The 72,089-nt window shown below is 34.3% G+C and overlaps 1 protein-coding gene and 2 non-coding genes across 3 annotated transcripts; all 3 read left to right on the top strand.

Annotated features, from left to right (window-relative positions):
- The first annotated feature begins 32,028 nt into the window (after positions 1 to 32,028).
- Positions 32,029 to 36,192, top strand: LOC130969617 (uncharacterized). The gene is made up of 4 exons (XM_057895422.1): positions 32,029 to 32,496; positions 32,829 to 33,613; positions 33,734 to 33,832; positions 35,952 to 36,192. The coding sequence occupies exons 1-3, from the start codon at positions 32,424 to 32,426 to the stop codon at positions 33,824 to 33,826; spliced, it is 951 nt and encodes a 316-aa protein (XP_057751405.1). The 5' UTR covers positions 32,029 to 32,423; the 3' UTR covers positions 33,827 to 33,832; positions 35,952 to 36,192.
- Positions 36,193 to 47,147: 10,955 nt separating this feature from the next.
- Positions 47,148 to 47,255, top strand: LOC130972437 (small nucleolar RNA R71). Its single transcript, XR_009083605.1, has one exon. It is a non-coding gene; the product is annotated as a small nucleolar RNA R71 (small nucleolar RNA).
- Positions 47,256 to 60,218: 12,963 nt separating this feature from the next.
- LOC130972511 (small nucleolar RNA R71) lies at positions 60,219 to 60,326 on the top strand. Its single transcript, XR_009083673.1, has one exon. It is a non-coding gene; the product is annotated as a small nucleolar RNA R71 (small nucleolar RNA).
- The last annotated feature ends 11,763 nt before the right edge of the window (positions 60,327 to 72,089 follow it).

The following is a 72,089-nucleotide window of genomic DNA, read 5'->3' as shown; positions in this document are numbered from 1 at the left end:
GTCATTAACCCATTAAATAACTGCTGCAATCGTGAGGAAATTAAATAACTGCTCCACTTACAAATATTTCTCACTGTTGTCGATCCTTTTTCTGCATCTTGCTATCTTTTGGTTCTGACATGAATTTACTAAGAAAGGGACACTGCAAATCATCGTGAGAGAATTTGACAAGGAAGTTGATACAATTTCTATGCCAATTCCATTGCTGAAAAATAATAATAGACGTTATGATAATACAAGTGATTGGTATTTTATATTTACGGTTTATTTTATTTTTGAGTACTAATTTTTAATTTAAAAAAAAAATCAAAGAACAAATACTCTTTATCTTATTCCATTTTTACATCTAAAGTTTGTATTTTTTTTATATAATTATAGATCGAACACACTACTCAAATATATTCTATAGTATTAAAATTTATCTATAAATATATTCTATATTTATTAAAATTTATCAATATTTTTTTTGCATTGTTTGATACGTATTATCAAAGTTTATGTTTATTAATTGATACGTATTATTAAAGTCTATGTTTATAATTTCCTAAACTATCTAAACTATTAATTATGTAGAGTATTAAATTTGACATTTATTTATAAAGAGTACTAAAATTGACATTTACTAATTTTTTAAGTTATTGCAAAAAGATTAATTAATTTAATATTATTCATCTGTCATATGATTGGCATATAAAAGATGTAAAAAAATTTATATTTACCAATGGTAGAATGAAAATCTCTACCTATATTTTGTTAGTTTTTTTCTTTATTTTTAATATGTTCTATATTAAAAATATTATTTTTATTAATTATTAGATTGACATATAACACAATAAATATAATAAATATAGTAAGATACAATAAATATAGTAAGATACGAACTTTGTTAATTGATTTTTTAAATAATCTGGCAACTTAAGATAAGAACTTTGTTAATTGATTTTGTTAATCTCTTTCTTATTTTTAATCTATTTTATATTGAATAATATTATTTTTTATTAATTATTAGATTGACATATAACATTTAAATGTGTTAAGATAAGAACTGTGTTATATATTTTTTGTTATTTCAACTTTCATGATTATTTCGTTCTCTTTATTTTTCTATGTGATAGGCCAAGTAAGTTGTAATTTATTATTTTTCTTATATATATATTCTATTTTAAAAATTATTTTATTTTTTTAGGTTTTCTAATATGTTTTATTGTATTTTTCTTTAAATTTAAAAATTTTATAGTCTGAAGATCTTTTGTTAAACGATTCTAACCATATGATCAAGGAAGAAGTTCAAGATAATAAGTTTGAATTTTGGTAAATTCATTGAGTCTAATTGAAATAAACACATTGAAATATAATAAATACAATCGTTACTGCAACATTTATTAATGAATAATTACTAAAAAAATATTATCTATACCAATGTATAATGGGATATGGAATTGTGGTATCCAATTTTTTCTTCTTATTTTACCCCTTTTTTTATTAAAAATTGGCTTTATCATATGACAGGACTTCAAAACAGATTTTAATAAAAAAAAATTGCTACTACGTACTCAATTCTTTATTTTATTTTATTTTTTTCAAAAACTGGCCTTTAACCCATGACAGATTTAAAATTGATTCACTTTCAACCCACGACAGAATTTAAAGTTAAATTCACTTTCAATAAATAAAACTATTAATACGTACTCAATTTAAATACCAATTCACTCTCAATAACAAAAACTTCTGTGCCTTCAATAGTACTTTACTCAAGAGAGTTAAATATCTGTTTCACTTTCAATCGTGCTCTTGCAACCTTATGTTCTGACAAATATAATTGGAAAATTCAACGAATCAGCAATCATATTATATCAACTAATATAATTCCTATTCCAAATCCATTGTCAAGTACATAATTAACTACAATTAGACAAATGGTAAGAGCCACCCATCATCATCATCATCATTTTGTTTCAGGTAACATAAAACTTAACATGTATTATGATAATTTAATTTTTTCGGTTATAAATTCAATTTTTTCTTAATATCTGTATTCTACTCTTTGAAAAATCTAGAATTGAAAGCGCATGATAATGGAGTTGGTCCAAATAACAGACGTCATAGTAACATAATTAATTGGTATTCCATAACAAAATTAATTAAATTAATATACACTGTTTATATATTTCTGATGCTTATTATTTAACTAAAAAAAATTACATATATAATAGAGCACTCCTTAATAAAAAATACAAAAAGTTACTAGAATTTGGCGTCCAATTTTGTTTAGACTTTGTATATCCTTATATAATTTATTTGATAAAATAAATTTAGTGGATAAAATAATAATTTTTTTAATATTTCATCTTTATCATATAGTATATAAATAATTAAAAATTAAAATAAACAATGTATTCATAAAACTAATAATAACAAATAGAATAAAGAGAAAAAAATTAACATATCGCTTATTTTTTGCCATGTGTATTTTAAATTTGATTGATTAAATATATTTTACAAAGTAATAATAACTATAAAATGAAAATAAATTTACTGCTCTAAATTATTAAAAGAAGTATTGAGTACTCTTTAACTAAAACTTTTATTATAAATTTATTACAAAAAAAATATTTATGTTTCAAATTAATGTAGATGCTTGGGATAAAATATTAAAAATAAAAAAATATGCATTTGCATTCTCATATTAAAAAAAATAAATGAAGTCATTTTGAACAGAAAAATAATACGTTATAAGATAATTATAAAAAGTTGTCAAACATAATAATTTTATTATCAAAATAATATTTATATATTGTGTTAAATTAATGTAACATAATGATTTTTAATATATTTTAATTTAATTTTCTTAGTTTTTATTTTAATTTATATATTTCCATATTTTAAAATTTTGGTAATAATATATATTTTTTATAATTTTAAAATAAAACCAGGAGAATTCTAACTTAAATACAAACATAATGATAGAAGAAAAATACAAGAATATTGATATTTTATCTCATGTATTTAAATATATGGCATAAAAAAAATTAATCCTTCTTATTATAAAATTATTTTTCATTTAAAAATTTAACAAATGCCAAAATTTGATCACGGTAAAATGGGTCATAATTTCATAAAAAAAATCTAAATTCTATATTAAATATTACAAACAGTGATTGGATAAATAATTTTTAAATTCTAAAATTAAAAACATAGATAACGCTTTACATATTTATATGAGTTACTGAATCAATTTTTATTGAATAACTATCTTAAATATCAATTATAAAAAAATGCTACTATATCAGCCAATAATAATAATAATTATGAAACACGTAACATTATTTATTATTAAAAAATATATTAATTTAATAGTATTAAATATGTAATAAATTTCTAATGTGAAATGTTAAAATATAAACACAAAAAATAAAGATAAATTAGAGTATAACAAATAAACTATTTTTTTTAAAATATTTCTGCAATCTTAATGGACAAAATACTCATCATATTGTTAATTTATCATAATAAATTAAAAAAATAAATTTAAAAATGTCACAAATTAATGGACGATATTCAAACTTTGAAAAAAATTAATGAAACAAATATAATAAAAGAATATTATTTTTAAAATATTCTCCGTTTCAGAATAAAATTAAACAAATTTAAAATAATTAAAATCACCTTTATACGCGACATAAAAGTTAACTTTAATCATGATAACTAATTTTAATCTTATGAATTCAAATTATGCTTATTATAAATTTATTACAAAAAAAAATATTTATGTTTCAAATTAATGTAGATGCTTGGGATAAAATATTAAAAATAAAAAAATATGCATTTGCATTCTCATATTAAAAAAATAAATGAAGTCATTTTAAACACAAAAATACTACGTTATAAGATAATTATAAAAAGTTGTCAAACATAATAATTTTATTATCAAAATAATATTTATATATTGTGTTAAATTAATGTAACATAATGATTTTTAATATATTTTAATTTAATTTTCTTAGTTTTTATTTTAATTTATATATTTTCATATTTTAAAATTTTGGTAATAATATATATTTTTTATAATTTTAAAATAAAACCAGGAGAATTCTGACTTAAATACAAACATAATGATAGAAGAAGAACACAAGAATATTGATATTTCATCTCATGTATTTAAATATATGGCATAAAAAAAATTAATCCTTCTTATTATAAAATTATTTTCCATTTAAAAATTTAACAAATGCCAAAATTTGATCACCGTAAAATGGGTCATAATTTTATAACTAAAATTAAAAACATAGATAACGCTTTACATATTTATATGGGTTACTGAATCAATTTTTATGGAATAATTATCTTAAATATCAATTATAAAAAAATGCTACTATATCAGCCAATAATAATAATAATCATGAAACACGTAACATTATTTATTTTTAAAAAATATATTAATTTAATAATATTAAATATGTAATAAATTTCTAATGTGAAATGTTAAAATATAAACACAAAAAATAAAGATAAATTAGAGTATAACAAATAAACTATTTTTTTTTAAAATATTTCTGCAATCTTAATGCACAAAATACTCATCATATTGTTAATTTATCATAATAAATTAAAAAAATAAATTTAAAAATGTCACAAATTAATGGACGATATTCAAACTTTGAAAAAAATTAATGAAACAAATATAATAAAAGAATCTTATTTTTAAAATATTCTCCGTTTCAGAATAAAATTAAACAAATTTAAAATAATTAAAATCACTTTTATACGCGACATAAAAGTTAACTTTAATCATGATAACTAATTTTAATTTTTAAAAAAAATCAATCAGATTATTAACAAAATCACTTTGACATTTACTAATTTTTTAAGTTATTGCAAAAAGATTAATTAATTTAATATTATTCATCGGTCATATAATTGGCATATAAAAGATGTAAAAAAATTTATATTTACCAATGGTAGAATGAAAAATCTCTACCTATATTTTATTAATTTTTTTCTTTATTTTTAATATGTTCTATATTAAAAAATATTATTTTTTATTAATTATTAGATTGACATATAACACAATAAATATAATAAATATAGTAAGATATGAACTTTGTTAATTGATTTTTTAAATAATCTGGCAACTTAAGATAAGAACTTTGTTAATTGATTTTGTTAATCTCTTTCTTATTTTTAATCTATTTTACATTGGATAATATTATTTTTTATTAATTATTAGATTGACATATCTATCTATACCAATATATAAAGCCAATACCAGAGTTTGGTGTCCAGTTTTTATAGACACCATTTGCCCTCAAATAATTCATTTTACAAATCAAATTTATGGACAGAATAGTAATAATACATTTTTGTTTATAATTTTAAAAAAGTCATTAACCCATTAAATAACTGCTGCAATCGTGAGGAAATTAAATAACTGCTCCACTTACAAATATTTCTCACTGTTGTCGATCTTTTTTCTGCACCTTGCTATCTTTTGGTTCTGACATGAATTTACTAAGAAAGGGACACTGCAAATCATCGTGAGAGAATTTGACAAGGAAGTTGATACAATTTCTATGCCAATTCCATTGCTGAAAAATAATAATAGACGTTATGATAATACAAGTGATTGGTATTTTATATTTACGGTTTATTTTATTTTTGAGTACTAATTTCTAATTTTTTAAAAAAAAATCAAAGAACAAATACTCTTTATCTTATTCCATTTTTACATCTAAAGTTTGTATTTTTTTTTATATAATTATAGATCGAACACACTACTCAAATATATTCTATAGTATTAAAATTTATCTATAAATATATTCTATATTTATTAAAATTTATCAATATTTTTTTTTGCATTGTTTGATACGTATTATCAAAGTTTATGTTTATTAATTGATACGTATTATTAAAGTCTATGTTTATAATTTTCTAAACTATCTAAACTATTAATTATGTAGAGTATTAAATTTGACATTTATTTATAAAGAGTACTAAAATTGACATTTACTAATTTTTTAAGTTATTGCAAAAATATTAATTAATTTAATATTATTCATCTGTCATATGATTGGCATATAAAAGATGTAAAAAAATTTATATTTACCAATGGTAGAATGAAAAATCTCTACCTATATTTTGTTAGTTTTTTTCTTTATTTTTAATATGTTCTATATTAAAAAATATTATTTTTTATTAATTATTAGATTGACATATAACACAATAAATATAATAAATATAGTAAGATACAATAAATATAGTAAGATACGAACTTTGTTAATTGATTTTTTAAATAATCTGGCAACTTAAGATAAGAACTTTGTTAATTGATTTTGTTAATCTCTTTCTTATTTTTAGTCTATTTTATATTGAATAATATTATTTTTTATTAATTATTAGATTGACATATAACATTTAAATGTGTTAAGATAAGAACTGTGTTATATATTTTTTGTTATTTCAACTTTCATGATTATTTCGTTCTCTTTATTTTTCTATGTGATAGGCCAAGTAAGTTGTAATTTATTATTTTTCTTATATATATATATTCTATTTTAAAAATTATTTTATTTTTTTAGGTTTTCTAATATGTTTTATTGTATTTTTCTTTAAATTTAAAAATTTTATAGTCTGAAGATCTTTTGTTAAACGATTCTAACCATATGATCAAGGAAGAAGTTCAAGATAATAAGTTTGAATTTTGGTAAATTCATTGAGTCTAATTGAAATAAACACATTGAAATATAAAAAATACAATCGTTACTGCAACATTTATTAATGAATAATTACTAAAAAAATATTATCTATACCAATGTATAATGGGATATGGAATTGTGGTATCCAATTTTTTCTTCTTATTTTACCCCTTTTTTTTATTAAAAATTGGCTTTATCATATGACAGGACTTCAAAACAGATTTTAATAAAAAAAAAACTGCTACTACGTACTCAATTCTTTATTTTATTTTATTTTTTTCAAAAACTGGCTTTAACCCATGACAGATTTAAAATTGATTCACTTTCAACCCACCACAGAATTTAAAGTTAAATTCACTTTCAATAAATAAAACTATTAATACGTACTCAATTTAAATACCAATTCACTCTCAATAACAAAAACTTCTGTGCCTTCAATAGTACTTTACTCAAGAGAGTTAAATATCTGTTTCACTTTCAATCGTGCTCTTGCAACCTTATGTTCTGACAAATATAATTGGAAAATTCAACGAATCAGCAATCATATTATATCAACTAATATAATTCCTATTCCAAATCCATTGTCAAGTACATAATTAACTACAATTAGACAAATGGTAAGAGCCACCCATCATCATCATCATCATTTTGTTTCAGGTAACATAAAACTTAACATGTATTATGATAATTTAATTTTTTCGGTTATAAATTCAATTTTTTCTTAATATCTGTATTCTACTCTTTGAAAAATCTAGAATTGAAAGCGCATGATAATGGAGTTGGTCCAAATAACAGACGTCATAATAACATAATTAGTTGGTATTCCATAACAAAATTAATTAAATTAATATACACTGTTTATATATTTCTGATGCTTATTATTTAACTAAAAAAAATTACATATATAATAGAGCACTCCTTAATAAAAAATACAAAAAGTTACTAGAATTTGGCGTCCAATTTTGTTTAGACTTTGTATATCCTTATATAATTTATTTCATAAAATAAATTTAGTGGATAAAATAATAATTTTTTTAATATTTCATCTTTATCATATAGTATATAAATAATTAAAAATTAAAATAAACAATGTATTCATAAAACTAATAATAGCAAATAGAATAAAGAGAAAAAAATTAACACATCGCTTATTTTTTGCCATGTGTATTTTAAATTTGATTGATTAAATATATTTTACAAAGTAATAATAACTATAAAATGAAAATAAATTTACTGCTCTAAATTATTAAAAGAAGTATTGAGTACTCTTTAACTAAAACTTTTATTATAAATTTATTACAAAAAAAAATATTTATGTTTCAAATTATTGTAAATGCTTGGGATAAAATATTAAAAATAAAAAAATATGCATTTGCATTCTCATATTAAAAAAAATAAATGAAGTCATTTTGAACAGAAAAATAATACGTTATAAGATAATTATAAAAAGTTGTCAAACATAATAATTTTATTATCAAAATAATATTTATATATTGTGTTAAATTAATGTAACATAATGATTTTTAATATATTTTAATTTAATTTTCTTAGTTTTTATTTTAATTTATATATTTTCATATTTTAAAATTTTGGTAATAATATATATTTTTTATAATTTTAAAATAAAACCAGGAGAATTCTAACTTAAATACAAACATAATGATAGAAGAAAAGTACAAGAATATTGATATTTTATCTCATGTATTTAAATATATGGCATAAAAAAAATTAATCCTTCTTATTATAAAATTATTTTTCATTTAAAAATTTAACAAATGCCAAAATTTGATCACGGTAAAATGGGTCATAATTTCATAAAAAAAAATCTAAATACTATATTAAATATTACAAACAGTGATTGGATAAATAATTTTCAAATTCTAAAATTAAAAACATAGATAACGCTTTACATATTTATATGAGTTACTGAATCAATTTTTATTGAATAACTATCTTAAATATCAATTATAAAAAAATGCTACTATATCAGCCAATAATAATAATAATCATGAAACACGTAACATTATTTATTATTAAAAAATATATTAATTTAATAGTATTAAATATGTAATAAATTTCTAATGTGAAATGTTAAAATATAAACAGAAAAAATAAAGATAAATTAGAGTATAACAAATAAACTATTTTTTTAAAAATATTTCTGCAATCTTAATGGACAAAATACTCATCATATTGTTAATTTATCATAATAAATTAAAAAAATAAATTTAAAAATGTCACAAATTAATGGACGATATTCAAACTTTGAAAAAAATTAATGAAACAAATATAATAAAAGAATATTATTTTTAAAATATTCTCCGTTTCAGAATAAAATTAAACAAATTTAAAATAATTAAAATCACCTTTATACGCGACATAAAAGTTAACTTTAATCATGATAACTAATTTTAATCTTATGAATTCAAATTATGCTTATTATAAATTTATTACAAAAAAAAATATTTATGTTTCAAATTAATGTAGATGCTTGGGATAAAATATTAAAAATAAAAAAATATGCATTTGCATTCTCATATTAAAAAAATAAATGAAGTCATTTTAAACACAAAAATACTACGTTATAAGATAATTATAAAAAGTTGTCAAACATAATAATTTTATTATCAAAATAATATTTATATATTGTGTTAAATTAATGTAACATAATGATTTTTAATATATTTTAATTTAATTTTCTTAGTTTTTATTTTAATTTATATATTTTCATATTTTAAAATTTTGGTAATAATATATATTTTTTATAATTTTAAAATAAAATCAGGAGAATTCTGACTTAAATACAAACATAATGATAGAAGAAGAACACAAGAATATTGATATTTCATCTCATGTATTTAAATATATGGCATAAAAAAAATTAATCCTTCTTATTATAAAATTATTTTCCATTTAAAAATTTAACAAATGCCAAAATTTGATCACCGTAAAATGGGTCATAATTTTATAAAAAAAATCTAAATACTATATTAAATATTACAAACAGTGATTGGATAAATAATTTTCAAATTCTAAAATTAAAAACATAGATAACGCTTTACATATTTATATGGGTTACTGAATCAATTTTTATGGAATAATTATCTTAAATATCAATTATAAAAAAATGCTACTATATCAGCCAATAATAATAATAATCATGAAACACGTAACATTATTTATTATTAAAAAATATATTAATTTAATAATATTAAATATGTAATAAATTTCTAATGTGAAATGTTAAAATATAAACACAAAAAATAAAGATAAATTAGAGTATAACAAATAAACTATTTTTTTTTAAATATTTCTGCAATCTTAATGCACAAAATACTCATCATATTGTTAATTTATCATAATAAATTAAAAAAATAAATTTAAAAATGTCACAAATTAATGGACGATATTCAAACTTTGAAAAAAATTAATGAAACAAATATAATAAAAGAATATTATTTTTAAAATATTCTCCGTTTCAGAATAAAATTAAACAAATTTAAAATAATTAAAATCACCTTTATACGCGACATAAAAGTTAACTTTAATCATGATAACTAATTTTAATCTTATGAATTCAAATTATGCTTATTATAAATTTATTACAAAAAAAAATATTTATGTTTCAAATTAATGTAGATGCTTGGGATAAAATATTAAAAATAAAAAATATGCATTTGCATTCTCATATTAAAAAAATAAATGAAGTCATTTTAAACACAAAAATACTACGTTATAAGATAATTATAAAAAGTTGTCAAACATAATAATTTTATTATCAAAATAATATTTATATATTGTGTTAAATTAATGTAACATAATGATTTTTAATATATTTTAATTTAATTTTCTTAGTTTTTATTTTAATTTATATATTTTCATATTTTAAAATTTTGGTAATAATATATATTTTTTATAATTTTAAAATAAAATCAGGAGAATTCTGACTTAAATACAAACATAATGATAGAAGAAGAACACAAGAATATTGATATTTCATCTCATGTATTTAAATATATGGCATAAAAAAAATTAATCCTTCTTATTATAAAATTATTTTCCATTTAAAAATTTAACAAATGCCAAAATTTGATCACCGTAAAATGGGTCATAATTTTATAAAAAAAATCTAAATACTATATTAAATATTACAAACAGTGATTGGATAAATAATTTTCAAATTCTAAAATTAAAAACATAGATAACGCTTTACATATTTATATGGGTTACTGAATCAATTTTTATGGAATAATTATCTTAAATATCAATTATAAAAAAATGCTACTATATCAGCCAATAATAATAATAATCATGAGACACGTAACATTATTTATTATTAAAAATATATTAATTTAATAATATTAAATATGTAATAAATTTCTAATGTGAAATGTTAAAATATAAACACAAAAAATAAAGATAAATTAGAGTATAACAAATAAACTATTTTTTTTTAAAATATTTCTGCAATCTTAATGCACAAAATACTCATCATATTGTTAATTTATCATAATAAATTAAAAAAATAAATTTAAAAATGTCACAAATTAATGGACGATATTCAAACTTTGAAAAAAATTAATGAAACAAATATAATAAAAGAATATTATTTTTAAAATATTCTCCGTTTCAGAATAAAATTAAACAAATTTAAAATAATTAAAATCACTTTTATACGCGACATAAAAGTTAACTTTAATCATGATAACTAATTTTAATTTTATGAATTCAAATTATACTTATTATCTGTATTGCTCTTTAAAAATACTAGCGGTGGAATCACATTATAATGAAGTTGTTCAAGTAAAAGATGTGGTGATGTTCTAACTGGTTAGTACCCTATATATTCAAAACATGTAATAACGTCGTTTTAAGTCATTTTGCCTATACATTAAATCCTAATATAGAAGATTAACAAAATTAATTAACTTAATTTACGCGATTTGATTTGATTTCTGAGAACTAATTTTTAATTCTTTCTTTAAGATAATCTACAACATATTAAGTTTATTTTTTTTTTGTATTAGTGTAGATCGAGACATACACCACTGCTACTAATTCAATGCCTCAATCAATCTCTTATAATGAACCAGCTACAAACAATACTAAAAGCCATGCAAATATGAAGTTAGTACTCACTTACTCTACTTATATTTTTAATATTTTATCTTCATCGCATAATATTCATTTAAAATATTTTTTGTATTAAATAAATTAAGAAGTTTGATATTGTGCACTACTATATAAAATGCCTAATGTTAAACAAAATTATGAATTCTATAATAAAAAAAATAAAACAAATAATTAACAAATACTATAAATTTTAAATAGGCAATACATTCATAAGACTAATAATAACAATAACTTTGTAATAAAATTTTGGTAACAACATATATCTTTTAAAATTAAATAGTAAAATTAGAAAAGATCTACCTTAAACACAAAATAACAACTATTGTAAAATAGTACAAAAATATGTCTTATTTTATCTCATGTATTTATTAATGTATTGTATAAATTATATGGATCTTTTTTATTATAGAATCTTTACCCAATTAAAAATTTAATAGATAGTAAAATTTGGTCATGGCAAAATGTGTTCTAATTTTTTAAAAAATATCAAAATACTATATTAAATATTATAAGTCAATAGGTAACTAAACTAAAAATTCTCAAATTAAAAATATAGATAACATTGTATATATTTTTATGAGTTACCGGATAAATTTTTATTGAATAACCAATTTAAGTACAAACTAAAAAAATGCTACTACAATATTATTTAATGGCAAGAACCGTAATACACATAACATCATTTAGTGATGAAAAATAAATCTTAATTAAATTACAGTAACTAAATAATAAGTCCTTAATGATTAAAAAATTATCAAATTAAAACTTAATAATGTATGGAATATAACATAAACACCAAAAAATAAACAAAATAAAGTACAATGAACAAACTAATTTTTAAAAATATTTTCGCAATTTTAGCGGACAAAAACTTCATCATATCGTTATTTTGTCATAATAAATTTAAAAAATTAAATTAAAAATATTATAAATTAATAGACGACATTCATAACTTTTAAAGAAATACAATAGAAGCATTATCATTCTGAAAATACTTTTTGTATATTTTAGAATAGTTGAGAATAAGAATTTACTATATCGAATATTTCACCTCATATATTACTTAGAACTTTAAACTATGATGATTTTATATTACCTCTTTATTGTGTGGTTTTATAATTTAACATTTTAAAGTGTTTTATAGTAATTTTAATTTCAACAAAATATAATATAAATAAGATCACGTCAATATTAAAATAATTAAATATTTATCTAATAAATTTGAAAAATAAATAATATATTAACAGAAAAATTAAATTAATTTTTTAAAAACAATAGAAAAGCGGCTGAACAGGCACGTTAATGCCTGTTGAGCCGCTAGTTAATAATAATGGGGATGATGTGTCTAATTAAGATGCATGTGTCATTAAGGGGTTAGGTGTCATGTTCTCACACTGCAAAGTCAGCAGTTCAAGTTATAAATATCTTAAATGGCAGATATTAAAATTAATAATAATTTCTTCATGAAAACTCTTTTTTAATTATAGTGAGTAAAATAAAATAATAACCTAATATTATTATTATTATTATTTTATTTTCGAAATTCGAAGTCGGCTCGCCAAGATAAAACTAATTACTGAGAAACAAGATTTTTAAAAAATATTGTGTCAACATAAAAACTTAGGATGTTACAATAGGGATAAGAACTCCATCCTCTTTTATCGTCCTCATTTAGTAAAATACCCATTGTCTCCATTCTTGATAAGAAATTAGGACGAAATATAAAGGGATAAGAAAAGATGGAGAAAAGACGCAACAGAAAAAACACAGCGAAAACATAAAAGAATAGATAAAGATTTTTCAACTAGACCTCTAATAAATCTATTCTTAGCAACCTAGGTCATCAGAAGAGATTTCCTACTAGAGCTTCAAAAAATTTATCCTTGACAACCTAGATCAGAGGGATGAAGTTGAAGAAACCACCACCTCATGCAACAAGCAAAGCAAATCACCTACCTCACTTAATCACACTAAAAAAGCGTGCATGAAGTACAAGAAAAATTTTATTCATAAAAAATTGTATAAATTGCCTCACCAAAGGTGTTTAAATAGTTTCCTAACAAACTAGCTAAAAGATAAGATAAGATAACTTAATTTAAATCTTCTAAAAATAAGATAACTAATTTAAATCAAATTTGATCTTATTGGATTATATCAGATTTGATTTAAATTTTAAAATCTTAAAGATATAAACACTAATTAAAATCATATTTGATCTTATTAGATTATATCAGATTTGATTTAAATTTAAAATTCCTAAAAAAGTACTAAGCAAATAAAAAAAATCAAATCTTCCAACAAACTCTAACAGCAAAATAAATTAAACTAAATGCCTAAAAATTTCGAAAATTAATAATAATTTAAGCCTCCCAATGAATTTGAAAAGCATTATTGGACCTTTTTGTAAGACCAAGAACTTTTGAAAAGTCTTATTATGAACTAATTTCAAATCATTTAATTCTTAACAGCTTTAATTTTAGAAATTAATTTATTAAGGATGATTAAAGCAAGTTTTGATTAAATAAATTTGAAATAAATTAAGATTTTTATCCAAACTCTATAATTATTTATTATTTTCTATTTACAACTTAAAGTTTTAGAAATTCAAAAATAATGAGGTTTGGCTATTTTAATTAGAATTTTTTTATCTAATTTTATAATTATTGAATTATTTTCTATATTTAAATTAAAAAGTTGGTAGTTATGAAATAATAAGAATTTTATATGATTTGGGTTAAATAACTAATATTTTTATAATTGAATACATTATGTTCTAGGAATAAAGAAAATTAATTATATTATCTTATAATTTCAATTAAAGTATTTGATTGAAATCTAATTAGAAATTTGATACAACAAATAATATTTCTAAAAGTAATTTTAAGGATTTAATTAGATTTCAAATTAATACTCTAGATCTTAATTTGACTAAAATTAACACAAACCCAAATTAATGCCGAAATTCCCAAAACTGAAATCCTAATTTTATCTAAACCTAATTTTCTATCCTAATCCTCTAACACACGAACAGCAGTGGCACCCCACCCCCTCACCCACGGCTCACCATCACACACACACAAGCAAACATAAGCGCACACACACATGAAGAAGAGAAGGAGAGGAATAGAGAAGACATAGTGTAACGACCCAATTTTCAATATGTCTAGATCATACCGGAAACTGAGCGCTACTAATTTGTCTTCCTAATTATTATCTATTATTTATCATATGAGCCTGATTTGTTGTTAAAAACGTGGTTAATTTGCGAGGTATATATATATATATTTTTTTTTGAAAACATTTGGGTTAATAAACGGAATCAGTCATAATCAATTCACAAGTAATAACAAATAAGTTAATTATAACCAACCACACATAAATACATCACGAGTAGCTAGAAACATTCATTTATGCAGCCTTTGTTAGAGTATAGACCGTTAGTTAGAATACCCCTAGATATAGCTAAATAATATCTATATACATATATATATATATACAACATCCCAGGTCCTGACCTGTTCAAGAAGTCCCTAAGCTGGCACCCAGGCTAGCCTAGACTCTATACTTGCATAGTCCCTCTAAACTACTAAAGCGAGGGAAAGTACGTTCTAAGTCTTCAAAACTCAAGTCAGGTGAATGTCACCAAAGGTAGGACATCATCTGCTATTCCTCTGCACGATCAGACATTGCCATAGGACGTCCCTCTGGTACCTCATCAGGTAGCCACACAACGGGAGTCTCGTACACAGGATTTAGGTTAAAGTGCGCATACGAACGGGGTGCAGACGTTGGCTGGTCTCATGGTATATACGTTTAATCAAAGAACGATATTCACCCTAGACTCAGAAGACTATCTAGAGCAGGATTCTCTTCGCAGAACCATCATCAACGAACTACGGTAAGGTACTCTTACTTCCATCTGAAGGGGAAGGGAGAGAGAAGGGGTAAGAACTGGGGAGTTCTTAGTAGGGTCGGGGTTATTAGTTATATTCATTTATTTGGGGTCGATTAGCAGGCAAATAGTAGAATATAGCGAAGCAGTAACCAAAAGGTAAAGATAGAAAGAGAAAGTAGAGGCAATAGAAAGCAGAACACAAACAAAAGAATACAAGAAAATAAAACATAGAAATAGCATACAAGCAGACAAACACAAAGAAATAGATCACACACAGAAAGGAATGCAACAGAGAGTGATGCACAGACAAGAATGATGCATGTCTAGTCCTAGTACAGGCCATGAGCTCATGTGTCGGTTAGCACCTGCATTCCCGACATTTATCCGGTCACGAATTCCCGATTTCCCGTTCAAATAAATGCGCATGTAATTATTAGCAGCTCTATTGAGACAGCCTCTGCGTTCTACTCGCAGGAAATATTCTCTTGGGAACGGAAACTTGCTGTAGGTATCCTAGTTTCCCTACAGAAGCTCTTGTGAACGGAAAATTGCTGTAGGTATCCTAGTTTCCCTACAGAAGCTCTTGGGTTGCTTTAAGTAACAAATGACCTTTCAACAGGCCCTCTGCTTTTTATTATCTTTTATAATCATAAATACGCAAGCGGGACAATACCCACGTCCTTGCCAACAATTTCATAAACTGAATACTTTTCCTCAACAGAATCAGTGTAATTGTCATCATAAGTTATCATTCTCATTATTCATCTCCAGTTACATATTCTTATACAATATCTCTCTCTTTCTTTGTTCAACCATACGATACAAACTTTACATCTTTCCTTGTACAAAAGCTTGGCTCAAGCCATTTCTCTTTATCATATTACTCTTTTCCCTTCGTATCTCTTTACTCTGTTCTGGTTACTATGTTCTCTGTGTTACTTTATTCTGCTCTGACTTCTCTGCTTAACGTATGTATTTAAAGCTTATGTAAATTTCGGTATGAATAGTTAGCTTGTCCCAAGTATAGGTTCATTAAGTCTATACTGAAACAGTTTAACTTTTCATATTATGCCTAACCCTAGTCGCAACTCAAGGACTAACTATGTTGCCCTAGTTCGTTCACTAATGTCTGTCTGTTTTTCTGTCATTAAAACTTTACAGACTTTTTCTTCGATTTTTATCTTTTCCTCAACTTTTTATCTTTTATTTATCTTTGCCTCACTAATATGTTTTTACCACTCCCTAAGTGTTTTATGAAGGTAATTATGAGATTCTGCACTTAAAGTTGTCTTTCTAAAGCTTTTACAGAAAACTGCCTTTTTCGTATTATTTTATTATTTTTATTAAAATATTATTTTTAATTAAATATTATTATTTAATATTTTATTATTATTTATTATTTTATTATTAAATTTTCGAAAATTAACTTACCTTTTACTTTTAACCTTTAAAATTCACTTTTTACCACCCGTAACTTTTAATATTTCTACTTTAACCACCCTAACTTTCAGAAATTACAAAATAACCCCTCAAACACCAAAATAATTACTTCTTTGCCCTTTTATGAATCAAAAAGGTGTTCTTCATTGTTCTTCACCACACTCAAAGTGTTCTTCATGTTCTTCATAAATTCTTCAAATTCTTTCTCTGTTTTTACCCGTTTTTCAGTCTTTTCAGCAACCGATTTTTACTATAATTCATAATAAATTAGCAGCCACTAAAACCCCATCTTTTCTACATGATTTCAACAAAAATTGACCCTCAATTTAAGCTTAGGGTTTCGTTTTTCCAGCAGCCCTCAAGAACAACATTCATAGCTTAAATATCATCAAATTTCATCAAAATTTCAACAAACTTTCAACAAGAATTACTCATACAAACAATCAATTTCAAGCACAGCCAAACCATATTATAATCACACAACTCAAACACAATCAATCAAGATTAAATTTGTCAAACCCTACCTGGTTTTGCTGCTCCTAATTCAGTTAGACTTTCAGGTGGTCCTTTAGCACTTTTTCCTCCTAAATCACATCAAGAACAACTTTAAATCCAAAAACTCTCAACTGACCAAATCTCACTCAGCATGTTAGCAAGAGATATATCACCTTAGAGTTGCTGGAAATTCACGTTTCTTGGCCCTCAAGTCAAGTTAAGCATGATTCCTAAGGAAAAACATCAAGAAAACACATGTTTACATGGTTTTCCTTGAAAACCGAATTGAAGAGGGAGGGAGACAGCCATCTCACCTTATTTCCAGCCTTGATAAGTCACATGGTTATGTAGATGAAGAAGAGAGGATCATTTTGGTAAAATCGGAGTTTTGATTTGAGTTTTAGTTCAGAAGAAATCAAGCTTTGAAGATTAAAGGGTCATGAAAGTTTCTCTCTTTTCTCTCTTCACATTTTCGGCCAAAGGGAGTAAATGACCAGCCTTGGAGTGTCTTGGGGGTGTAAGGAGAGTTGTGATTGGTTGGCTTGAAGGTGGATTAAAATAATATTAAAATATCCCAGGTGTATAACTACTAAAACTAGATGTATCGGAACACTTGTAAAAACATCTCTAAAAATTATTTTATGAGTTACTAGCATAAATGACACTAGTAACATATTTATTATGATAATAGAACATGTATAATGAGGCCTTAGCATTGCTAAAGTCATCAGAGAGTGCTAGTGCTAAGCTGCACCAGTAAACCGTAAACCCGGTTAAACCGATTTTCTGTTTTTAACAAAAACAAACCAGGTAACCTTATAATATCATTCAAGCATTTTATAATACTAATATAATAATAATATTATACTATTATCTCTCTCCTCTCATGAATCGAGTCCGGTTCGTCAAACCGAGACAATTTACGAAAGATCGAATCAAAACTCCTAACCGATACGGTTCAAAAACTAGGTTCTTCGCGATTGCATTATCGAGCTTGCCTCAGAGGAGGTTATAGCTTAAGGATGACATAATAACAATGAGGATAGATATACTTGTTGATTTAGAAAAGGTGCTCCCTTTACTGATCTTCCGGAGAAATCCGTGCCTTTAGAAAAGATCTCGCGTACTCGAAAATCAGGGTTGTTACATTCTACCCTCCTAAAAGAAAATTTTGCCCTCAAAATTTCAGTTACCTAGGAATAGATGCGGGTAATTAGCTTTCATCTTATCTTCCAGTTCCCAAGTGTGCTCTTCTTCTCCCCTTGGTTCTCATGTTACTTTGACTAAGCGAACAGTCTTGCCTCTTAGCTGCTTATCATTTCTTTCTACGATCTGAACCGGTGATGCTTGATATGTCAAATGATTTCGTAACTGTACTGTTTCTGGTTGTAAAATGTGACTCTCATCGGGAATATATTTCTTAAGTTGTGAGACATGAAAAACATCATGAAGGTTTGATAAATAAGGAGGAAGGACTATTTGATAAGCTACTAGACCGACTCTTTTAAGTATTTGGAAAGGTTCCATGTATTGCGGGTTAAGCCTTTTAGTCTTAAGGGCTCTACCTATTCCAGTAATCGAAGTTACTTCTAGTAAGACACGGTTTCCGTCACTAAACTCTAAGGGTCTACGTCTATTATCGGCATAGCTCTTTTGACGGCTCTGTGCTGTCTGGATCTTCCGACGAATCTCCTTTATCTTCTCAGTAGTTTCTTACACTAAGTCTAGACCTAAGACACTAGCTTCTCCATCGTCATTCCAACACAATGGTGTTCGACATCTTTTTCCATAGAGAGCTTCATATGGTGCCATCCCGATACTTTATTGGAAACTGTCGTTGTAGATGAATTTGACCAAAAGCAAATACTTATCCCAGCTGCTTTGGTTGTCTATCATACATGATCGTAACATCTCTTCTAACGTCTGGATTGTTCGCTCTGATTGTCCGTCTGTCTGAGGATGGTATGATGTACTCATATGCAATTCTGTTCCTAAAGCTTTCTAGAAAACTCCCCAGAATCTGGAAGTAAATCTCGAAACTCGATCTGAGACAATTTACGAAGGTATCCCATGTAGTCGTACGATTTCTTGAATATATATATTCATTCCAGCCTTTCTGAAGTATAGTTAACTCGAATCGAAAAGAAGCACGCCGACTTTGGCAGCCTGTCCACAATAACCCAAATGGCACTACGTCCTGTTGAGGTTCTTGGAAATCTCGTGATAAAATCCATAGTAATCTGCTCCCATTTCCATTGTGGTATTTCTAAGGGTTACAGGGTTCCTGACAGCTTCTGATGTTCCACCTTCACCTTCTGGCAGGTTAAACATCTTGAAACATAATCAGCTACTTCTTTCTTTAAGTCCAGCGACCAGAATATTTGTTTCAAATCTCAATACATCTTCGTCACTCCAAGATGCATAGAAAGTCTGCTTCGATGAGCTTCTGTAAGAATCTTTTGTTGCAATTCTCCAGAGTTAGGCACACAAATTCTATTCTTGTACCTCCATAGGCCACTACGATCCTATCTCATAGCTTCTTCAGCCCTGCAAGCAATGGTGACATCCGGTACAGTGCTATGAAAATCGGTCCGGTTCCAAATACTAGATCAATGCTGAATTTTATCTCTTACTGAGGAAGAAACTCAGGTATGTCGTCCAAGAAAACATCAGGAAATTCTTTCACCATTTGGGTCCGTTCTAAGCTCAATTCACTATCATTCAAGCTAGCCGCTAACAGAACGTACCCCTCACAATCACTCCCGCCTAAGGTAACTCTTACAGAATTCAGATATAAGGTGTGGAACAAAAATGGTTTAGTACATAGACTATTAGATGGAATAACAGTAGTTCTTTTAAAATAATCAAAGAAAACATGATACTTTGATAACCAATCTAATCCTAAAATAACTTCTAAACCAGACGGAGATAAACAGATTAGATCGTGTATAAAAGTCCTGTTCCTAATAGCGAGTGGTACTTGCAGGCACACTAAACTGGTCAAAGCATTTTGGGATGTAGGTGTATGGAAAATCAAGTAAAAATTTAATTTAAGGAAATATAATCCTAACTCGTGAGCAATAATTAGAGAAATAAAGAATGCGATGCACCTGAATCATACACTACAGTTAGAAATCGATTCTTGACATAACCTGACCTTGAATGAGGGTGTTCGATTGCACAACATTGTCAATAGTGATAGCAAACACTCGTCCTTGTTGTTGAGTGCTAACTAGATTTCGAGTAAATCCCTTTGGAAAATCCTTGGCAATATGTCCAAGTTCTCTATAAGCATAGCAGTTAGGTGATCCAAACTGGCAAGAGCTGTTATCATGCTCTTTTCCGCATTACTTACATGCAGTGTTTATGTAAGCCTGATGGGCTCGTTTACCATTACCTTGCCTTGCTTTACCTCCATTCTTACCCATACGGCGATCAGTAATGTTACCAACTTGTAGGTTCGTACACTGTCGTATGCCACGTGCTTTAAAATGCACCCTTCTCCCAGCTGTCTGATGATTGCTAAGACGCCTTGGTGGAAATCCTTGGCGACTCACTTTAGCCACAGTCACTTTCTTAATACATTCTTCCACTAACTTGCTCTTGTTGACTAATTCGGAAAAATTACATATCTCCAGCGAAACTATTGAACTCCTCAGATCATCACGAAGGCCTCCTTCAAACTTCAGGCACTTCCATTCTTCAAGGTCAGCAGGATCCCCTTGACAGATCTTAGAGAAACAACACAAATCATCGAAATTACGAGCATACTCAGCAACAGTCATATCCCCCTTGCCTCAGCTGCATAAGCTCCATCTCCTTAGCATCTCGTGTTGCTCCCGAAAAATACTTTTTATAAAATTTGTCCCTAAAGATATCCCAAGGAATGTTATTTTCATTCTGTTGTAGCAGTCGCTGCATCCCCTGCCACCAGTACTCAGCTTCTCCCTCGAGCATATAAGTAGCAAACTCCACGTGTTGTCCTTCCAGAACATGCTGCGCCCTCAGTGATCGTTCAATACCTCGAAACTAGTTATCAGCATCAGTCGCAACGAATGTACCCTTGAACTTAGGCGGATTAACCTTCAGAAAGGTCGCAAGGGTCATAGGTCTTTCAGGATGCCCTAAGTTATTCTCATCGTTTCCATTATCTTCTCCATATTCATTCTCGTTCCCATTTCTCACTCCGAGACATTCAACAGCCCTAGCCGCTCCTACAGCAGCTTCACGCACTACTTTAGCCACGTCGTTCATGGTAGCCATAAACGTTTCCTGTTCCCTCTCGTAGTTAACATTAGGAATTCCTTCCCGTACGCCTTGTCTCTGTGAACCCATCGTGGTCCCGTTCACACCAAACAATCATTATTAAGGTGATCAGTCTTAACACTTCTAGTCAAGTGTGAACATTCCCATAATGAAAACACAGAAACAATCATGCAACATATATCACTGGGATATCCTATACGCATGAGACACACAACAGAGTATGCAATGAAGCATAGTCAGTCCACTCCCCAGGCTCTATTGGGAACGAACTGCTCTGATACCAAATTGTAACGACCCAATTTTCAATATGTCTAGATCATACCGGAAACTGAGCGCTACCAATTTGTCTTCCTAATTATTATCTATTATTTATCATATGAGCCTGATTTGTTGTTAAAAACGTGGTTAATTTGCGAGGTATATTTTTTTTTTTGAAAACATTTGGGTTAATAAACGGAATCAGTCATAATCAATTCACAAGTAATAACAAATAAGTTAATTATAACCAACCACACATAAATACATCACGAGTAGCTAGAAACATTCATTTATCCAGCCTTTGTTAGAGTATAGACCGTTAGTTAGAACACCCCTAGATATAGCTAAATAATATCTATATACATATATATATATACAACATCCCAGGTCCTGACCTGTTCAAGAAGTCCCTAAGCTGGCACCCAGGCTAGCCTAGACTCTATACTTGCCTAGTCCCTCTAAACTACTAAAGCGAGGGAAAGTACGTTCTAAGTCTTCAAAACTCAAGTCAGGTGAATGTCACCAAAGGTAGGACATCATCTGCTATTCCTCTGCACGATCAGACATTGCCATAGGACGTCCCTCTGGTACCTCATCAGGTAGCCACACAACGGGAGTCTCGTACACAGGATTTAGGTTAAAGTGCGCATACGAACGGGGTGCAGACGTTGGCTGGTCTCATGGTATATACGTTTAATCAAAGAATGATATTCACCCTAGACTCAGAAGACTATCTAGAGCAGGATTCTCTTCGCAGAACCATCATCAACGAACTACGGTAAGGTACTCTTACTTCCATCTGAAGGGGAAGGGAGAGAGAAGGGGTAAGAACTGGGGAGTTCTTAGTAGGGTCGGGGTTATTAGTTATATTCATTTATTTGGGGTCGATTAGCAGGCAAATAGTAGAATATAGCGAAGCAGAAACCAAAAGGTAAAGATAGAAAGAGAAAGTAGAGGCAATAGAAAGCAGAACACAAACAAAAGAATACAAGAAAATAAAACATAGAAATAGCATACAAGCAGACAAACACAAAGAAATAGATCACACACAGAAAGGAATGCAACAGAGAGTGATGCGCAGACAAGAATGATGCATGTTTAGTCCTAGTACAGGCCATGAGCTCATGTGTCGGTTAGCACCTGCATTCCCGACATTTATCCGGTCACGAATTCCCGATTTCCCGGATACAATTTTCCGTTCAAATAAATGCGCATGTAATTATTAGCAGCTCTATTGAGACAGCCTCTGCGTTCTACTCGCAGGAAATATTCTCTTGGGAACGGAAACTTGCTGTAGGTATCCTAGTTTCCCTACAGAAGCTCTTGTGAACGGAAAATTGCTGTAGGTATCCTAGTTTCCCTACAGAAGCTCTTGGGTTGCTTTAAGCAACAAATGACCTTTCAACAGGCCCTCTGCTTTTTATTATCTTTTATAATCATAAATACGCAAGCGGGACAATACCCACGTCCTTGCCAACAATTTCATAAACTGAATACTTTTCCTCAACAGAATCAGTGTAATTGTCATCATAAGTTATCATTCTCATTATTCATCTCCAGTTACATATTCTTATACAATATCTCTCTCTTTCTTTGTTCAACCATACGATACAAACTTTACATCTTTCACTTGTACAAAAACTTGGCTCAAGCCATTTCTCTTTATCATATTACTCTTTTCCCTTCGTATCTCTTTACTCTGTTCTGGTTACTATGTTCTCTGTGTTACTTTATTCTGCTCTGACTTCTCTGCTTAACGTATGTATTTAAAGCTTATGTAAATTTCGGTATGAATAGTTAGCTTGTCCCAAGTATAGGTTCATTAAGTCTATACTGAAATAGTTTAACTTTTCATATTATGCCTAACCCTAGTCGCAACTCAAGGACTAACTATGTTGCCCTAGTTCGTTCACTAATGTCTGTCTGTTTTTCTGTCATTAAAACTTTACAGACTTTTTCTTCGATTTTTATCTTTTCCTCAACTTTTTATCTTTTATTTATCTTTGCCTCACTAATATGTTTTTACCACTCCCTAAGTGTTTTATGAAGGTAATTATGAGATTCTGCACTTAAAGTTGTCTTTCTAAAGTTTTTACAGAAAACTGCCTTTTTCGCATTATTTTATTATTTTTATTAAAATATTATTTTTAATTAAATATTATTATTTAATATTTTATTATTATTTATTATTTTATTATTAAATTTTCGAAAATTAACTTACCTTTTACTTTTAACCTTTAAAATTCACTTTTTACCACCCGTAACTTTTAATATTTCTACTTTAACCACCCTAACTTTCAGAAATTACAAAATAACCCCTCAAACACCAAAATAATTACTTCTTTGCCCTTTTATGAATCAAAAAGGTGTTCTTCATTGTTCTTCACCACACTCAAAGTGTTCTTCATGTTCTTCATAAATTCTTCAAATTCTTTCTCTGTTTTTACCCGTTTTTCAGTCTTTTCAGCAACCGATTTTTACTATAATTCATAATAAATTAGCAGCCACTAAAACCCCATCTTTTCTACATGATTTCAACAAAAATTGACCCTCAATTTAAGCTTAGGGTTTCGTTTTTCCAGCAGCCCTCAAGAACAACATTCATAGCTTAAATATCATCAAATTTCATCAAAATTTCAACAAACTTTCAACAAGAATTACTCATACAAACAATCAATTTCAAGCACAGCCAAACCATATTATAATCACACAACTCAAACACAATCAATCAAGATTAAATTTGTCAAACCCTACCTGGTTTTGCTGCTCCTAATTCAGTTAGACTTTCAGGTGGTCCTTTAGCACTTTTTCCTCCTAAATCACATCAAGAACAACTTTAAATCCAAAAACTCTCAACTGACCAAATCTCACTCAGCATGTTAGCAAGAGATATATCACCTTAGAGTTGCTGGAAATTCACGTTTCTTGGCCCTCAAGTCAAGTTAAGCATGATTCCTAAGGAAAAACATCAAGAAAACACATGTTTACATGGTTTTCCTTGAAAACCGAATTGAAGAGGGAGGGAGACAGCCATCTCACCTTATTTCCAGCCTTGATAAGTCACATGGTTATGTAGATGAAGAAGAGAGGATCATTTTGGTGAAATCGGAGTTTTGATTTGAGTTTTAGTTCAGAAGAAATCAAGCTTTGAAGATTAAAGGGTCATGAAAGTTTCTCTCTTTTCTCTCTTCACATTTTCGGCCAAAGGGAGTAAATGACCAGCCTTGGAGTGTCTTGGGGGTGTAAGGAGAGTTGTGATTGGTTGGCTTGAAGGTGGATTAAAATAATATTAAAATATCCCAGGTGTATAACTACTAAAACTAGATGTATCGGAACACTTGTAAAAACATCTCTAAAAATTATTTTCTGAGTTACTAGCATAAATGACACTAGTAACATATTTATTATGATAATAGAACATGTATAATGAGGCCTTAGCATTGCTAAAGTCATCAGAGAGTGCTAGTGCTAAGCTGCACCAGTAAACCGTAAACCCGGTTAAATCGATTTTCTGTTTTTAACAAAAACAAACCAGATAACCTTATAATATCATTCAAGCATTTTATAATACTAATATAATAATAATATTATACTATTATCTCTCTCCTCTCATGAATCGAGTCCGGTTCGTCAAACCGAGACAATTTACGAAAGATCGAATCAAAACTCCTAACCGATACGGTTCAAAAACTAGGTTCTTCGCGATTGCATTATCGAGCTTGCCTCAGAGGAGGTTATAGCTTAAGGATGACATAATAACAATGAGGATAGATATACTTGTTGATATAGAAAAGGTGCTCCCTTTACTGATCTTCCGGAGAAATCCGTGCCTTTAGAAAAGATCTCGCGTACTCGAAAATCAGGGTTGTTACACATAGTGCAGAAGGGAGAAGGGGACTGCCCTGCTTGCCGCCGCCGCGCTACTTAGGGCCGCCGCCTCGCCACAACCTCCCTCATGTCGTCGTCGCCTAGCTGCCCGCCATAATCATCGCTGGTGCTAACGCAGAACGGGAGAAGAGAGCGCGCGCATGAGGAAAGAGAAGAAGCCACTACCCTGCGTCTGTCGTCGTCCTCGCGGGGTCCGTGTCGCCGCCCTCGTCCATGGGTGACGTCGAAGAGAGAGTTCGTAACGAGAGAGGAGGCACCCGTATAGTCGTCGCCACCGTGTGGAGCCGCGAGTCTAGTTGTCGTCACCGTTGCGAATGGCGTCGCCATTGCTGTCGCGTCTAGCCGCTGCCGCCGCATGCTCCTTCGCCGCTGTTGGAGGTGGGTTACCGAGCTTTTGTTGCCAGAAAATGACGCTGTCGTAGCTGAGGTCTATTGCCGACAAGTGTTTTGAGTTTAGTTTTTGTTCTTTTGGATTTAGGGAAGATTATTTGTCACTGTATGGTTGTTAGAATTGCTGTCAATGAGCTTCTGGTCACCGCTGTTGTTTGGGATAGTTGTTGGGGTTACTACCGGACCGGTTCAGAGGTCGCTGCTGCTTCATTCTTTTATTATAGTATGTATCTCTGTCTCGGAACCTTTGTCGTTAGTATTCCGTTATGTGTTTTAAGGTTTTTGCGATGTTAATATTTTAGGATTAAGTTATCGGGGCCGTCTGTTGCAATTTAAGCTATTCTGTTGTTGTGGAGGTAAGTAGAGCTGTGGTTTCGGTTGTTGCTGGTTTTTGGCCAAAAAAAGGTTTCTTTGACGCGTTTGGTTTTGGGCTCGACTTGTCGAGGTAGGAGTTTTTCCAAAAACTCAATTTTTATAATTTGGAATTGTTATAAATGGATATTGATGTGAGAAATACACTTTTTAGTGATTGTATTAGTCTTATGTATTGTTTGGCTATTTGGATGAGTATGATTATTTATTCAAATTGAATTACTGATTGAATTTGTTAAACTAGTGATTGTTGAGTTAGTTTTATAGAATTTTTGGAAATGATTTGAACTAGTTTTGGAAATGAGTTGAATGATTGGAAAATGATTTGGTTTTGAACCATTGGAAAAGGTTGCGAAATGGTTTGGTTAGGATTCAAAAAGGGTGACAAAGTCTAAGTTTTAGGGAAGATGCTGCCAAAATTTTGTTATGAAACTTAAGACTTTGTTTGAAATATTATTTAGAAAAAGGTTGGATGTGAGAAATTGTATTATTTGATTCTTGATTTATTAAGAAAATAATTATGTTTCGAGTTCAATTTACTTAAGAAAGTATATGTTTTGAGGACGATTTAAATATAAAAAGGGCTTATGTTTTGAATTGGACTTAAAAATTTCATTTAGATGAGTCTTAGTGAATTTACAAGAAATCGGACTTTGATTAAATAATGTAGTTTTGTGACGTTTTGGAAAAGTTAAGGAATTGATTTTAAGGAATAAAATTGAAATTTGTTTTCGGTTTAAATGGATTGGTTTTAGTTCTAAATGATTTGGTTTTTATTTGGATTGTACTGGATTTGTTCAAATCAAGAAACTATGAATTTTAAGAATTTTAATGAACTTAAGAAAAGGAATTTGGTTGTTCTCCCCTAGAGTTTTGAGGCTTTGTCAAGGTAGTTAATTGATAACTCTGATTTAAAGTAGTTAAACGAATGATTTTAAGGTGAAGCATTTTGAGTCTTTCCAAAGAGAATTACCATTTGATATGATTTTGAAGTTGTTTAGAGTTTTCGGAGAATGTTACCAAAAGCAGTTTTGTTTTTGAAAGGAAATTGATTTTTAAAGAAAAGTGATTCTTTGCAAGATGTGAACTGAATACATTTGTTATTGAAAGTAAATGGGCCAAGAATGATTTTGATTATGATTTGAGCCTGATTGATTGTGGATATTATTGAGATTTTTGATAAGTTGCTAAGCGTTAAGGCCAGGGAGGTTGATGTGGGATCCTTGGGGAAGCATTAACATGCTAAGTCTGTTGATGTGGGACCCTGAAGGTGTTGTTAGGGCTGCCTTTGTAATTCGCTATACACTTGGCAAGCAGGTTGATGTGGGATCCCTGCAGAAGCACTAACATGCTGAGTTGGTTGATGTGGGATCCCGATGCAGCTGTGACAAGATGAGAATTCATGTTGATTTAGAATCAATCAAAACAAGAATCACTTCGTTAGTAGCATAGTCTAAACCAACAATGAATTCTCACATCAAATATTTTAAATTCAAATTATAATAACTGAGATCGAGAGTACTTCAACCTCGAGTCATTCTCCCTAGGAGTTGCAATTAAATGTACATTTATTGGCTATGAGAGAGAGCATGGGGAATTGGGAAAGCAAGAAAGCAAGAAATGTAAATAGCAAGGAAGCAAATAAACATGCAAGGAATGTAAATGGCAACTCTTGGTGAGAATTGGGTAATCAAAGATTTCTATCCTAATTATGGACCACAAACATAGCAATTGTGTGGAATCAATCCAAATTAGTCAATCCTCCTTGAGAATTAGTCAAAAGAGCGTAATTAATCTCAATCCATAAGTCCTAGTCAACTCACTAATTACTTAGTGAAAGACTAGTATCAATGGAAACCAAACCAATTAACTATTCTCACACAATACGGAATGGACATTCACAACTCAATTCCACCAAAACACCCAATTTCTCAACCAAGAGTGTGAAAAGTAAACATGCAAGAAATTAAATGAAAAGCAATAAAGGTCAAAGCAATTAAATGCAAGGAAAGGAAACTTCAAATATAAGAAAACATCTTGGCATGTAATTGAGAGCTAAGGTTACCTATCCTAACCAATGACCACAAACACATGATGATTATGAAGAGTTAATCCTACTTAGTCAACTTTACATCAAAGATAAGTCATGTAGGCATAGTTGATTTCAATCCCTAAGTCCTATGTCAACACTACTAGGTCACATAGAGTCAAGGGAGACCAAATCAACTAACTACTCTAATGTATCAAACAAAAATGGACATCAATGACTCAAGGATCACCAAAACCAACAATTTCAAGCCAAGAGTGAAGAAAAACTAAGTAGAAACTAAGCCAAGCATTTTATCAAACACTTGGTATGCATGAAAATAAAATAACATTAAATTGCATTAAAAATAAAAGCTAACTACCAAAAGCGAGAAAATAATAACAACAACTAAATGAAGCATTAAATGAGCATAAAATATAAATTCCATTAATTGAAAATAAAATTAATAAAGAGTATCCATAAACATAAAAATGACAAGATAAAGGAAATAACAAAGAAAATGAAGAAGAACAAAGATGCAATAACAAAAAATGACAAGGAAAAGTAAATAAAAACAAGAATTAAAAGTAGAAATTACAAGAAATTAAACTAAAGAACCCTAATTCTAGAGAGAGGGAGGAGCTTCTCTCTCTAGAGAACTACACTAAAACATGATAAAAGCTAAACCTAATTGCCCCCCTTCATTCATCTTCACTTTGGCCATAAATAGCTTCAAAAAATGAGTTTGATTGGGGTTTTGGGAGCCCAGAAATCGCTGCCAGCGAGTTGCAATTAATGAGGTCACGTGCAGGGACATGTGTGGACGCACAGACGTGTGCGTCTGCACACATGCTGAATCCCGACTTGTGCGTACGCACAAGTACCTGTGTGTACGCATACTTAGACTTATGTCCACTATAGCAAATTGCATATCATTTTGAAGCCCCAGAAGTTAGCTTTCCAATACCGCTGAAACTGCCTCATTTGGACCTCTGTAACTCAAGTTATGACCAATTTAGTACAGAGAGGTCAGGGTTGACAGCTTTCCAAATCCTTCATTTCTTGAATTCTTCCCTTTTGCATACTCTTTTCCTCACTTCTTCAACCCATACTTGCCTTGGAAACCTGAAAATCACTTAACAAATACATCAAGGCACCAAATGGGATTAAAATGAATAAAATTGACTAAATTAAGCATAAAGAGCATGTTTTCACTTTCAAATACAATTTAGGAAGAAATCTTAAAAGCATGCTACTTAGATGAATAAATGTAGGTTTATGTCATGAAATCCACTCAAATCAAACTAAAATATATCGTCAAATATGGATTCATCATTCTGTTAGGGCTGTCTTCGTAATTAGCTATGCACCTGGCAAGGCAGGTTGATGTGGGATCCCGCTTGTCCAGATAGTGGCGTCGGTGTGGGGGCAGATTGATGTGGTATCCCGCCTACATTCATATGCGAGTAATTGATGTGGATCCTACTTGCATCCCTTTGCATACCACAAGAGTGAATTCAGGCACCAAATCCGCAAAGCGCATATGACATACGTGAACGGAAGGGTCATCTCTGGGAGATGTGTCAGGTTTGGCAAGATAACCGACAAGTGAGATCTCACTGCCAGTTAAAACAGGCATTCATCATATCCAACTATGTGACATTGTTTGGGTGTGCATATTGTAATTGGTTTGCCAATGTGAATAATTTTGTTTAACTGCTAATTGCTATACTTGCTGTAACTATTCTTGATTGGGTTTGAATCTCATTACTTGTGTTTGTGACTGAAATTGGTCAGATTGTGGTGAATTAGATATTGATTGAGTTGTTTGGGTTTGAGGCCATGATTGATTATGTGAGAGGTCGGATGCCGTGATTGATTACGTGATGGGGGCGTAGGCCGTGATTGGTTTGTGGTTTAGTAAAGTATGAAAAATCAATTGGTTCATCATAGATTTAATAAACCTATGCTTGGAACAGGTTGTTCATTCATATTGTCTAGGAAAACTTTTAAGATTTTATAAGAAAGAAAAATATTTTGGATTTTAAAAAAATAACCGATTTTAAAAGTGTCTCTTTATTTACAAGAGCATGTCTCCGTTTCAATAGTGATTTTGTGGATCCCTATTAGTCTTTGTATCGTGGATAATCTCCACAAATATCTATAAATTTTTTACATTCCTACGGTATAGTTTATTAGTTTATATTACGTTTAGGTTAAACTTGTTTCTATTTCTATTGTGGTAAATTATCTTCATTCAAAATAAAAAATTTAACTAATAAATTTTACTTATTCTCTTTCTTAAATTAATTATGATTAGAGGTCTTATAAAAGAAATAATATTATTTAGATATACATATTTTAAAATTTTAGAAAATATAAATACGATATTTATAAAAATAATAATTTAAGCATTGATTATAAATTTGTCTAGTCACATCCTATGAAATACAGACACTTTTTTATTTGTCGTGTCCACGTGTCTGATACTTCAGACACGATACTCATTGACGTTCGTCTGACAAATATGTTTTCTATATCCAATCATATTTTAATAAAAAATAAAAAAATATTCTCCATATACGTTTGGACACACCTAAATACCGTCACATGTTAGCGTGTCCAACATTATCCTTAACATGTATTTTTTAAATGAATTTAGAAATAACGTATATTAATAATTATTAAAACAAAAAATCTTTTAAATACTTTATATAATTAAAAAATATTTAAAATATTAAAAAATTAATTTATTTTAATATTAATAAAATATCATTATACTTTCTCTAAAAATACTTTATATTTTATATATATATGTTTTCTGTTTTATAAAAATTTTAAATTCATATGTCAATATGTTTCATATCGTGTCGTATTCAGTGTTTTATAGATCATATTCTATTTATTAATTATTAAAGTTTTTATGGCGAAGTTCATATATTGCTTTTTAGTCAAAGTAAATAAAATTATCTTTCAAATTTTAATAATAAAAATATGACTAATTCGTTGTAATTACATAAAGATTTTATACAAAAAAAAGTAAGAATCTCGTCTACAAAAATTAGTTCTCATCTGATATATTAGATAGTGTGTATATATTCACTGGACCTAAGATGAGTACATACTTGAAATGGAAAGTAGGTCATAACAATGCAGAATCAACCCATAAGCGATAACCACAAACACAACTCCTTTTAGTCCTTAGTCCTTATACTTTATACAGTTGAGTATTAGCCTATTAGGTTGCACAAGAGAGAACCAAGTGTAATAAGGGAGTGATCAACGGAGGATAATGATTTCACGCGGAGCCATTATCACCTAATAATATAACTACTATTATTTCCATAGCAAGAAGATTTTTCTCTCTCTCTCTCTCTCTCTCTCTTCCCTCACCCTCTATCTACTTTCTTGCTTCCTTTCTTTGCAGCTACCTTGGTAGGGTTCTGCAACAGTACTAGTACTACTTTGTCCTTTATCACTCTTAATACAAAAAAAGGGACTCTAACATCAGCAACAACAGCAGAAAGAGCGCACTATTATTTGTGTTGTGGGCCTTTCTGCTTCAATCATGCCATCAGGTGCCAAGAAGAGGAAGGCTGCTAAGAAAAAGAAGGAAAAAGAAACCACCAACAACCTTCAAGGTAACTTTTCTCTACTCTACTACTCGCGCATCTTTATCTATGTATGTATATGCATTCATGCTTCATTTTCAATTATCCCACTCTTTTTTTTCTTTAATTTTAGTTTTATACTTTTATTTATTTATTTTTTGTGGTTAGTTTTGGTCAATTTGGGATTAACATTGAACTGAGATTACCTTGCACTAATTATGTAATTAGTAAATTAAATTTACCTTTGGATAACGTAATGATTGTTAGATTGATTGTGTTTGAGGGTTTGTTAATTCGGTTGGTTGGTTAATTGATTGTTGCATAGTATGGAAAATTTGAATGATTCAATGGCGAACTTTTAGGGATTGATGAGTCGAAGGTTCAAGATGATAAAGGAAGTGATGGTGGCTCGCCGGCGTATTGCGACCACGACGATGACCATCAGCAGCCATTCAAAGAAGGGAATGAGGAGGCGGCAGAGGTGGTGGAGGCAAACCTGTCAGCTGCTCTACCATCCGCGGAAGTAGTTCCTACTCGTGATGTTATGATTGATGAAACTGTAGGACGAAAGGACGAATTCGGTTTTGCGACAGAGACGGAGTTGAAGGCTGAGGAGGAACGCGTGATTGGCGATGGAAATGATGTGGAAGCTAAGTCAACAAAGGAATTAGATTATGAGAAAGGCGGTAGCAGTTCAAACGGTGAAGCCGCTAGTGAAAAGAATTTGAGGGATGATAGAGATAGTTCAATAAAAGAGACAGTTAAATATGATGAGTTGGTTGAATCAATTGATTCTTCACATGCCAAAATGACATCTATGGCTGAAGATGCACCAGCTTGCGTGGCTGATAATTCGGTTGTGGAATCTTCTATTTGTTCGGATAAGGCAGCAGGTGCTTTATCTGAGGTGAAAAGCAGTGGTAATGGAAATGCACTACAAGAAAAACTGGTAGTCTCTCAAGTAGGAGCAACAGAATTTGGTATGAAGAGAAAAGAGGACAATAGAACATCAACTTTCGAGGAACCTAAACCAAAGGAATTCAACAATGAAGTGTTATTATCACCAGCTGTTTCTATTCCTTTACCCAAGTCCACAAATGAAACAGATGTTAGAGATTCTGAGACTCCAGAATGCTCTGAAAATCAGGTTTTTCGACGTCTCTTTTTCCATTTACGTGTGTGTTAATCTATCTAACTCATGCTTTGTAATTCTTTTAGCTGAAAATTGTTATAAATTTTCTGCTTTCATATGTGATTTGATATGCAGCCTCTGGCAGCATCAGCTCCACGAATGGTCCAAAAGACATCCTGGTTGAATTGCTGTGGACTATTTGAAGTTCTGTCCGGCACAGAGAGATAAGTACAGGTTAGGAATTCTTTTATCTTGTAAAATTACATTCAGTTGAAGTTTGAATTCCCTGCCAACATAAAAAATAACTTGACAAATGATTGATTTTGAAAATGTTGAATAAAGATCTACTTATGTTATAAATTTGATTTCACTGCTGAATTCATAAAACAATTCTGAGCATTGCTTTCAACATAGTTTAAGATTTTCTTTTGCCTTATTCTTTTTTTTTTTCATTTAAAAAAAAAAACACTTTACTTTCGGTGATTGCATTAAATTATGCATAGTTGGGGTCTCAATGATCCATTCTTTTTTCTTCATGTCCTTGCAACTGATATCGGTCATGAATGTGGTATGGACCTCCACACTTTTGTATATTGATAATATTGATAAAGTTGGATGAATTCTCTTGCAGAGTGTCTGAGAGACTCGGTCCTCTCCTTGTCTAATTCTGTATTTAAACCTTCTGAGATGCTTTCCTTAGCACTCTCCCACCCCCACCACCCATAATTCCACCTCTAACCGAATCTATTTCAGAAAATCATCCTCTCAGTACATGCCTCTATTTCATCCTTGTTCACATGCCATTCTCTTTTTTTATTTTTTAAAAGGATACTCTTTCTAAATAAACTCTGTCACAAGGGAAAATGCTCGTAGTGTCAGAGCAGTATCATTTATTATCTTTCACCACCCCCTTCCAAATATACCTTGTCCGCTAGGTGGAAAGCTGGAAACAAGCAATGAATCTCTGCTGCCAATTCCCATTACTTTCCAAAATCAGGGAGGTTCTGACACTTGATTAGTACTTTTTAATGTGCTGCTGAATTTGTGCTAACTGGCAAGGCAGCTTCAGGATGCACTTGTAGCTCATTCCTTAGATGGTGCTGCTTGTGTGTTAATTTTGTGTTTTCATTCCTTGTTTTTGGTTTTCATGAAATTGAAGAGGTTGTTTCAGTCTGCTATACTTTAGCTTCAGTTATGTTCTTAGTAGAGGAGAAAGCATGGAAAGTATCCCATGTTTGTAACTTTAGAACCACTTCTATTTACTCAAATTTTTATGGCTATCTTATTGGTTTTTATTGTTCATCTTTGTCAAGGATTTTAATTTAACAGTTTACCCGATAAAGATAAAAATTTGCTATTTCTTTGATATTGGACTATAAATCTCGAGTTGCTTGACTGCAGCGTTAAAAATGACATATACCTCATGCTTTTTCTGGTATTTGGTTATTTGACGTTGTAGTTTGGACTTCTTAGGTTGTGTTTGTGAGTTTCACTTTTAGAGGGAAATAGAGGGGAGAGAAGTGGCTTAAAGGAGTAAATACTCAAATTGGTCATCAAGGAATTTCAGATCGGACACTTTGGTCCCAAATAAATTTTTAATTTTTTCGATTGGAGTAACTTTCGAGGACTTCTAGAGAATAAAAATTTGTTAGGAACCAAAGTGTTTGATCTAAAATTCCTTGGCAACAAATTTGGGTGTTTATTTGGGATTAAAAGGGTAAAACAGGCTTGAAAGCACTCTTCAAACCCGATTCTCCCCCCTTCTTCCCTCTCCAAAGCAAAGCTAACAAATGCACCATTATGTGAGTTATTGAGTTGAGCCTGTTGAGGTCTATTTTACTCTTCCAACTCTTCTCTTTCCTCCTTTCTCTTTCAAAACTTCAACTCACAAGCACAACCTTATGGAGAAATACAGATGGAATGTGTGCACGATACGTGTATGAATAAGTTAGTTTCCATTACTAGTTGCCTTGTGGGCTCAACTTTATATTAGATTATTAGCAAGCTATATTAGTTTTTAATTCATTAGTCCTTAGTAATTTATAGCGCTCAAAATGCTTCTATGCTGAAGAGGTTAGGAAGAAATCACCCGTTTATTGTTATCTTATACTCAAATCACCGACAATGAGACTACAATTATTGAATTTCTTTTACATAAACCTGGTTAACTATTCAATGTGTATACACTGTATATTCCTTGCTTGCTTGCATGCTGTTCATTTGCTCACACAATGGTGTCGTTAGATTTATTGATATACTATTGTTAGTATTAATACTATTGTTAGTATTAATATTTAAAGGTAATGCAAATTGAGTTTTAGTTAACATCATGTGCCTTTTGCTTCTCTTGCAGTTGCAGAAACACAAGCACGCGGATCTCATCTTATGGTCAAACATGTGAAGACTTGAGACTTCATTGAGAAAAATTGAGATAGTTTAATCTGATTTAGCTTGCCTTTTTTAAAATTTTCACAAAACTAATAAGAATAAATATTGGGCAACTAGCCCCACTATATGGTCCGTATATACTTCATATGACGTTTTCATATAAGTGTCGTGATAATTGTGCTTAGAAACAGTTTCGGTTAGCTCTATATACTCGAATCTTCACAACTTTGCAAATTTCATTTTCTTTTTTTGGGTTAAATATGAAGTTATTAGTTCTTTCTTTATGAGAAGTTTGTGCAATGTATTTAACTAAATTACAAATCTTAAGATATCAACCAATTAAGAATCTCACAAGTTGGGAGATAAACGTAAATTTTATATCCATTTATGTGTTTACAAATCTAATATATCAACTAATTAAGAATAACTTTATGAAGTTTACACACTTGAACAGATCTCGGTGACATATATACTAACAGTTGTTTCATGAACACATTATCAGTTAGTTTGTCATTCAAGAAAGCGTTGTCGAAAACATACTGGTTGGCTGTTGATCGATCTATAAATGAACAAGCCAACGGTGGTCGACTAGAGCTTGGTGGTCAACAGGGTTGGCCAGTTGGTGGTTGGATGACGTTCAACTAGTGTTGGTCGACCTCTCGGTAGGTCCACCAAGGTCCATTGCATGGCGATGATTGGCAGGTTGGCCAAGGTCAGTAGATATGGTTTGCCGTTAGTCAATCAACAGTTGGCTAGAGATTTTGCTCTGGGTCAAACGGTTGGTCTGTTGGCTGGGATCCATTGTGTAGCAACGGTTGGCCAGTGGCCAGAAAGTGCGAGGTCAGTCTACCTGTTAATCGATAATGGTTGTGTTTGCAATGGGTGCTATTATTGGCAATGATAACAATAAAATTGATGAACGGATTTTTGATGGTATAGAATTTTACAATTGAAATCTCGTTGCTAGTATAGTTTCTAAACCAACAAAGAATCTTTTCAGACAAAAATTTGTTTGTCACAAGTAACAAACCCCTAAAAATAATAACCGAAGTATTCAAACCTCAGGTTGTCTCTTAAAGGAATTGCAGGGAAGTGTTATTGTTATTGGTTATGAGTTGTATATTTTGGGGTTTTGGATTAAGAGACAAGAAAAGTAAATTGCAAAGGAGATAAAATAACAACTATAAAAGCTCTTGACAAGGTATGAGAACGAGAAGTCCTATCCTCGTTATCTTCCTCAATTGTGACATCAATTATCCATTGCTCCCACTTAGTTAACCCTCTAATTCTGAAGGAAAGTCAAGTGGACAAATCAATTTGATTCCTCAAGTTCTAGTCAACTCCTAAGGAAAGATTAGAGTTAGTGGAATTCAAATCAATTAGCAACTTCTAATTATCAATCAACAAAGGAGTTTGATAACTCAAGTGTCACCAATTACTCAGCCAAGGCCAAGAAGAGAAAAATCTACTCTAGCATCCAACAAAGCATTTTTTCAAACACTTGGAAGGCATAACATAAAAACATAGAAGAGTAACAAGGAATATTAACTTTAAACAACCAATTGCAAGCATCAATAACACAAATTAAGGAAACCAACGATAACCATAGAAAACATAAATTGCATTAATATGGAAATTGAATCCAACATCAAACATTCATAAACTAAATTGGCAACATAAAGTAATCAACAAGGAAAATAAATAAACTAGAATGCTAGAACAAATGAAAGTAGAAGAGAAACTAAATTGGAATAAGATAGAATTCAGAAATTGGAAAGGAATAAAACTAAGACCTAAAACCTAGAGCTCCTCTCTCTCTAGAAACTACATCTAAAACCGAAATTTGTGAATAATGAATTCTATGATTGATTCCTTCACTCTGCAGTCTCTAATCAGTGTTTTTAGGTTTGAAACTGCGCTAAAAACAGCTCAGAAATTGCCAGCGATTTCTGATACGTACAACACATGGCTCCGTCACGCGTACACGTACGCGTCGCCCACGCGTACGCGTCGCTTGTCTGCCACACTATCCACACGTACGCGTCACCTAACAGCAAAGCAACTATAACAAATTGTATATTATTTCGAAGCCCCAAATGTTAGCTTTCCAACGCAATTGGAACCACCTCATTCGGATCTCTATAGCTCAAGTTATGTCTGATTTAGTACGAAGAGGTCAGGGCTGACAGCTTAGCAATTCCTTCAATTTCTTATATTCCTTCCACTTTTGCATGCTTCCTTTCCATCCTCTAAGCCCTTCATTCCCTATAAACCCTAAAAACACTCAGCATACATATTACGACATCGAATGGTAATAAGAGAGAATTATAAGTAGCATATTTAAGGCCAAAGAAGCATGTTTTCAATCATAGCACAAAATTAGGAAGGAAAATGTAAAACATGCAAATTCTATTAATAAGTGTGAGAATAATGGGTAAAATCTACTGAATTAACCACAAGATAAACCGTAAAATAGCGGTTTATCAATCTCCCCACACTTAAATATTAGCATGTCCTCATGCTAAGCTCAAGAGAAGCTATAAAGAGTGAAGGCAAAATGGTAGGATATATGAAATACAACCTATTTGTATGAATGCAGCTAAATGCAAAATGCTTTTACCTACTTGGTGAAAAGTAAATAAACCTTTCAAGAACAAATATGAACTGGATTTCACTAATTCAAATCATAAAAAAATGAAGTACAAATAGACTTGCAAGAAGAAGATAGCCCATGAAAGCTGGGAACAAAGAATCGAGCATCGAACCCTCACCGGAAGTGTATACACTCTAATCGCTCATGTGTTTGAGGTTTGATTCTCTCAATTCTCTACTAATCTTGCTTTCTAAGGCTTGCTCTTCATCTAACAATCAACAAAAATTTAATGCACCAATACACATATCAAGAGGTCTTTTAAGGGTTGTAATGGGGTTAGCGTCAAGGTAGGATTGTATTTGGTCAAGTGGAATAAAATCTGAATCCTTAGTTAACCTAAACTTATCACCTAATGAAATCCATAAAATTTTTTTATTATGAATCCACTCTTTTGGCAAGCGCACCAAAATTATCGTCAAGTAATAACCCACAGTGGAGTGGGATCGTATCTACAGAGATTGGTAAATTTGAACAGTTTTAATCAATTGATGAATTAGTCAAGGGGGACAGATAGATTGTGATTGCAGAATTATAAATGGCAGAAATGTAAACAGTTAAACTGTAAGGGAAAGCAATAAAGTGCGTAAATAGAAATGGCAGAATGTAATGTGCAGAATCATAAATGAATTAATTGTAAATGGGAATGGGGAATTGTAGAATGTAAAAGCAAGCCATAAAGAAAGTGGTAGATAAGAATGGTAAAATTCATTGAGATCAGGAGATGTTGTCTCTTTGGATCAATTCCAGCTTATATCCTCTTCAATCATGCAACTCATTGACCTCTTGGCAATCATGATTGATTGAGCCCCAATCCCTTGGTGACTCAATCTCTCAGATCTTGATCAATAGCCAATTCCTTGGTCCAATTGTTCATGAAGAGAGATATGCTTGGTTCCTGATTATACCACACATCATCATAGGTCCAAGTAGAGGGGGGATTATATGTCACAATATCCAAACACCAAAACCCAAATCCTACTCAAGTGTGAGAAGGGATTTCAAGCATGGTTTCATGTTTCCTTTTCCAAGGTTCCCATGAAACCCATTTTTGCATTCAATCTCTTTTCCAAGACAATTGAACACTAAGCATGGAAAACGAAATTCCTTCTAGCAAATCAAAGAGAAGATGAAGAGAAGAAGAATTTCACTATCATTAATCCATCAAGTACAACAGAGCTCCCTCTCTCAATGAGAGGGAATTTAGCTACCCAAAGCTCAAAGAAAAGTACTCAAAAGTAAAGAAGATGATGAAGTGTAAAAGTGGATCTAAAACTTAGCTTTCTAACTGCTTAACCCCCTTTTCAGTACTTCTTGGGGCTATTTATACTACTCCTAGCTCTCAAAATAAAAAAATTACAGAAGTGAAAAGGAAAATTACAATTTGGAAGGAAAAAAAACTCAATAAGCGTGACTTCCCAGCTGGCGTGTGGCTGCCGCTTCAGTGGCGTGCCACGTGCTCCTCCAATTCTGGCTTGGCGTGCCACGCCCAGTCCCTCAAGTGGCACGCTCTTCTTTAATAACATCCCTGGCATGCCACACCTTCGAGCTCAAGTGGCACGCCCAGTGTCTTTTAATACCCATGTATTCTGGCGTGCCACGCCTTCGAGCTTAAGTGGCACGCCCTAGCCTTTCTCCTATTCTTCTTGCCTCTGGAGACTTGAACTAGTGTGGCATGCCCAGGGTCTGGCGTGCCACGCACTTTGTAAGTAAGTAATTATTCTATTTGGCGTGCCACGCCACGAACTTAAGTGGCACGCCCCAATGGCTTTTTCTTCCTAAATGACACTGGCGTGCCACGCCTGGGGTTCAAGTGGCACATCCAAGTGAGGAATAGTGGATGGCGTGCCACGCCCTCAACACCAAGTAGCACGCCCATGTGTTTGGCCTCCTTCATCCTCTCTGGAAACTTGTACCAACATGCCATGCCTAGAGGCTGGCGTACCACGCCCATGATCTTGCCTTGGTTCTAGTAGCTGGCATGCCACGCCCAGTGGTGCACGAAATGTGATCATCAACAATGGCGCCAATAAACTTGGTAGCGCTCTCAAACGTGAATCACACTTTGTCACAAATCCACACAACTAACTAGCAAGTGCATTGGGTCGTCCAAGTAATACCTTACGTGAGTAAGGGTCGAATCCCACGGAGATTGTTGGTATGAAGCAAGCTATGGTCATCTTGTAAATCTCAGTTAGGCAGATAATAAATGGTTATGGAGTTTTCGAATAATAATAATAAATAAACAGAAAATAAAGATAGAAATACTTATGTAAATCATTGGTAGGAATTTCAGATAAGTGTATGGAGATGCTGTGTTCCTTTTGAATCTCTGCTTTCCTACTGCTTTCATCCAATCCTTCTTACTCCTTTCCATGCCAAGCTGTATGTAGGGCATCAACGTTGTCAATGGCTACATCCCACCCTCTTAGTGAAAAAGGTCCAAATGCTCTAGTCAAAGCACTGCTAATCATCTGTCGGTTCTCGATCATGTCGGAATAGAATCCATTGATTCTTTTGCGTTTGTCATCACGCCCAACAATCGCGAGTTTGAAGCTCGTCACAGTCATTCAATCCTTGAATCCTACTCGGAATACCACAGACAAGGTTTAGACTTTCCGGATTCTCATGAATGCCGCCATCAATTCTAGCTTCTACCACAAAGATTCTGATTAAGGTATCCAAGAGATATGCGCCCGGTCTAAGGTAGAACGGAAGTGGTTGTCAAGCACGCGTTAATAGGTGAGAATGATGATGAGTGTCACGGTTCATCACATCCATCAGGTTGAAGTGCAACAAATATCTTAGAATAAGAATAAGCTGAATTGAATAGAAAATAGTAGTAATTGCATTAAAACTGGAGGTACAGCAGAGCTCCACACCCTTAATCTATGGTGTGTAGAAACTCCACCGTTGAAAATACATAAGTGATGGTCCAGGCATGGCCGAATGGCCAGACCCCAAACATGATTAATAGTCTCCTAAGATGAACAATAGAATAAAACTGAGACCAAAGATGTCTAATACAATAGTAAAATTTTCTATTTATACTAGACTAGCTACTAGGGTTTACAGAAATAAGTAATTGATGTAGAAATCCACTTTCGGGGCCCACTTGGTGTGTGATTGGGCTGAGCTTGAGCTTTACTCGTGCAGAGGCTTCTTTTGGAGTTGAATGCCAAGTTGGAACGTGTTTTTGGCGTTCAACTCTGGTTCGTGACGTGTTTCTGGCGTTTGACTCTAGAATGCAGCATGGAACTGGCGTTGAGCGTCAGTTTGCGTCATCTAATCTCGAATAAAATATGAACTATTATATATTTCTGGAAAGCTATGGATGTCTACTTTCCAACACCGTTGAGAGCGCGCCATTTGGAGTTCTGTAGCTCCAGAAAAGCCATTTTAAGTGTAGGGAGGTCAGAATCTAACAGCATCAGCAGTCCTTTGTCAGCCTTCTATCAGAGTTTTGCTCAGGTCCCTCAATTTCGGCCAGAAAATACCTGAAATCACAGAAAAACACACAAACTCATAGTAAAGTCCAGAAATGTGAATTTAGCATAAAAACTAATGAAAACATCCCTAAAAGTAGCTAGATCCTACTAAAAACTACCTAAAAACAATGCCAAAAAACGTATAAATTATCCGCTCATCACAACACCAAACTTAAATTGTTGCTTGTCCCCAAGAAACTAAAAATCAATTAGGATAAAAAGAAGAGAATATACTATAAATCTCAAAATATCAATGAAAATTACCTTGGTATCTCACTTTTTTCCTTTGAAGTTTAGAATGATTGGCTTCTATAAGAACTTAGAATTTCAGATAGTGTTATTGATTTTCCTAGTTAAGTATGTTGATTCTTGAACACAACTACTTTTATGAGTCTTGGTCGTGGCCCTAAGCACTTTGTTTTCCAGTATTACCATCGGATACATAAATGCCACAGACACATGACTGGGTGAACCTTTTCAGATCGTGACTCAGCTTTACTAAAGTCCCCAGTTAGAGGTGTCCAGAGCTCTTAAGCACACTCTTTTTACTTTGGATCACGACTTTAACCACTCAGTCTCAAGCTTTTCACTTGGACTTGCATGCCACAAGCACATGGTCTGGGACAGCTTGATTTAGCCACTTAGGCCTGGATTTTATTTCCTTGGGCCCTCCTATCCATTGATGCTCAAAGCCTTGGATCCTTTTTACCCTTGCCTTTTCGTTTTAAGGGCTATTGGCTTTTTCTGCTTGCTTTTTGTTTTTCTTTCTCTATATATGTGTATATATATATATATATATATATATATATATATATATATATATACATACATATATATATTTTTTCGCCACTTTTTTTTCACAAGCTTTTGTTATTCACTGCTTTTTCTTGCTTCAAGAATCAGTAACATTTCTCTTTGTTCATTATTCTTTCAAGAGCTAACAATTTTAACATTCATAAACAACAAGATAAAAAATATGCACTGTTCAAGCATTCATTCAGAAAACAAAAAGTATTGTCACCACATCAATATAATTAAACTAATTTCAAGGACAATTTCGAAATTCATGTACTTCTTGTTCTTTTGAATTAGAAACATTTTTCATTTAAGAGAGGTGAAGGATTCATAGAATTATTCATAGCCTTAAGACATAGTTACTACATACTAATGATCATGAAATAAAGACACAAACATAGATAAACATGAAGCTTAAAAAAATGAAAAACAGAGAAATAAGAACAAGGAATGAATCCACCTTAGTGATGGTGGCGCTTTCTTCTTGAGGAACCAATGATGTCCTTGAGTTCTTCTATGTCTCTTCCTTGCCTTTGTTGTTCCTCCCTCATTGCTCTTTGATCTTCTCTAATTTCATGGAGAATGATGGAGTGCTCTTGATGTTCCACCCTTAGTTGGTCCATGTTATAACTCAAATCTTCTAGAGAAGTATTGAGTTGTTCCCAATAGTTATTTGGAGGAAAATGCATCCCTTGAGGCATCTCAGGAATTTCTTGATGATGAGCCTTCTCATGTGTCTCTTGAGATCCATGAATGGCTCTCTTGTTTGCTCCATCCTCTTCTTAGTGATGGGCTTATCCTCTTCAATGAGGATGTCTCCTTTTATGATAACTCCAGCTGAGTAGCACAGATGGCAAATAAGATGAGGAAAAGCTAGCCTTGCCATGGTGGAAGACTTTTCGGCTATTTTGTAGAATTCAAGAGAGATGACTTCATGAATTTCTACTTTCTCTCCAATCATGATACTATAGATCATGATGGCCCGATCCACAGTAACTTCGGATCGGTTGCTAGTGGGGATGATGGAGCGTTGGATGAACTCCAACCATCCTCTAGCCACAGGCTTGAGGTCCAGTCTTCTTAATTGAACCGGCTTGCCTTTGGAGTCTCTTTTCCATCGAGCTCCTTCCACACATATGTCCATAAGGACTTGGTCCAACCTTTGATCAAAGTTAACCCTTCTAGTGTAGGGACATGCATCTCCTTGCATCATGGGCAAGTTGAACGCCAACCTTACATTTTTCGGACTGAAATCTAATTTCCCCCGAACCATTGTAAGATAATTCTTTGGATTCGGGTTCACACTTTGATCATGGTTCCTAGTGATCCATGCATTGGTATAGAACTCTTGAACCATTAAGATTCCGACTTGTTGAATGGGGTTGGTCAGAACTTCCCAACCTCTTCTTTGGATCTCATGTCGGATCTCCAGATACTCATTTTTCTTGAGCTTGAAAGGGACCTCAGGGATCACCTTCTTCTTGGCCACAACATCATAGAAGTGGTCTTGATAGACTTTTGAGATGAATCTTTCCATCTCCCATGACTCGGAGGTGGAAGCTTTTGTCTTTCCTTTCCCTTTTCTAGAGGTTTCTCCGGCCTTAGGTGCCATCAATGGTTATGGAAAAACAAAAAAGCTATGCTTTACCACACCAAACTTAGAATATTGCTCGCCCTCGAGCAAGAGAAGAAAGAATAGATGAAGAAGAAGAAAATATGGAGGAGAGGGAGAGAGGGTAGTGTTTCGGCCAAGGAGGAGAAGAGAGGGTTGTGTTGTGTGAAAATGAAAAAGAATGGATGGGTTTATATAGTGGAGGGAGAGGGGTTAAGGTTCGGCAATATTGGGTGGGTTTGGGTGGGAAAGTGATTTTTGAATTTTGAAGGTTGGTGGGGTGTATGGGGAAGAGTGGATGGATGTGAGTGGTGAAGAGGTGATGGGGAAGAGTGTTCATTGGATTGTGTAAAAAAGAGAGAGAGGGTGAGTTGAGGTAGGTAGAGATCCTGTGGGGTCTACAAATCTTGAGGTGTCAAGGATTTACATCCCTGCACCAATGAGGCGTGTAAAATGCCTTCTGCATGCAATCTTGGCGATTAACGCCAGCCTGATGCTTGTTTCTGGCGTTAAACACCAGATCTATGCTTGTTTTGGGCGTTCAACACCAGTCTGCAGCATGTTTCTGGCGTTGAACGCCAGCTTTCCTCAGTGTGCAATCCTGGCATTTAAACGCCAGATTACTGCATGTTTCTGGCGTTCAACACCAGATCCATGCTCTGTTATGGCGTTGAATGCCAGCCAGATGCTCCTTACTGGCGTTTAAACGCCAGTAAGCCCTTCCTCCAAGGTGTGCTATTTTTTCTGCTATTTTTTATTTTGTTTTTAATTTTTATATTTGTTTTGTGACTCCACATGATCATGAACCTAAGAAAACATAAAAGAACAATAAAATAAAAATAAAATTAGTTAAATAAAAATTGGGTTGCCTCCCAATAAGCGCTTCTTTAATGTCATTAGCTTGACAGTGGGCTCTCATGGAGCCTCACAGGTGATCAGGTCAATGTTGTGGGCTCCTAACACCAAACTGAGAGTTTGAGTGTGGGGGTTCAACACCAAACTTAGAGTTTGGTTGTGGCCTCCCAACACCAAACTTAAAGTTTGATTGTGGGTGCTCTGTTTGACTCTGTACTGAGAGAAGCTTTTCATGCTTCCTCTCCATGTATATAGAAGAACACCCTTGGGTCTTAAACACAAGGTAGTCCCCATTCAATTGAAGGACTAATTCTCCTCTGTTAACATCAATCACAGCTCCTGTTGTGGCTAGGAAGGGTCTTCCAAGGATGATGCATTCATCCTCCTCCTTCCTAGTGTCTAAGATTTTGAAATCAGCAGGGATGTAAAGGCCTTTAACCTTTACTAACACATCTTCTACTAATCCATAAGCTTGTCTTACTGACTTGTCCGCCATCTGTAATGAGAATGTGGCAGGCTGTACCTCAATGATCCCTAGCTTCTCCATCACAGAGAGTGGCATAAGATTTATGCCTGACCCTAGGTCACACAGAGCCTTCTCAAAGGTCATGGTGCCTATGGAACAGGGTATTAAGAATTTGCTAGGATCTTGTCTCTTTTGAGGTAAAGATTGCTGAACCTATGTATCTAGTTCACTAATGAGCAAGGGAGGTTCACCTTCCCAAGTCTCATTACCAAACAACTTGGCATTCAGCTTCATGATGGCTCCTAGATATTGACCAACTTGCTCTCCAGTTACATCTTCATCCTCTTCAGAGGAAGAATAGTTTTCAGAGCTCATGAATGGCTGAAGGAGGTTTAATAGAATCTCTATGGTCTCTATATGAGCCTCAGATTCCTTTAGGTCCTCAATAGGGAACTTCTTCTTGCTTGAGAGACGTCCCATGAGGTCTTCCTCATTGGGATTCACATCCTCTCCTTCCTCTCTAGGTTTGGCCATGTTGATTATGTCAATGGCCTTGACTCTCTTTTTGGATTCTCTTCAGTATTGCTTGGGAGAGTATTAGGAGGAGTTTCAGTGACTTTCTTACACAGCTGGCCCACTTGTGCCTCCAAATTTCTGATGGAGGACCTTGTTTCACTCATGAAACTTAAAGTGGCCTTAGACAGATCAGAGACTATGTTTGCTAAGTTAGAGGTGCTCTGCTCAGAATTCTCTGTCTGTTGCTGAGAAGATGATGGAAAAGGCTTGCTATTGCTGAGCCTATTTCTTCCACCATTATTAAAGCCTTGTTGAGGCTTTTGTTGATCCTTCCATGAGAAATTTTGATGATTTCTCCATGATGAATTATAGGTGTTTCCATAAGGTTCACCCATGTAATTTACCTCTCCCATTGCAGGGTTCTCAGGATTATAATCTTCTTCTTCAGAAGATGCCTCTTTAGTACTGTTGGATGCATTTTGCCATCCATTCAGACTTTGAGAAATCATGTTGACTTACTGAGTCAACATTTTGTTCTAAGCTAATATGGCATTCAGAGCATCAATTTCAAGAACTCCCTTCCTCTGAGGCGTCCCATTAATTAGGGAATTCCTCTCAGAAGTGTACATGAATTGGTTATTTGCAACCATGTCAATAAGTTCTTGAGCTTCTGCAGGCGTTTTCTTTAGGTGAATGGATCCACCTGCAAAATGGTCCAATGACATCTTAGAGAACTCAGATAGACCATAATAGAATATATCCATAATGGTCCACTCTGAAAGCATGTCAGAAGGACACCTTTTGGTCATTTGCTTGTATCTTTCCCAAGCTTCATAGAGGGATTCACCATCTTTTTGTTTGAAGGTATGAACATCCACTCTAAGCTTGCTCAGCTTTTGAGGAGGAAAGAACTTAGCCAAGAAGGCCGTGACCAGCTTATCCCAGGAGTCCAGGCTATCTTTAGGTTGTGAGTCCAACCATGTTCTAGCTCTGTCTCTTACAACAAAAGGGAAAAGCATGAGCCTGTAGACTTCAGGATCTACTCCATTAGTCTTAATAGTCTCACAGATGTGCAAGAACTCAGTTAAAAACTAGTAGGGATCTTCTGATAAAAGTCCATGGAACTTGCAGTTCTGTTGCATTAGAGCAACTAATTGAGGTTTCAGCTCAAAATTGTTTGCTCCAGTGGCAGGGATTGAGATGCTTCTTCCATCAAACTTGGAAGTAGATGTAGTATAATCACCAAGCATTCTCCTTGCATTATTATTTTCGGCTGCCATCTCTTCTTCCTTTTCGAAAATTTTTGTAAGGTTGTTTCTGGATTGTTGTAATTTAGCTTCTCTTAGTTTCCTCTTCAGAGTCCTTTCAGGTTCAGGATCTGCTTCAACAAGAGTATTCTTATCCTTGCTCCTGCTCATATGAAAAAGAAGGGAACAGAAAATAATAATAGGGATCCTCTTTACCACATTAGAGAGATTCCTTTATGTTAGTAAAAGAAGAAAGGGATAAAAGAAGGAAAAGAGTTAAGAATCCAAACACAAGGGGGAAGAGTGTGGGTTTGAATTCTTGAGTGGAAGAGAAGTATTAGTAGATAAATAAATAAATAGAAGGAGATGAGAGAGGGAGAAATTCGAAAATAAATTTTGAAAAAGGGTTAGTGATTTTCGAAAATTAAGAGAAGAAATAAAATTAAAATTAAAATTTGAAACAATTAATTAATTAAAAGAATTTTGAAAAAGAGGGAGATGTGTTTTCGAAAATTTAGAGAGAAAAGTAGTTAGGTGCTTTTGAAAAAGATAAGAAACAAACAAAAAGTCAATTAGTTGGTTGAAAAAGATTTGAAAATCAATTTTGAAAAGATAAGAAGTTAGAAAAGATTTTTGAAATCAAATTTTTGAAAAAGATATGATTTGAAAAAGATATTTTAAAAGATATGATTGAAAAAGATATTTTGAAAAAGATTTGATTTTTAAAATTAAAATTGATTACTTAACTAACAAGAAACTAAAAGATATGATTCTAGAATTTAAAGATTGAACCTTTCTTAACAAGAAAGTAACAAACTTCAAATTTTTGAATCAATCGCATTAATTGTTAGTAATGTTTTCGAAAATTATGAAATAAAGATAAGAAAAAGATTTTGAAAATCAAAGTTGAAAATTTTCGAAAATAAATAAAAAAATGAAAAAGATTTGATTTTTGAAAAAGTTTTGAAAAGATAAGATATGTAAAATTGAAAATTTGACTTGACTTATAAGAAATATCTAAGTTTTAAAAATTTTTGACTAAGTCAACTCAAATTTTTGAAATTTATGAGAGAAAAAAGGAAAAGATATTTTTTTATTTTTGAATTTTTTAATGAGGAGAGAGAAAAATACAAATATGATCCAAAACATGAAAATTTTGGATCAAAATACTTAATACATGCAAGAACACTATGAATGTCAAGATGAACACCAAGAACACTTTGAATGTCAAGTTGAACATCAAGACTTATTTTTGAAAGATTTTCAAGAAAAGAAAACATGCAAGACACCAAACTTAGAAATTTTTAGTGTTTAGACACTATGGATTAAAAAATGCATATGAGAAACAACAAAAAGCACAAAACAAGAAAATATCAAGATCAAACAAGAAGACTTACCAAGAACAACTTAAAGATCATGAAGAACACATGCATGAATTTTCAAAAATTGCAAGAAAAAGGGAAACATGCAATTGACACCAAACTTAAAACATGACACAAGACTCAAACAAGAAACACAAAATATTTTTGGTTTTTTTATGATTTTCTAATTTTTTTTGGATTTTTGTAATAAATTTTTCGAAAACATATTTTGGAAAAAGGAAGTAATGAATCCAAAGTCCTCAATCAGAATTCCAGGAATCATGTAATGTTAGTCAAAAGCTCCGGTCCAGGAATTAGACATGGCTTTACAGCCAACAAGGCTTCAACATGTTACATGAAACTCTAGAATTCATTCTTAAAAACTCTGAAAATTTTTTAAAACAGGTGATAAATTTTTGAAAGATTTTTGAAATTTTTTTTGAAAGATTTTTGAAAAATTTTTGAAAATAAAACAAAAAGAAAATTACCTAATCTGAGCAACAAGATGAACCGTCAGTTGTCCAAACTTGAACAATCCCCGGCAACGGCGCCAAAAACTTGGTGCACGAAATTGTGATCATCAACAATGGCGCCAATAAACTTGGTAGCACTCTCAAACATGAATCACACTTTGTCACAACTCCGCACAACTAACCAGCAAGTACATTGGGTCGTCCAAGTAATACCTTACGTGAGTAAGGGTCGAATCCCATGGAGATTATTGGTATGAAGCAAGCTATAGTCATCTTGTAAATCTCAGTTAGGCGGATAATAAATGGTTATGGAGTTTTCAAATAATAATAATAAATAAACAAAAAATAAAGATAGAAATACTTATGAAAATCATTGGTAGGAATTTCAGATAAGTGTATGGAGATGCTGTGTTCCTTTTGAATCTCTGCTTTCCTACTTCTTTCATCCAATCCTTCTTACTCCTTTCCATGGCAAGCTATATGTAGGCCATCACCGTTGTCAATGGATACATCCCATCCTCTCAGTGAAAAAGGTCCAAATGCTCTTGTCACAGCAGGGCTAATCATCTGTCGGTTCTTGATCATGTCAGAATAGAATCCATTGATTCTTTTGCGTTTGTCATCACGCCCAACAATCGCGACTTTGAAGCTCATCACAGTCATTCAATCCTTGAATCCTACTCGGAATACCATAGACAAGGTTTAGATTTTTCGAATTCTCATGAATGCCGCCATCAATTCTAGCTTCTACCACGAAGATTCTGATTAAGGAATTCAAGAGATATGCGCCCAGTCTAAGGTAGAAGGGAAGTGGTTGTCAAGCACGCGTTCATAGGTGAGAATGATGATGAGTGTCATGGCTCATCACATCTATCAGGTTGAAGTGCAACAAATATCTTAGAATAAGAATAAGCTGAATTGAATAGAAAATAGTTGTAATTGCATTAAAACTCAAGGTACAGCAGAGCTCCACACCCTTAATCTATGGTGTGTAGAAACTCCACCGTTGAAAATACATAAGTGATGGTCCAGGCATGGCCGAATGGCCAGCCCAAACGTGATCAATAGTCTCCTAAGATGAACAATAGAATAAAACTGAGACCAAAGATGTCTAATACAATAGTAAAATGTCCTATTATACTAGACTAGCTACTAGGGTTTACAGAAATAAGTAATTGATGCAGAAATCCATTTCCGGGGCCCACTTGGTGTGTGCTTGGGCTGAGCTTGAGCTTTACACGTGCAGAGGATTCTTTTGGAGTTGAACGCCAAGTTGTAACGTGTTTTTGGTGTTCAACTCTGGTTCGTGACGTGTTTCTGGCGTTTGACTCCAGAATGCAGCATGGAACTGGCGTTGAGCGCCAGTTTGCGTTGTCTAATCTCGAATAAAGTATGGACTATTATATATTTCTGGAAAGCTCTAGATGTCTACTTTCCAACGCCGTTGAGAGTGCACGTTTAGAGTGCTGGGAGGTCAGAATCCAACAGCATCAGCAGTCCTTTGTCAGCCTTCTATCAGAGTTTTGCTCAGGTCCCTCAACTTCGGCCAGAAAATACCTGAAATTATAGAAAAACACACAAACTCATAGTAAAGTCCAGAAATGTGAATTTAGCATAAAAACTAATGAAAACATCCATAAAAGTAGCTAGATCCTACTAAAAACTACCTAAAAACAATGCCAAAAAGCGTATAAATTATCCGCTCATCACCCAGCACTTAAGTGGCACGCCATAGTGAGATTCTTGGACTGGCGTACCACGCCTTTGATACCAAGTGGCACGCCGAGCCCTTGCTTTGGCCTCTTTGTGCATTGGTGTGACATGCCTGGTCGCTCAAGTGGCACGCCTAGGTGGAATTGAGAGCCTGGCGTGCCACGCCTTCGACCTCAAGTTGCACGCCCAGACTTCATTGGCCTTCAGCCCCTTCTCTGGGATTTTGTACCAGCGTGCCACGCCATGCTGCTCAAGTGGCACGCCCATACATTTGTGGATTTCTCAAGCTTTGCGTGCCATGCCTGGTTCCTCAAGTGGCACGCCCAAGTGACTTTTTGATGCTGGCATGCCACGCCTTCGATACCAAGTGGCACGCCCATGGTGGGATGATGAGTTGGCATGCCACGCCCCTTGGATCAAGTGGCATGCCCATAGAAGGTGATGGGTTAAGCGTGCCACGCCCAACCCGGCGTGCCACACCCACTTTAGTGTCCTCCATTGTTGCTCTTTGGAACTTTGTACTAGCATGCCACGCCCAGTTCTTGGCGTGCCACACCCATGTGAATGCTTGAGAATCCTCCTCTGGAATTTAGTACTGGCGTGCCATGCCCAGCTCCTGGCGTGGCACGCTAGTTCATTTTTGTGGCACTTGCTCTAAGTGGCACGCCCGCTTCACACGGCTAGCTCATTTTTGTTGTTTTCTTCCCTTTTTTTGATGTCTTTTTCACCTGAAATTTAGCACAACTCATCTCAAAGTAATGTACCATAATATTCATCAAATAATGCATGAATTGCAATGATCAAATGAGATTCATGCTCTTTTATGATCCTCTTTATGCAAGAAAGAAGGGTAGATGATGCAAGTCATCACAATACCAAACTTAAGCTTTGCTTGTCCCAAGTAAGTGAATCTGAATAGGCCTTTTATGAATTGAGACCTTGGCCTTGAATGAATGCAACATGACTAAGGGTAGGACTAAGTGTTCAACACATGTATGAATGTTTTAATGTCATAAAGAACTCTTAGATCTTTGAGGGTTCTTTCAAGTATAAGCTTCAGGGGTCTTTTCTATTGATTGTCACCTTGAAGTAGTAAGAGTTGTTTCACTTTCTTTTTGGTTGTGTTTTTTCTTGACCACGACTCTAAGTGTTTTGTCTCAAGACAACCCTTTAATAAGGCTTTCAATTAGCACTCCCAAACCAGTTGGTTTTAGGGTACTAGGTGTTGAAACACCCCTAATAATTTACTTGCCCAGGTCTCTTCTTGACACATCTTCACACAAGCATCTACTAGGATCTTTAACTCTTTTTGAGCTTTTAATGTTTCTTTCCCATCCTAGTAGTTGATGCTCAGAGCCTTGGGTCTTTATTGCTTACTACTTCTTGGTTCTATGGATATTCAAGGAGCACCCCTTAACTTTTTTTTGTTATACCTTCTAAGACTAGTTGCTTTCCATGACTCATTTTCTTTTTTAGTTCATTCAAGGTTCTACACTTAGTTCCTTGTTTCTTAGTTTGTTGAATGATCTCTATTGGCCTTGGTCTCTCTTACTCTTGTTTTTGCACAGCTTACAACAACTCTTATGGAGACAAGCTCTACTTTATTTATGTTGAAAAGGAAGACTTGAAATACTCATAAAGGACTTCAAGCATGAAATAAAACTAAGTAGAAAACATAAACAACCCTAGCATGACTAATTATTCTTGATAGAAAGTAAATCAAACAAAAGCTTAAACATGATTCAAAAATTAAAGAGTGTCAACCATGGCACTTAACAACCTTGAGCAGCTTAAATCTTCAGTTCATTGGCCCCTTTTCTTTGTCTTTCTTCTTGGAAGGGGATGAGTCATCTTCTTCCTTCTTGGAGGATCCTTCTTGTGCTTGAATGTCCTTAGGCTTCCAAAATCCTAGCCTTCTCATATAGTTTCTTTCATCCTCCTTATGTTTAGCTAGAATCTTTTCTTGTCTAGTGCTTAATTCCTCTATCCCTTGCATGAATGTGGGGTATCCAGGGTTAATAGCAGCCACAGCATTGCACAAGTGATTCAGTTTTGCTTGTGTGTTGATATCATACTGCTTCCTCGAAATGGTTCTGGCATCATAAAGATGTCTAAACTCAGCGAGGTTCCTCGTTTCCATTTGTTCTGCTCCACTATTTTGTTAAGTACACTTCTCACTTCCCCCCAGTCAAACTGTTCCTACTGCTCGTTCCTCATTTGCTTCCAACTCCCTTGGAGTTGTTGTATGTTCTCATTGACTTGGTCCCATTGCTTTTGTTGATAGTCTTTGAATTGGTTGACATCTTCTCTCAGGTGATGCAGGTCTCCCTTCATTTGGTGTACATCTCCTTGTAGTTGTTCCTAGTTGAATCCTTCAGGAAATTATTGGTATTGGTAGTGTGGTGGCGGTGGTTGAAATGCTAGAAAGTGTGGTTACTCTTCTGCCTCTTCTTGTTGTTGTTGTTGTGGCTCATGAGCATGAGCTCTTTGTTCTCTGGCCCTCTGAAGTGGGTTAACAGCCACCACTTTGGCCATCTTCTTGGCAGTTATGAATTTGTCTTGCTTCACCAGCACCTCATCAATGATCTTTTCAACTCCAGCTTCATCACATAACCTCTGTATGATGCTGGGAAATGCCAAGCTTGTGTTGTCACTAGTGCTTTTCAGCACTTTGTTAATGTTATTGGCAATTAGCTTCCCCACATTGATATTCTCACCTTTCATGATGCTGTATATGATCACAGCTCTCTCCTTGGTCACCTATGAAGTGTTGGATGTGGGGATTAGGGACCTCTTCACAAATTCCAGCCACCCTCTAGCTTGGGGGCTCAGATCACTTCTTCTCAATTGGTTGGGTATCCCATCCTTGTCATTTATCCATTGCACATTCAACACGAAAATCTCGTTCAGGATTTCATCAAATCCAAGATCTTGTTGCTTCATTCTTTCTTCATAGCTCCGGGTGGAGCTTATCCTCTTCACCATTAGCATCCTCTTTATGTTGGAGGGACTATAATAAATGGACTTCCCCCTCACATAGCTAATGTAGCCATAGGGTTGTCCTGGCTGAGGCACAGCATTAGCATAAAACTCCCTCACCAAGCTCTCTACTACCTTTTTTGTTGGGTTGCATAGGAGTGTCCAGCCCCTATTGTTAATATCAATGTTGATCTCAAGATGCTCGTTCCTCCCTAATTGGAACCCAACCTCTGGGTTGATTTCCCTCTCACTCACCCAACCATAGATTTGATTTTGGTTGAATGCAGAGAGAAACTTGATTCATTGAAAGACGAGCATGAGGATCCAAAAGTTGGTTCCTTGGTTTTTCTTTTCTTTGAGGCTGAGCTTTTTGGTGGTGCCATTGAGTTGAGAGAGTGTGTTTGAGGTTGTGAATTTTTTTTGTGGGATATTACAAGAAAATGCAAGTAAAACAGAGTTTGCTCCAACACCAAACTTAGAACTTGATTGTCCCAATCAAGAAAAGGGAAAAGAAGTAGGGGAAGAGAGGTAGTGGAAGGCGAAAAGAGAAAATAAGAAAAAAAGTGTTTGGATTCTTTTTCGTGTGTGATTAGGGGTTTGAAGTGGGAGAAGAGTTAGGAAAGTGAGGCTTTTATAGGGAGTGAAGAGTGTGGTTTGAATGGTGGGAAATAAAAAGGATTCAATGTTTTCCCACGTGGGGAGTGGCGCCTAGCGTGGGAAGAGGCGCCAACCCTTATCTCACTGTGCCTCCTGCATGTGTTGAGTTCCAAAGTGTAAGTACACTTTGACTTCTTTGCTTTTTGAGTTATTGACCATGTGGGTCCCATCTTTTCTCCTGAGTAGAATTGGGCTTGCTAGGTGATCCTTGTATAGTGGTGGTCACACCAAACATAATCTCTGGGTTTACTCTTCAAAATCAATTTATCAAAATGGTTGTAAGCCTAGATTAAGTGGGTGAGTGGCCACACCAAACTTTGCCTTTTAGCTAGTTCTCAGCCCATTTACTCATCCTCAGTAAATGTATTCATCAAGTTGTAATTCCGGAATAAAAGAGATAAAAGAATGTCAGGGTATCTTAACTACCAAAACTGATATTTGAACTTCCTAACCTACCACTTGCAATCTAATTCTAAATGGTAATGCAACACAAGTGTGAAACTGAAACTTAAACTATCTAAAGCAATGAATTTTAAACTACTTCTAAGAAAAACAATAAATCAAAAGGATAAAGTGTTAGGGTGCCTCCCAACTAGCGTTTCTTTATTGTCACTAGCTTGACACTCCTTCATCTTTAGTTGAGCTTGTAGCTCACTCTCTGCTCCTCCAAGGAGCCTCCCAAGTAGTGTTTGAGTCTATGGCCATTGACAGTGAAAGTTCTCTGAGTCTTGTCCTCCATGAGCTCTACATGACCATAGGGAAACACCTTGAGTATAGTGAAGGGTCCTGACCATCTAGACTTAAGTTTCCCAAGGAAGAACTTGAGTCTTGAGTTGTATAGCAGCACCTTTTGTCCTTCAGTGAACTCTCTCTTTGCTATCCTCTGATCATGGCACCTTTTTGTGTTCTCTTTGTAGATTTTTGCATTCTCATATGCTTGATTTCTAAATTCCTCTAGCTCATTGAGTTGCATTAATCTTCTTTCTCCAGATGCTTGCTCATCAGAGTTTATCATTTTTAGAGCCCAAAATGCTCTATGCTCAAGCTCAACTGGTAAGTGACAAGCCTTGCCATATACCAGTTGGTATGGGGACATCCCAATGGGTGTCTTGTAGGCTGTCCTGTAGGCCCATAACGCATCATCCAGCTTCTTAGGCCAATCTTTTCTTGAGCTTCCAACAGTTTTTTCATGAATTCTTTTTAGTTCTCTGTTTGAAATTTCAGCTTGCTCGTTGGTCTATAGATGGTATGGAGTTGCCACCTTGTGCTTGACTCCATACCTGAGAAGGAGTGTCTCAAGTTGTTTGTTGCAGAAGTGTGTCCCTCCATCACTAATGAGGGCTATAGGAACTCCAAATCTGCTGAAGATGTTCCTTCTCAAGAAGCTTATCACAATCTTGTTGTCATTTGTCGCAGTGGCTATGGCTTCTACCCATCTTGAAACATAATCAACAGCCACTAATATGTAACTATTTGAGTAGGAGGTTGGGAAGGGTCCCATAAAGTCAATTCCCCATACATCAAATAGTTCAAGATCTAGTATAAATTGCTATGGCATCTCATTTCTCTTGGTTAGATTACCAGCTCTTTGGCACTCATCACATCTTGACCCCAATTCCTTAGCATTCTTGAACATTATTGGCCAGTAAAATTCGGGTTGAAGCACTTTTGCTGCTGTTCTTTCTCCACTGAAGTGGCCTCCATATGCGGATCCATGGCACTGCCACCGCACTTCCTGCCCTACTTCATGGGAGACACACCTTCTCAAGATCCCATCAGCACACTTCTTGAACAAATAGGGGTCATCCTAGATGTAGTGTTTGGCATCCTTGATTAGCTTTCTCCTCATGTGTTTGTTGATGTTGGTTGGTAGTTCCCTAATAGCCTTGGAGTTAGCTATGTCTGTAAACCAAGGGGCTACTTGGACCATCATCAACTACTCATCAAGGAAGCTTTCATTTACTACAACTTGATGCTTTTCTTCTTCTTCTTGTGGAATTCTTGAGAGGTGGTCAGCTACCTTGTTCTTTGCTCTGCTCCTATCTTTAATCTTAATGTCGAACTCTTGGAGTAGCAGAATCCATCTTATTAATCTGGGTTTAGATTCTTGTTTGGTAAGCAAGTATTTGAGTGCTGCATGATCAGTGAATACAATTACTTTAGGGCCAATAAGATATGATCTAAACTTATCAAAAGCAAAGACTATGGCTAAAGTTCTTTCTCTGTTGTGGTGTAGTTCCTTTGATTCTCATTAAGGACCTTGCTAGCATAGTAAATAACAAGTACTAGCTTGTCTTTTCTCTGTCCTAGAACGGCACCAATAGCAAAATCAGATGCATCACACATTAATTCGAAGGGAAGATCCCAACTAGGTGGTGCTATAATAGGTGCAGAAGAGAGTCTCTTCTTAAGCTCATCAAAGGCTACCATGCACTCTCTATCAAAAACAAAGGGAGTATTTGAGACAAGTAGGTTGCTAAGAGGTTTTGCAATCTTTGAAAAATCTTTAATAAACCTCCTATAAAACCCAGCATGTCCCAAAAAGCTTCTGATTGCCTTGACATTGCAAGGTGGAGGTAACTTCTCTATTACTTCCACCTTTGCCTTGTCCACTTCTATGCCATTTTTAGAAATCTTGTGACCAAGAACCACCCCCTCAGTTACCATAAAATGACACTTCTCCCAGTTTACAACCAAGTTAGTTTCTTGGCACCTCTTTAGCACTAGGGCAAGATGACACAGGCAATTAGAATATGAATTTCTAAACACGGAAAAGTCGTCCATGAATACTTCTATGAACTTCTCAACCATGTCTGAAAATTTGGAGAGCATGCACCTTTGGAATGTTGCAGGTGCATTGCACAATCCAAAGGGCATCCTCCGGTAAGTAAAAACTCTATAGGGACAAGTAAAATAGGTTTTCCCCTAGTCCTTGGGGTCTACAACTATTTGGTTGTAGCCAGAGTAACCGTCTAGGAAGCAGTAGTATTCATGCCCTGCGAGTCTTTCAAGCATCTGGTCCATGAAGGGCAGGGGAAAGTGGTCTTTCCGGGTAGCTTCATTGAGTTTCCGATAGTCAATGCACATGCGCCATCTGGTCACTGTCCTTGTGGGTATCAGTTTATTCTTTTCATTTGACACAACAGTGATCCCTACCTTCTTTGGGACTACTTGCACCGGGCTTACCCAAGGGCTGTCTAAGATGGGGTAAATCACCCCTGTTTGCCACAACTTCAATGCTTTTTTTAAGCCACTTCATTCATGGTTGGATTCAGCCTCCTTTGTTGTTGCCTTGACGGTTTGGCATCTTCCTCAAGTAGGATCTTGTGCATACACATTGAAGGACTGATCCCTTTTAAATCTGAAAGTGTCCAGCCTTTAGCATTCTTGTGTTATCTCAGCACTTGGATAAGTTCCTCTTCTTGTTCCTTACTCAAGCTTGAATTGATGATCACTGGGTAAGTGTTGTTGTCATCCAAGTATGCATATTTCAAGCTTGGTGGTAAGCTCTTCAGCTCTAGTTTTGGTGCCTCTACTTCTTTGTTGTCCGTGGTGGTTGGTATGATTGAATTCTTCATGATTCCTTGTGGTAGTTCTCCACTTGATGCTTGTAGTTCTAGCTCCATAGTTCATTCACATTGTTCTTCTTCTAAAACTCCTTGAACTATCTGTTCTATGGTGTCTACCATCATGCATTCTCCTATGGACTCCTTGGGGTAACTCATTGCCTTAAAAACATTGAAGACCATCTTCTCTTCATGCAATCTCAAGACTAGTTCCCCTTTTTGCACATCAATAATGGCTCCGGCAGTAGCTAGGAATGGCCTTCCTAGGATGATTGATGTGTTGGCCTCTTCTTCCATGTCCAGCACAACAAAATCAGCTGGAAAAATGAATTCTCCCACTTTCACCAACAAATCTTCCACTACCCCATGTGGAAACTTGAATTTTCTATCAGCCAATTGGAATGCCATTCTTGTTGGCTTGGCTTCCTCAATCTTCATCCTTCTCATCATGGTTAGGGACATGATATTTTAGCTAGCTCCCAGGTCACACAAGGCTTTCTCAAAAGTAATATCCCCTATGATACAGGGGATTTGGAAACTCCCTGGGTCCTTCATCTTTTGAGGTAGCTTCTTTTGTATGATGGCGCTACATTCCTCAGTTAGTACTATGGCCTCTTTTGCCTTCCATTTCCTTTTTCTTGTTATGAGATCTTTCAAGAATTTGGCATAAAGTGGCATCTGCTCCAATGCCTCAGCAAATGGTATGTTGATTTGGAGCTTCTTGAAGATCTCAAGGAACTTAGAGAATTGGCCATCCTTCCCATCTTTTCCCAGCCTTTGTGGGTATGGTGCCTTGGGTACATAAGGCTTCAAGACTGGTTTTGATGAGGATAGAGCAGGGGTTTCTTCTTCATTCTTGTTTTCATACTTTTCTGTAATTTCTTCTTCATGGTTGTCTTTGCTTGGGGTTTCTTCTTCTACAACCTTCCTACTTCTAAGTGTAATGGCCTTGCATTCCCCTCTCGGGTTGGCCATGGTATCACTGGAAAATATGTGTGTAGGCATTGGGATTTACTTGGATAAGATCCCTACTTGTGCTTCCAACTTTGAGATTGCTGTGCCTTAATTTTTCAGATTTGACCTGTATTTTTCTTGATTGGCGTCTATCCTTATATCAGTTTACGTTTGTCTCTCCATAAGGGTGGAGACGGCTCCTGCAAGCTGTGATGATAGTTGTGCTATTGCAGCCTTCATTCTCTCAAAGTTGCTCTTGATTTCACATGGTTGCGTGGTTGAGGGTGGCGTGTCTTGATGGTGATTGTTGTGTGTTGGTTGGTTGCCATGGTATGATGTGTTTTGTGAATTATGGTAAGATCTATGGTTGTTTATTTGATGGTTGGGGTTGTGAGTGTTGTGTTGATTTGATGGATAAGGTTTGTTGTGGTCCTGGTTATGGCTTTGTTGGTTTTCCCACCCAAAATTTGGGTGGTTCTTCCAGCCTGGGTTGTATGTCTTGGAGTTGGGGTCATATGGTGGTCTGGATGAGTTGTTCACATAATTAGCTTGTTCCCAGTCACCTTCAAATTTTGATGCACTTCCTTCTTATTGAGGAGTTTGGTCTTGAATGGCTGAGACTTGATTAGCCTCCATCTTCTTGGTTAAGGCTGCTAGTTGTGCTGCAATTGCCTTATTTTGAGCTGACAAGGTGTCCACAGAATTGAGTTCTAGCACTCCTTTCTTCCGAATTCTTTCTGAAGCATAGAAATACTCATTTTCAGCTACAGTCTCAATGATATCTAGGGCTTCTTCAATGGTTTTCTTCTTGTTGAGTGAGCCTCCTGAAGAATGATCCACAACCTTCTTTGATTCATAGGACAGCCCTTCATAGAAGATGTATAGTTGTACCCACTCATTGAACATTTCTTGTGGGCATCTTCTTGTCAAACCTTTGAATCTCTCCCAGGCCTCATAGAGTGTTTCACCATCTTGTTGTCTGAAAGTTTACACCTCAGCTCTTAGCCTGTTGATTCTTTGTGGAGGGTAAAATCTTACAAGGAATCTGTTTACAACATCATCCCATGTGGTTAAGCCCTCCTTGGGAAATGCTTCCAACCACTTTGTTGCCTTGTCTCTGAGTGAGAAGGGGAACAAAAGTAGCTTGTAGGTGTCCGGATGTACACCATTGGTCTTTATAATGACATAGATCCTCAAGAATGTATTGAGATATTGGTTTGGGTCCTCCTGGGCACCTCCTCCATATGAACAATTATTCTGGACAAGTGTGATGAGTTGAGATTTCAACTCAAAGTTATTGGCATGGATTGTTGGCTTTAGGATGCTGCTGCCACAGTTTCCTGGATTTGGGTTAATATAGGAGTCTAAGACTCTCCTTTCTTGCCCAACATGATTGCTAGCTTCCTCTCCAACATGGTTATGTGCTTCTTCCTCCATAGTGGTTTCTAGATCTTCTTCCACTTCTTCTTTTCCAACTATGCCTTTGCCTCTTGCTTCCCTCCTTAATCTAAGGAAGGTCCTCTCAGGTTCACTATCGAAGGGAGATACAGTTCCCTCCTCTTCTACCTGTCACACACTTAGCAAATAACCAGCAGAGAACAAGTGAAGTAAAAAATCTTGTTGAGATTAATTGTTAGCTTTGTTGATACGATTAATCAAACAATTAGAACGATAGAAATATGGGCAATGGATAACTAAAATAATAAAAAAGGATAGAAATTAGAATAGTGACGAAAAAAAAATAAAAGAGCACTAAAAAAAATATAAAATAACAAGGAAATTAAATTGCTTAATCTAGCTCTCCAATCAATTTAATCACTATCAAATTTAAACCAAACCCCGGCAACAGCGCCATAAAACTTGATGAGTTTGGAATTCACACCCCATAAAATTTTTGATTATGAATCCACTCTTTTGGCAAGCACACCAAAATTATCTTCAAGTAATAACCCACAGTGAAGTGGGATTGTATTCACAGAGATTGGTAAATTTGAACAGTTTTAATCAATTGATGAATTAGTAAAGCGGGACAGAAAGATTGTAATTGTAGAATTATAAATGGCAAAAATGTAAACAGCTAAATTGTAAAGGAAAGCAATAAAGTGCGTAAATGGAAATGGCAGAATGTAAAGTGCAGAATCATAAATGACTTAATTGTAAATGGGAATGGGGAATTGCAGAATGTAAAAGCAAGCTATAAAGAAAGTGGTAGATAAGAATGGGGAAATTCATTGAGATCAGGAGATGTTGTTTCAGCTTATATCCTCTTCAACCATGCAACTCATTGACCTCTTGGCAATCATGTTTGATTGAGCCCCAATCCCTTGGTGACTCAATCTCTTAGATCTTGATCAATAGCCAATTCCTTGGTCCAATTGTTCATGAAGAGAGATATGCTTGGTTCCTGATTATACCACACATCATCATAGGTCCAAGTAGAGGGAAGATTATATGTCATCATATCCAAACACCAAAACCCAGATCCTACTCAAGTGTGAGAAGGGATTTCAAGCATGGTTTCATGTTTCCTTTTCCAAGGTTCCCATGAAACCCATTTTTGCATTCAATCTCTTTTCCAAGATAATTGAACACTAAGCATGGAAAACGAAATTCCTTCTAGCAAATCAAAGAGAAGATGAAGAGAAGAAAAATTTCACTATCATCAATCCATCAAGTATAACAGAGCTTCCTCTCTCAATGAGAGGGAATTTAGCTATTCATAGCTCAAAGAAAAGTACTCAAAAGTAAAGAAGATGATAAAGTGTAAAAGTACTCATAGCTCTCTTCTGTTTGGCGTGCCATGCCATGAACTCAAGTGGCACGCCCCAATGGCTTTTGCTTCCTAAATGACACTGGCGTGCCATGCCTGGGGTTCAAGTGGCATGCCCAAGTGAGGAATAGTGGATGGCGTGCCACGCCCTCGACACCAAGTGGCACGCCCATGTGTTTGGCCTCCTTCATCCTTTCTGGAAACTTGTACCAGCGTGCCACACCTAGAGGCTGGCGTGCCACGCCCATGATCTTGCCTTGGTTCCAGTAGCTGGCGTGCCACGCCCAGCACTCAAGTGGCATGCCATAGTGAGATTCTTGGACTGGCGTGCCATGCCTTCGATGCCAAGTGGCACGCCCAGCCCTTGCTTTGGCCTCTTTGTGCATTAGCGTGCCACGCCTAGTCGCTCAAGTGGCACGCCTAAGTGGGATTGAGAGCCTGGCGTGCCACGCCTTCGACCTCAAGTGGCATGCCCATACTTCATTGGCCTTCAGCCCTTTCTCTAGGAGTTTGTATCAGCGTGCCATGCCATGCTGCTCAAGTGGCATGCCCATACATTTGTGGATTTCTCAAGCTTGGCGTGCCACGCCTGGTTTCTCAAGTGGCACGCCCAAGTGACTTTTTGATGATCGCATGCCAAGCCTTCGATACCAAGTGGCACGCCCATGGTGATAGTTCCTCCTGGGATGATGAGTTGGCATGCCACGCCCCTTGGCTTAAGTGGCACGCCCATAGAAGGTGATGGGTTAGGCGTGCTACGCCCAACTTGGCGTGCCACGCCCGTTTTAGTGTTCTCCATTGTTGCTCTCTGGAACTTTGTACTAGCGTGCCACGCCCATGTGAATGCTTGAGAATCCTCCTCTGAAATTTAGTTCTGGTGTGCCACGCCCAGCTCCTGGCATGGCACACTAGTTCATTTTTGTGGCGCTTGCTCTAAGTGGCATGCCCGCTTCACACGCCTAGCTCATTTTTGTTGTTTTCTTCCCCTTTTTGATGTCTTTTTCACCTGAAATTCGGCACAACTCATCTCAAAGCAATGTACCATAATATTCATCAAATAATGCATGAATTGCAATGATCAAATGAGATTTATGCTCTTTTATGGTCCTCTTTATGCAAGAAAGAAGGGTAGATGATGCAAGTCATCACCTAACTAAAGACAATCCATGTAATCACAATAAAAAATCCAACTACCCATTAACTATGTTTTTCACATATTCATGCATTCGATTTTGAGTACAGTACATATGCATTGCTATCATCATTTACTTTGGGACATTTTGTCTCCTTTTTATTATTTCCCCTTTTTTTTCTTTTTTTTTTAAATTTGTTTCTTTTCTTTTGTTTTTCTCAATGCATATGATTAAATTATTGAATGCAATAATATGTGCTCAAATATTATTTTGCACATTTTCACAAGAATATACAACACCTAATTCTCAAACCAAATATTGGCAAATCCAACTTCCCCACACTTAAATCATGAATACTCTCACTAGTCTAAGCTAACCAAGGATTCAAATTAAGGACATTATTACCAACCCCGTATAGGAAATACCTGTTAGGAAGAAACAAAAAAGGTGGGAATCGAATTTAATAGAGTTAGTGATGAGCTAGAGTAAAGAATAAATGGAATAAGTAGGCTTAACATTGGTTTACAAAGGATAATGAAAAGGTTAAGGCCATATGGGTATGTTGATGGTGTTTTTGCGGAAAAATGAATTTCCAAACACATAGTTCTAACCGGCAAGTATACCGGGTCGCATCAAGTAGTAATAACTCACAAGAGTGAGGTCGATCCCACAGGGATTGATGGATCAAGCAGCTTTAGTGGGTGATTAGTTTAGTCAAGCTAACATTGAAGTGAAATTGGATGAAATGTAGCCAACAGAAAGTAAATTTGCAGGAATTATAAAGTGCAAAAAGTAAATTGCATTGAAACTTAAAGAGCAAGAAAGTAAAAGAGCTGAAACTTAAATTGCAAGAAAAGTAAATTGTATCAAATGTAAATGGGGCTGGGGTGCTGGAAATTAAAGAGAGCAGTAAAGCAAAGCGTAGAACAATTGCAGGGAGATTAAATTGCTTGGAAGTAAATTGGAAGTAATAGGAACAGAAAGGTAAAAATACAGATGAAATAAAAGCAGCAGATGTAAACAGCAAGGCAAAATTTCTTGAAGGAGCAGAACATAAATGAACTCAGCTCAATTGCAAAATTAAAAAGACAAGTGAGGATCTCAGGGAATCAATGAAACTAGAAAATAAGTATAGATCTCAATTCCTTTCTTGATCCAACCAAGAAACAGATTGAAGAAGAAATGAAGATGGAAGCAGTAAATGAAAACTCAGATTCAACTTTCAATTTTTAGAAATTATGCAGAAGATGAACAAAGATGGATTTTAGATCAAAGATTGAAACAGAATTCCTCCAACCTCAATCCAAAATTTCAAAACAAAGAGAAAAAAAACTAAAGAGAGAGCTCTCTACTACTACTCCTAATGCTTCCTAGTGGAGCTAGCCTCTTTTAATGGAGCTCTCTATTAGAGCCAACCTCCTCTTTGAAATGAGAGTGATGCCCTTTATATAGGCTTTTACAAAATGAAAATAAAATGAAATTGAAATTAAAAATAAATTCACAAAATGAAATTCCTAATCTAGCTTGTTCTTGTGCCTTTGAGTGATGATATGGGCTTTGCTTGCTTTGGATTTGAGGAGAAATGGGTTTAGTTGGCCTTGATTCAATTTGGAGAGGAATTGAATTTAAATGAGATTTTGGTTGAATTTTGGCCCATGATGCTCCCAGGAGGCTGCTCTGCTCTTGTGGAGAGCAGAGCAGTGAAGCCTTGTGTGGGGATCCTGCTCGTGTGTGTTGTACGCACCAAGCCCCTTGACCGTGCCAAATTGTAGAAGGGGCACCAGGGGATTGCCCTGCCCTTGTGGAGAGCGGGACAACAGTGTCTTGTGCGCGCCTTGCCTCTGCCCGTGCTGTGATGCGCGCGCCCAAGCTCCTTTGTGTGCATCCAAGCATGCGTGCCATGCACCAAGGAATGTTGCTCTGCTCTCCTTGTGGGCAGCGCAAAGCTTTCTAAGGGGAGTGCCAAGTTTGAATCCCATGGAGTGCATTGCTTGGCTTTTTCTTCTTGGCACCTAATTCACGCATAAGGCTTGGCTTCCTAGAGATCCTTGGGTCGAAACTTGGTGGAGGAAGTTGCTACAATTTTTTTCTTGAATTTTCATGAAGAGAAGCACGACAATGCCCTGCTCTCGAAGAGGGCAGAGCAGAATAATGAGCGCTACTTTGCTTTGGAGTGAGGCTCCAGCTTCGAACCTTGGTGGAAGCACTTTGGTTTATTTTCGCTTATTTTTTGCCCTTAAAGATGCCTTTCACTCATGCCTTAATTGTACGCCAAATATAGATTGCTATATAAGTTTGAAAGCTCTGAATGTCAGCTTTCCAACGCAACTAGAAGCACCTCAATTGAACGTCTGTAGCTCAAGTTATAGCCCTTTGAAGTAGGCATGGTCATGCTATGAGCGCCCAGATTTTAACTTAGCAAAAATTTGCTTCCAACCTCACTTTGTTTCATCATGATATTGCCCTGCCCTTGGCAAGAGCAGGGCAATGTGTGTGCTGGTTGTTTCCTCCTTTAATTTGGTCATGGGCCACGCTTTTAAAAGCGTGGCCTAAGGCTCCAAAGTGTGCCCCAACTTCAAAGTGTGCCCCAAAGCTCTTCTTTTCTCCTTTTTAGCTTATTTTGTGTTTCTTTGCTTCTTTTTCTTCTTATTTCCTACAAGATTTATAAAATTAAAAGATCAAGAAAATATATCATTTAAGCACAAAAGCATTCAATATTTAAGCACAAATCATCAATTTCTTGTATGAAAAAACATAGAAAAATAGGTATATGATGACTTGTCATCACAACACCAAACTTAAACCTTGCTTGTCCCCAAGCAAGAAAAGAATCATGCAATAAAGATTGACAACCCAAGGTAAGAAGAATAGCAACTCAATGTTCATGGTAAGCTAGTTTTCTGTGCATGCTTCAATCACAAAAGAAATGTAAATGATTGATGCTTCTATCTAGCTCAATTTATGAAATCTTTTTCTTATAATTCTTCCTTGAAACAAGCTTTTGTTTTTTTTTTTAGCTTCTCCTTTTGGGTGCTTTGCCGCATTAGTTGATAACAAAGCTATGACTTCTAAATGCTTTGTTTTCAGGTATTACCACTTGATACATAAGCACCACAAGCATTTAATTAGAGGACTTCATTAAGCTCATCATTTTTTTTTCATTTCTTGACTCTCTAATCATTGATGCTCAGAACCTTGAGCTTTGAGGGAGTGCTTTTGCATTTGAGCCTAGCCTTGACTTCTAAGTGTTTTGTTTTCAAACATTTGGCTTGATACATAAACACCACAAGCACTTAACAAATAAATTGCCATTGGTACTCAGAGCCTTCAGCTTTCTCATTCTTTCCCTTTTTCTTTTCTTGCTTTAATTGTATTCGCTTCTTCAAGGTTTTCATGATTTCAAAAGATTTCACAAAATGTACTAGATGAAAAACTTTAATTAAATAAAATCCAATGCAATTGAGCAACAATTAATCATACTAGCTTTCCAATACTTGTATGCACATGCTAAACTCTTCTTTAATTCCTTGTTTGTTTATGATCATGATGCTTTACTGCTTTTGAACTCACAGAATTCAAGTTGGTAGTTATAATGCCATAGCAACATGTTACAAATCAAGATTCAAGCTATGCTTTATTCATACACACATGTAAACAGAGAAGATAAAGACAATCATGAAATTTAAGTGCTGGAAACAAATGAGAAGAAAAGGAACTCTACAACCTTGTAGTTCATCTTCACTATTGTTGTCATTTTCCTCCCATTCTTCTCCTTCCCATACCAACTCAGAATGCTTGCTCATCCTCAAGCAACATTTAGAACAATGGCTATGGGGCTAAGATGGATCATGAATGTCTTACACAATGATATGTTAGTAGCACATGTGTTTTAAGCAAGCAAAATTAAAGATAACAATCAAGGCACAAGAGACAGAGACATTTTGATTGCATAGATAAGAAGGTGAGCACAATACATTGCATAAAAGATAAGTGGCACACCAAACTTAGTGTGACACTTTGACTTGAAATTAATGCAAGTATCTAGTAAGCATTGGAACCAAATTTTGTTGCATAGCAATACCAAACTTAAAATGCAACCATATGTCAATTTATTTGAACTAAAACTAAACAAAAGAAACTGTTTGTTGAATGCAATCACCAAGCCAAGATTTGTCATGAATAAGGATCTCTTGGTGATGTATTAACAAAAACAGTTAATAAAAGAAAACAAAAAAAAAATAAAAAAGTGACTAAAACAAAGAGAATGCAAACGAAATGTCAAAACAAAAGAAAAATAACAATGCAAAGGCAATATGATTATGCAGACAAGTGATGTTGCTGGATGAGTTGCATAGAAAAATAAGTGGCACACCAAACTTATAATCTTAGTGTGATACTTTCATGTAGAATTGATGCAATCATTCAAAAGGGATTGAAAACAATTTGTTGCAAGGCAACACCAACTTAGAATGTGATCATATACCAATTTATTGAAATTTAAACAAAGCAAGGAGAAGAAATATACCTACTGTCTACCTGTTCTTTACTTTCTTCCTCTTCTTCCAATTTGTTAAGAGGAATGACCTCAAGGGGGGAGAAGTTTCAGCTATTGTCCCCTTTCTTGGTTTCCTCTCAGCAAGCCTCCTTTTGTACATGGCTTGATTGAGCTTGCTTGCTAGTGGTCCAGGGGAAGGATTGCTTGCAGTTGACCTTCTCTTGAATGTTGTCCTTGGTATCTTGGTCACAAACCTCTTCTTGGTGCTTTTGTTAATTGCCTTCACTTTTTGGATGTCAAGACATGGTTGCTGTGTGATTTTTGGAGTAATTTCTTCATCAAGAGCCTCTTGCATTGGTGGTTCCATGAGTTGTTCCTCTTTGCACTTCTCTGCTTCACTTGAGTTTGGACGTCCTTGATTGTCCTCCTCACTTTCTTGTTCTTCCACTTCCTCTTTTACACTCAACATTTGTTTTAATAGCACTTTCATAGAAGAGGTTTGTTGTTCTTCCCATGATTTCTTCATCTCCTCTTCATATCTTTCAATCAGTGTTGAGCATCTTTGGTTCAGGGAGGTTTGTGGGGGTTGTGAGCTTTCATGTTCCTTTATCATCTCAAGTGGCTTCTGTGAATATGCAAGTTCAGGTTCAAATACCTCCACCACCTCATTTTTCATTGAAATTTCACTTGACACAAAGGCTTCCTCATCTTGCTTTTCCACTTCCTCACCCACAAATTGGACTTTATCCTCTCTGTTTGATGGTTCTAAGTTCCTCCTTGTTTGCTCTGAGGGCTTATTCATCTTCTTGAAGAGGATTTCTTTCCAAGATTGGGATTGTGTGTGTCTTTTCACGAGTTGTCTGTGTATTTCAATGGCTTGACATTGGCTTGTTGTGGTGAAGTTATGTTGAGGGGTGTGGAATGAGTTTTGTGAGTTGCGGGATGAATTTTGTGGTTGGTAGGATGACTTGTATGGATTTTGGAGGAAACTTTGTGTTGAGGCATAATCAAGTGATGAAGAACTTTCAAATGAGAAACTGGGAAGTGAGGGTGGATAATTTTTCATGTGATTTGACTGCTCAGAATTTGTAGTTTCTTGGTGATACTCCCATCCACCATGAGGATATTGATATGAATCATTTTGTGGTGGTGGTTGGTATCCCTCATAATTCTCTTACTCATCTTGGGGTTCTGAAGCAAATCTCCATGGATTGGAGTGCTCAGAATTTGTGTCTTCTTGGTGATATCCCCAGCCACTATTAGAGGTTGGTAATGGTGGGTGATATCCTGAAAAATTTTGTTTGACTGCAAGATGAGTTGAACTCCATTTGTATTTTTCAAAACACAACACCATTGAAAATTGAAATTCATGTCACAGAGACAGAATTTCTTAGTGAGGCAAAAACACAAACATCTTGGTTTCAGTTTAAAATACAGAACAAAAAAAAAATGCTTGATCTAGACTTCTCACCCACTTAACCATTGTTGATCTAATCAATCCCCGGCAACGGCGCCAAAAACTTGATGGTGTTTTTGCGGAAAAATGAATTTCCAAACACATAGATCTAACCGGCAAGTATACCGGGTCGCATCAAGTAGTAATAACTCACAAGAGTGAGGTCGATCCCACAGGGATTGATGGATCAAGCAACTTTAGTGGGTGATTAGTTTAGTCAAGCTAACATTGAAGTGAAATTGGATGAAATGTAGCCAACAAAAAGTAAATTTGCAGGAAATATAAAGTGCAGAAAGTAAATTGCATTGAAACTTAAAGAGCAAGAAAGTAAAAGAGCTGAAACTTAAATTGCAAGAAAAGTAAATTGCATCAAATGTAAATGGGGATGGGGTGCTGGAAATTAAAGAGAGCAGTAAAGCAAAGCGTAGAACAATTGCAGGGAGATTAAATTGCTTGGAAGTAAATTGGAAGTAATAGGAACAGAAAGGTAAAAATACAGATGAAATAAAAGCAGCAGATGTAAACAGCAAGGCAAAATTTCTTGAAGGAGCAGAACATAAATGAACTCAGCTCAATTGCAAAATTAAAAAGACAAGTGAGGATCTCAGGGAATCAATGAAACTAGAAAACAAGTATAGATCTCAAGCTGTGATGCGCACAGCAGTGTCTTGTGCGCGCCTTGCCTCTGCCCGTGCTGTGATGCGCACGCCCAAGCTCCTTTGTGTGCATCCAAGCATGCGTGCCATGCACCAAGGAATGTTGCTCTGCTCTCCTTGTGGGCAGCGCAAAGCTTTCCAAGGGGAGTGCCAAGTTTGAATCCCATGGAGTGCATTGCTTGGCTTTTTCTTCTTGGCACCTAATTCACGCATAAGGCTTGGCTTCCTAGAGATCCTTGGGTCGAAACTTAGTGGAGGAAGTTGCTACAATTTTTTTCTTGAATTTTCATGAAGAGAAGCACGACAATGGCCTACTCTCCAAGAGGGCAGAGCAGAATAATGAGCGCTACTTTGCTTTGGAGTGAGGCTCCAGCTTCGAACCTTGGTGGAAGCACTTTGGTTTATTTTCGCTTATTTTTTGCCCTTAAAGATGCCTTTCACTCATGCCTCAATTGTACGCCAAATACGGATTGCTATATATCATTGGAATGCTCTGAATGTCAGCTTTCCAACGCAACTGGAAGCACCTCAATTGGACATCTGTAGCTCAAGTTATAGCCCTTTGAAGTAGGCATGGTCATGCTGTGAGCGCCCAGATTTTAACTTAGCAAAAATTTGCTTCTAACCTCACTTTGTTTCATCATGATATTGCCCTGCCCTTGGCAAAAGCAGGGCAATGTGCGTGCTAGTTGTTTCCTCCTTTAATTTGGTCATGGGCCACGCTTTTAAAAGCGTGGCCTAAGGCTCCAAAGTGTGCCCCAACTTCAAAGTGTGCCCCAAAGCTCTTCTTTTCTCCTTTTTAGCTTATTTTGTGCTTCTTTGCTTCTTTTTCTTCTTATTTTCTACAAGATTTATAAAATTAAAAGATCAAGAAAATATATCATTTAAGCACAAAAGCATTCAATATTTAAGCACAAATTATCAATTTCTTGTATGAAAAAGCATAGAAAAATAGGTATATGATGACTTGTCATCATATGTGAGCTATAGTGAACAAAGGCCTCAATCATATAAGTGTATGCATACATCAAACAATGAAATTATAGAATTAAGCAAGACAAGTATCACAATTTTAGAAAGAACAACATACACCAAAATTAAAACATTGGTTGATAAGACGCAACCAATCAATTAGGCTCAAAATCTCACGGGTTTTGTGTGTTCGACCTCTAAACCATGTTCCAAAATAAATATCTTCAAGAAATTTTAACAAAATTTTAATTCAATTTAGTGAAATGCTTTAAAATAGTTTCTTAGAAAAGAATTTATCACTTCAACCAAGTAGTGGTAAAATATGCACGAAATCTAACAAACATGCAAATGCAACCACTAACTGATTAAATATTGGTGTTGAAAATAGAAGTAGTTACCACAGAAGTCGGTATCGACCTCCTCACACTTAAAGATTGCACCGTCCTCTGTGCATGCAAAGATGTACAAGTGGACGGGCTGCTACAACTGCGGAGTTCCTTCAAAAGCTTGTGCGGAGTGACTTGTTGTTCGCCCTATTTAGAAGTTCTCCATTTCCTTTCTTGATGGCCATCTTGAAAGAATAATGAGGGCCTCAACTACATGGTAGCTACAAAAAGAAGTGAGAAAATAATATGAGCAAATGGCATATCAATAGTGCAAGAATTGCAACAATGGGGGAGAGAATGGGTCATAAAAGACAATATAAGTTCATATCAATGCACAAAAAATACAAGTGTTATAAAAGATTAGCATTGATCGATAACTAATATCACCCAATAATATAACCAAGTCACTGTGCACCAAAACGATGGAAGAAATATTCAACATATAAGTAAGAAAATTTAACACCAACGAAAAAATGGTAGTCTTAGAAAAGAAAATAAAAACATGCACAAAATTAAATGCAATAAATGAAGGTATGTAAATGCAATAAGCAAAAGAAAATGAAAGAGAATAAGGAGGAGAGGTGAAAGGAGAAGGAAGCAAGAAAGGAAGGGGAGAGAATAGGAAAGGAGAGAAAAAAATGGGAGGAACGGAATCTGCGACGTGACGCGTAAGCGTCGCCCACGCATACGCGTGGGTGTGCAGAAGAAGAAGCGACACGTAAGCGTCGGTCACGCGTACGTGGTGCACGAAATTGTGATCATCAACAATGGCTCCAAAGACTTGGTGCTCTCAAACATGAATCACACTTAGTCACAACTCCGCACAACTAACCAGCAAGTGTACTGGGTCGTCCAAGTAATAAACCTTACGTGAGTAAGAGTCGATCCCACAGAGATTGTTGG

Source organism: Arachis stenosperma, chromosome 3 (genome assembly GCF_014773155.1).
Source record: "Arachis stenosperma cultivar V10309 chromosome 3, arast.V10309.gnm1.PFL2, whole genome shotgun sequence".
In the NCBI taxonomy this organism is placed as follows: domain Eukaryota; kingdom Viridiplantae; phylum Streptophyta; class Magnoliopsida; order Fabales; family Fabaceae; genus Arachis; species Arachis stenosperma.
Note: the sequence above shows the minus strand (reverse complement) of the source record. Positions and strands in the feature narration are given on the sequence as shown.

Excerpts from the sequence above, each read along its gene's own strand:
- LOC130969617 (XM_057895422.1), top strand. The coding sequence starts at position 32,424 with ATGCCATCAGGTGCCAAGAAGAGGAAGGCTGCTAAGAAAAAGAAGGAA. Across the intron at positions 32,497-32,828 it reads AACCACCAACAACCTTCAAG|GGATTGATGAGTCGAAGGTT; the intron begins GTAACTTTTCTC and ends GCGAACTTTTAG. Across the intron at positions 33,614-33,733 it reads CAGAATGCTCTGAAAATCAG|CCTCTGGCAGCATCAGCTCC; the intron begins GTTTTTCGACGT and ends TTTGATATGCAG.